The sequence below is a fragment of the Micrasema longulum genome, unplaced genomic scaffold (genome assembly GCF_059751315.1).
Source record: "Micrasema longulum isolate JH-2025_06_02 unplaced genomic scaffold, ASM5975131v1 h1tg000161l, whole genome shotgun sequence".
In the NCBI taxonomy this organism is placed as follows: Eukaryota; Metazoa; Arthropoda; class Insecta; order Trichoptera; family Brachycentridae; genus Micrasema; species Micrasema longulum.
The window spans coordinates 126,551-198,639 of record NW_028277366.1 but is presented as its reverse complement, the minus strand read 5'-3'; the positions used below and the strand labels follow the sequence as shown (position 1 = coordinate 198,639).

Sequence of the window (72,089 nt, the reverse complement as noted above, 5' to 3'; positions counted from 1 at the left end):
TTATTTTTTTACTCGATTTAATAGAGTTTCGAAATTTTGATTTTGCGAACTACATACGCATAAGGCATACTTAAAAAATGAAATAGAGAGTGTAGTGAGTGTCCTGACAAAGAGACATCTCGAAAACGGTAGACATGAAAAGTCGGTAAGTGGTTATATACTAATATTTACTAAAGCTAGGGTTTCCTAGGACAGCGGTGCCCGTATCTTAACGGCCGTAGTGAACGGTGATGCGCTGGACAGTCGTCGTAACTGTGATTAGAGAGTGGTTTCCTAGAAAAACGTTGTTGATAACACTGTTTTCTTAGGAAACCGCTCTCTAATCATCGTTACGACGGCTGTCTACCGCATTATCGTTCACTACGGCCGTTAAGATACGGGCACCGCTGTCCTAGGAAACCCTAGCTTAACATTCGTTAAAATAGAAACTGTTTATGTGTGTAATATTATTAATCCTGCTTACAGAATACAAGAGGACGAAATTTTTGAATTAAAATCTTTTTTGTTTATCAAAATAAATAAGAAAAACGTCACGACAAAGATCTTTTTATAATCGTTATTTTTTTTTGTTCCGATTTTGCGAATGTACACAATCTTTACCCATCGACCTATTATGTGCCTCGACCGTAATTTATTTATTTATTTACACCTTTTATCAAAAATACAATTTTAAGTTCACTTTGCCCAGCTAACAAGGGTACATACCCCGTTCCTAGCTAGGCAATCACATTCTAATATATGATAATAATTAACAAATTAATAGAGAGCACATACTAATAAAATATAAACTTACTCGTATACACATTTTGATACATATACATTCACACATACACATATATACACACACATATATATATATAAACACACACACACATATATACACATGTACATACACCCATACGTACATACACCCATGCGCATACACATACATACATTCATAAACAATTTATTTATAGTGCGAAACTACATGATTGCCATCTGAGAGTATATTATTTTAAATAATTCCATATTTTCATATTTTATTTTCGACATCCTGTAAGAATCTCCAATTCTCGGCATGCATCAACCTTATGACTCCCTACGACCAATGTCATGAAAGAGCGAGGTCAACACCTTCCGCAACTTAACAACAATCCCGTCTTTCCACGCTTCTGGCAAAAGGTTATGGACCTTTTTGCCTACGTAATAGTGTTGTCTCGGTGCCAGAACACTGCTAACCCCTTCACTTAGTATCAGATCCTTATTGGAGTATCTTTTATTATGGTTGTGGTTGACGCTTGGGTAAATGTCTCTTTTTATGTGCGTAACCACTATCGTTCTCAATATATACTGTTGAATATTATTCAGTACTCTGAATTCTTTGAAGAGCAAGTCACTTGGATAATGAAACGTTTTTTTCAAAATTACTCGGATTAAAGATTTCTGTGCGATTGCTACCGGTTCAAGGGCGGTTTTTGTGCAAGCTCCCCAACCAATTAGACCGTAAGTCAACACAAAATTTGCCAGAGCATGGTATAGGTGTTTCAAGTCCGGGACTTTTTCTAAGGGGGATGAAAAAATGTATCAAGCACTTAATTTTTGCAGTTATAGTTTCAATTTGTTCATCCCATCTCAAATACTTATATAAAGTCTATAGTTATTCCCAGATATATTATACTTTGAACACTACTAAGTTTTTTGCAATTGCAATTCACCATCACTGAACAATTATGTAGCTGAAGTTCGAGAATTTCATTAAGTTGTCCGGCGAAAGTTGCACTAAAACATATGAACTTTGTTTTACCCGAATTTAAAGTCAACAGGTTTTCATCTGGCCATTTATTAATATAACTTAAGTCATTACTTGCTTTTTTTATGAGTTTCTGGTCAGAACTTGGTCGAGTTGATGCGCTATAAATTATAGCTGTATCATCTGCAAATGGAATAACTTGTCCAAGTGACTGCTTGTTACAAAGTTCGTTAATATATATCAAGAACAACAGTATAGCAGCAGCAAGAACATCCCAAAATGCTCCCTTGTGGAACACCAAATGAGATGTAAGGAGGCGATATGGTTGGCTAGGCCATATACTGCGGATGCCTCCTGAGAGCCTTAACCACGCTTGCCTTCTTTACAAGGCATCTGGTTCTCGACGTTCTGGACGTCCACTGCTGACTGTTCGTCGGCAGTTTATATCAGAAATTCGGGACGAGAACCTTACTTGGGAGGACGCAAAGGCGTTGGCAGCCAATAGAGACGCATGGAGGCTCTTGGTGGATACCATATGCTTCAACTAGGGAGCGAACATGGAATGATGATGATGATGATGATATTAATTTAATCTCCGTTCCAAAACGTATGCGGAAAAAAGGGTTAGAAAAATAGAACAAGTGCTTATAAATAAATCAATATCGATACAAGTCTTCAATGGGAACAATAGAAACAGGAAGAGAAAAAGAGGAGAGGTAAAGGAGAAAAAATATGTTTCTTCTGGCGTGATTTAAACATAGCAACTGTAGAAACATCTTTGATTTACAGGACTTATGTCATGGGTGGTTTAAGTGGCCAATTTACACACTGTGTAACATTCATCATTCTGCCTATGTTTAAACAAATACTATTTAATCGAATTAAAACATACTTTAATAGTTGGTAAACTGTAACACCGTCTATATTAATTCAGCCTACAGGTAGATTAATATGTTTTGAGCACTCATCAAAATAGCATAGAAATAGCATTAATGTATTATTATTGCTATGTAATTATAACTAAATTGACTTAAAAAAAACAAAGATTTCGAAGAAGTGAAAAAACTACGAGTGATCTGTCAGCATAGGCCGAATTCAGTATGGCCGAATTCTCTAGCTCGTCACAATTATTGGCGATAACTAATAATATAATTTTTATTAATAAATTTTTGGCCACAAAAAAAACAAATAAAGGTATACACCATATTTAAAAAAACGCGATAAGAATTTGAGCCAAGCCACACCATTTTTTAATTCATCCCACATTGTGTTAGTGACGAAGAGATCTACGAAAAAAGTATTATTTTTAAAATAAACGACTTTTTTTATACATGTAAGTATAGAAACAAAAAAAAGCACGCAGCAATGCAAAATAAAAAGTAAAACTTTGAAGAATAAAAATGAAATAAAAAAAAATATGGATATTAGAAAAATCTTAGAATGAAAAAACAATTTTTTTTCAATCAAAATCAAAAAATAAATTTGTAAAGAATTTAAACAATAAAAAATAAAAAAATAAAAATATGGCATTTATTGTATACATTTATTGACATTCATTTTTTATTTATTTTTTCTTGTTTGCGAAAAGAAGGCTAATCTGGGGCCACTCCGTGTGGATCCGTTGGCGAAAAGGTTTTTTTAAGACCGAGTTAACGAAAAGCTTATTGTTTTTTATTATACTTTATTTTATTATTACGGTATTTAAAAAAACAAATAGAGTGATACGGATTGGCTTAACACGTGTATGCTTTTTTTGGCTTTGTAATATAAACATGGAAAACTATATTTGACCTCATATTTTTCTTTATTTGTAAATATTGTATTTTCTTGTTGTTGTGATAAATCTTCCTAAAAAGTTCTAAGACAAAGGCATAAAATCTAAAGTTGCTCTAAAGATGTGATAAATAGCAAATTTTGACTTCTGGCGACGTGGTTGGGAACATAAAAAAAAATTGTGACAGAGATGGGGCATCACTTATAATATTAATATTTTGAAAATACAAATAAGGTCCATCTCCGTTCTTTGTTTGTCTAATGAAAACAAATTAAGAGAATGCTCTATTTCAACATAGGAATAATTATTATTACACCTTGCAATTTGAGAGGACGACGAGGACGACCAAGGAAGACGTGGCATGATCAGATAAACCAAAATCTTAAGTCTGGTCATGTCAAAAGCAGACAGAACCGAAGGGCATGTATGACAAGATGTATGAATGTGGAAGAGGCTAGGAGTGTATGCCAGGATAGACGTATGTGGCGGTCCATTCTCTCTGCCTACCCCTACGGGGAAATGGCGTGATGGTAGTAGTAGTAGTAGTAGTAGCAATTTGAGCATCCATGCCATATTTATTTATTCAATTTATCAAATCCGTGAAGGGTAATATCCAGTTCTCGTCTACAAGTATTTGGACGTTGTGTAGATACTCAAAAAATGTTTGTAAATATTATTAGTAATCAATCTATAATATGGTGGTATTATGTGAGATATTTGTTAGATTTTAAGGTCAAGAGAGGCATTAAACAGTAAGACCGCGAAGGTGTACAGGCCTGTTGAAGTGTAGGTCAAAATGCATTTGAAGAGGTCACGGACATCTAATTATTATAAAGTAAACATATCGTGAATATTATTTTTGGACCTAGAACTTTTGGAAAGTGTGTCAAGACATTCCTCAAATCTGAAGCGATCGTTGAAAAAATTTCGCGGGCTTGGAGAGCCCGATTGACAGTCGGTAAACATGCCAGTGAAGCATGGTAAAGTTTTCGGCTGTGTTCATTGGTCATATTTTAGCATATTTCAGGGGCATGTGTACCAACATAATAAAAAAAAAATAATTGACAATCGGACTCTCCGAGCCCGTGAATCTTAAAAATTCCCCTTATTTTCTGAACACACCTCGTATACGTGTATATATGTGTGCATGGATGGCTCGGAGTGTGTATTTGAATTTTTTTTTTACTACCTCCGTGGAAAAAGCAAATGTTAACGATTATTATTTTCCCACTTTAGTTTTTTTTTTCACATTTAATGTTTACATCTTTAACTGATTTTTTGAAAACTTAATTGGTCTCTTTATTTAAAAAAAATAAATTAAATACTTATTATGTATGATTGGATGTTTTCTGATTAAAGTAAAGTAAAATAAAATAAAAAATAAAATACGTTTTCAGCACGGGTCATTTTAGTGAAGGAACATATTTTTTTATTAAACTACGCTAAAATAATGAGTAGTCGGTGAGAACCGAATCTAGAACCAAAGGTACCTAAGAGTGTACTTGTAATTTATAGGTATATTATATATAAGTTTAATTGTTTCTTGTCACTTAAAGTTTTAAAAAAAGTTAATTTTTTTCAACAATAAAAAAAATAAAAAAATTTAACTCGCGGGAATATGCTGCTAAATATTGTTTGAATAAAATAATTTGTATTTTCAATAAATAATCTTCAAAAACCAAAAACCTTTTCGCCTATATTTAAATGGAAAAAAAGATAATCTATACTTTTATTATAAATGCAAAACTGTGTTTGATTGTATATGTTTCTTCCAAGTCGCAACGGAGAAACAAATTAACGTGTTTTTTGCGAAGGGTTAGCCAGAGACTTGAAAAGTGTCATATGTAGGTTACTTTTCCCCTTGAAAAAATATTGTTCCCGAGGAAAATTCTTAGGGAAAAATGAATTCATATTCATTTCTAGTTTTACTGGTAATGACGTGGGATTTGGGGATTTAGGTATTATTTAGGTGTTCATAGTATATTTATTATTTACTTTCAAATGTGGAAGTAGGGTATACATAGTTATATTATTATGTGTGCTCTTATGATAATAATAATATATATATATATTTGTTTATATTATATTATAAAATACATTATATACTGCCTTAGAACGGTAAGCTATCCCTAATAAGGCAGTTTAGATGACTCACCATCAAAAAGAAAAAATATTTATGTATACTTTTACTACTCAATTAATCTATTGTATTAATAATTCATTGTAAATTGACGTAATAAATATGTAAAAAAAAAAAACAATTAAAACAGAATAACGATGCTACGTCACCATTCATCGACGGATAGTCTTCTGTTTTTGAATAAATTAGTTGGAGAACCGGCAATCGATAAAGGCTACTTTTTATTCCGAAATATATGTCGTACCACCGGAAAAATTCTAATCGTAAAACGAAAATACGAATTAACTTATTTTTCAAAATGAAGGTAATATAAATATTAAATAAGAGCTTGACAGCTGACTGGCATATTATGATTACCAGTACCCGCCCGCCTAGGCTTTAATAACACCGCTTATTTCTAGCATTAAAATAATAATAACAAAGCCAGGGCTGGACAGAGGAAATCATTACCTCGCAATTAGAGCAGAGGGGTAATTACAAGAGGAAGATACAGAAGTCATACTCTCACCATAGCGGGATAGTTGAAGATAAATTCACCCGAGCGATTACGAAGATACACCACCGACCCCGAATCTTCTTGAGGTAAGTACCACACGGTACGCATATCTACGCCTTCGAAGTGTTAAAAATGTTATTCCATCGAGCCTATTTAGCTCCAATTCCGATTTGGTAGTTTTGAGGTGACTTTGTTTTTTCTTTAAAGCCTATTTAAAATACGAAAGAGAAATAAATAAATATTTAAATGCCATTGAGAGTGGATACAATTTGGACAGTTAGTACAGCGACATCTAGCTGTAAAGTGAAAATTCGAGGTAATTAGAGCGCATGCGTAAGACCACGTGACCTTTGAGATTTGAAAAAAATATTGCCACTATGGAAAATCAATATATTTTTTTTCCTATCTTTTTGAGACCACTTATCGAGATATCGTTAGAGTCGGTTTTAAAATACGTCGGTCGGTTTAAAATAGTTTTAAAATATCAAATGTCATTGTAAAATCATGTTTAAGCTAGAACTTTTTGCTATTATTGAGATTTATTTAAATTTTCAATTTCAAGTCACTGCTTTTTATTACAGAAAATTTTTATTCAAAATACGAAAGAAAAATACTTTGGCATCAATCAAGATACTTTAACGCGTTCAAACGCGGAGTAAAGTTTCGGCGACACTTATTGGTTGATTTTTATCATCCTTTAAATAGAGAATGTTTAAAAGCAGTTTTTGCGATACTTGTATCTCAAAGAAAATAAAAATTATCCATAAATATTTTAGCAGGGATGCTGGATGACAACATCCTCGAATATCGTTGTCAATTTTTTCTTGGACTTTTATTAGCTGATTTCGGGAAGTCTATATATACGAGTACAATCCAAACATACTGAAATAGATCAGTTTGTATGTTCCCGATATTTATACTTGAGCGAGATCTCATGCACTTTTTTACCCACCCAGAAGAGGTATGAATGCAAGTCAGAATTCACCCATTACATAAATAGGGCAATTCTATATTAATATTGTAATGACACGTGCATTTTATCGAATAAAGACTCTATGATAATGATAAATAAAACGGAAGATTTTTTATCAATAAATTTATATGCACAAGTTCTATTTGCTTATTAAAAAACAGCTTTAAAAACATTTCGACCAATTTTCAACAGCCACTTTTATATAAATGAATGTGAATAAGAATGGGCGCAAAAATGAGTGGTATAACTGTTAGCTGTCTTCTGTATGCTGCTGATGCCGTACATCTTACTAGCAGCAAAAAAGACCTGCAATTCTTGATAAAAAGTCTAGGATGTCTGCAAGAAAAGCGATTTGCTTATGAATGTTGATAATTCGAAAGTAATGGTTTTTGAAAGGGATGAAAATATAACCTTATAATTAGAAATCAAACACTGATTTGAGTCTACTGAACACTTCATTTTATTTTTACATATATTTTTACAATATAAACATATAAAAATAAAAACTTCGTGACAAACTTCATTCAAATATAAATACCTAAATTCCCCATTACCTATTAAACACTTAGCCTCACCGTTAACCATCGGTTTTTCCCTCAATTACGATTAATGTACATGCTATAGTTCATAAGATCATTATTATTTTCTACTTAAGTACCTTGAATTATATAACTATATAAGGACATTCAATCCAAATAATCGTCACATTCCTTTGAAAGTGCCCTAATAAGGCGAAAAAATTGTCACGAAGTTTTTATTTTAATATGTTTATATTTGTAAAAATAAAATAAAGTGTTCAGTAGACTCAAATCAGTGTTTGATTTCTAATTATAAGGTTAAATATGGAGTTCTACAAAATAAACACCAAATCAATCAATACAATGAAAATATAACTAAATGTGAGATCAGTGTGAACGGAGATATTCTGAATCAGGTAGAAGAATTTGTGTATCTGGGAAGTATGTTTACTAGGGATGGAAAGGAGGGTGAGTGCCGGGAACAGGGTGAATGGTGCACTGAAATCTACTTTGGCAAACAAATGTTCGCAGGAGGCGGGATCGCAGGAGGCTACACAAGCAGTTCACAATGGAGTTCAAGTGCCAACTCTAATGTATGGGCGCGAAGTATGTAATCGGAAAAATGATGATGAAAGTAAGTTAAATGCTGTCAAAATGCAATCCCTCGGGTGAAAGTGTGGTAAAAAGATGTATGATAGGTGCACAAATGTCGAGATCCATGAACTGTGTAAGGCTGAGACATGCATTATCGATGTTGAAGGGGTACTTGCGTTGGTTTGGATATGTAGAGCGAATGGACAGAGAAAGAACGGCTAAAAGGATCTACTATGCGGAGGATGCAGAAAACGAAGAAGACTGGGAAAGACATGGGACGATCAAGTCCATCAAAGACTTAAAGATGGACATTGTTGCCGACGTAACGCGGTATACGTCAACTTGGCGGCCCTTCCTGGGGCCTTTTAATATATTTTAATGAGGAACTTCAGTATGTGTATGCGAGGTAGTACCTTCCCAATAAAGACTAACATTTGTCGCTTTCGGGGGTGGTCATCGCCATACTGAAGCACATATAGAATAGAATTAAATAAAATATTACTGACTGCCTATAAAATTATTTACTGTCTCATAGAGAAAAATTATTCATTATTCTGTTTGAATGTTGACCGCCGCGCGGACGGCGGTGAACTGTGGCCGGGTAGCGGGAGGGGGGGGGCGTCCTTATACGTGGCGCGAGAGAGACCGATAGAGCGGGCGAATGTGCTCGCCATCTCTCTCGCCTAGTACCGCCCGCTATTGTCCTAGCATCGCCGTCGCACGGCAAAATGTATTGTATATATAGCCCCGCCGGGCAAATAATAAATCAGTCAATCGTTAACACCACTCAGGGCTTTTACTCTCCACTAGATGAAGTGGCCCATGCCTCGCTTCAACCGGATCTCGCCGCCACCTGGAATATTCGACGCCGCTACCCCTAGACTTGGAACTCGGATACTCTTTGGATTGGATTTTGGACCCCGGATAAATTGGACCCTTAACTACTTCCCCGGAACACACCCCGGTGTTCCCGCCGACGGAGAGAACCCGGTTGCCTGCTTCAGGATTGCAGCTGGGATCTCTAGGCAGCGATACCTCCCCCAGAGCTTATCGTTCGTCGGCCGAGGCCTGCCTACGCCCGGCCACTCTGCGTTGACATTAGCGCCTACAGTATACAGTTCTTGTGACTGGCGCGATTGCTACGGAAGCCAGTGATCCGCCGCGTCTGTTACAGACATGTCAAGAGTAGGAATAATCGGCGTGCGCGCATGAGAAGATGTATGAATGTAGAAGAAGCGAAGTCTGTATGCAAAGATAGAGTGATATGGCGTTCTATTCTTTCTGCCTACCTCTACGGGGAAACGGCGTAATGGTTTGTTAGTTGTTTAAAAAACGATAAAAACATTTGTAATAAAAAAAGCACTTTAAACCAGAGACCGTATGAACATTTTCCAATTGTGCTAAACAATTAATAAACCACGCTGCGCACATATTTATTTTAAATAATAATATTGACGTACTTTATTACTTTTCGATTTGCATGTGCTAATTTCGTTGGTGATATTGAAGAGAGCAAAAGTTTATTTTGTTTGCATAGAGCTCACTACAAGGTTGAATACCTTTGTTCGTGTCAAGTCAATATTTTTGTACGTTTTTTTACTAAAGGTATCGAGTCAAAGTTCAGTACGAAGTATAACCTGAAAGAATCATGTCTATTATGTGTTGTTCCTGGGCAACGATTACAATGGGAAGTTAACATTTATCTTCAATTTTATCTACAAAAAATTAAGTTTTTTGTATGAAAAGCAGAATATGAATAGATTTTTTTCTTCTAAACATGTTTAATTATAGGTTGCCAATAAAGATATTTTAAATGTTCATGCAAATATACTCATTTTGGTACACAAATATCAGTTTTTCTATTTGGACAGTCGAAGATAACTCTGTTAACTTTTCAACGTAATCGGGGCCCTGGGCCTCTATTGAAATGGGAAGTCAACATTTATCTTAAAATAACACGTACATAACGATTTTTTCTAATCACGTTCAATTACAGGTTTCTGACGAAGATACTTAAAATTTTCATAGAAAAATTGTACATTGATTGATGACATACACAAGTGCAAGGATTTCACCTGAAATATAGATCGACGACCGATTAAGCAATTCGTTGCTTTATATTGAATCATCATCACCATTCCCTTTCCACAACTAATGGTGCATAGGGCACTGCACTGGTTCACCAATCGCAGCGTATCTTAATCATTTTGTATTTTGTTATATTAAATACAATACATCATATTCTGCAAGACAAGAAAGAGCAACGTCCTGCAATCTATTAACATCGTTTCTCCTAGGGAGACATGAGAAACAAAGGAACGTGGCCTAAAAAGAGACCACAAGGCGTGATAACGCCCAGTCAGCCCGAACAGTCAGCCCGACAAGTCAGTTCAATACAATCACTCAGTTCCAGCCCGTAGTTCAAGTACAGCCACTTTTCTCAAATAGATAATTGATAATGCTAACCTTGATAACATTACTCGACTTCAGCAGCGCTTTCAACTCTGTGGATTTCGATCTTTTGCTGGCTAGGCTTAAAACACTCAATATGACACAACCGGTTATAAAATGGTTCGGATCGTATTTACGAGCTAGACAACAGTGCATCAAAACACCAGATCATCAATCGGAATGGGTCGATATTGCCGCTGGAGTACCTCAAGGTGGAGTTTTATCACCATTACTATTTTCCCTGTTTATTAATCCGATTGCAGATTGTCTCAATTGTTCATATCATCTCTATGCAGATGGTTTACAATTATATCTTCATTGCAGACCTGAAAACACCAGCGAAGCAATAGAATCGATGTCTAATACACTAAATTGCGTGTCAACATGGACAAAAGAGTATGGTTTACTAATAAACCCATCTAAAACACAAATTATGTTTGCAGGTAGTCAAAGATTGCTTAGTAAGCTAGACATACCTTCACTTAATCCTCTTATTGTCAATGGTACTAAGAGTACAAATGGATGAACATCTCTGCTGGCGAGCTCATACTTATGAATTAAGCCGCAAAATATTTTTCAGTCTACACTCACTTAGAAGGTTGCAAAAATTCTTACCCATTAGTACTAAATGCACCCTTGTACAAGCATTACTACTACCCATTCTAGATTACGCTGATGTTTCCATGACTGATTTAAGCTGTGAGCAACTTGATAAACTTGAACGACTTCAGAATACATGCATAAGGTACATTTTTGGTCATAGGAAATATGACCACATTTCTGATTATCGTAGGCTACTGAAATGGCTCAAAATTAGACAGCGGAGAGACTACCACTCCCTCTCACTTTTGTTAAATGTACTTCATAGTCCTAACGCTCCTATATACCTGCGTGAAAAATTTCAACGCTTATCAGTTCATGGTTTACCTCTTCATTCTAATTCTCAAGGCACTCTCTTAATACCCATCCACAATTCCTCTTTCTTCTCCAACTCATATAGTGTCCATGCGGCTCGACTGTGGAATCATCTCCCACCCACCATCAAAGATGTTACTACATTATCTCTGTTTAAATCACGTCTGAATAAAACATCTCCTTTCTCTGTCTTAATCTCTCCTCCTTTCCTTTTTCCTCCTTCCTCTTTTTTCCTTTTTCCCATTGAGTAATAGTTTTGATTTAAGGTAATTTATAAACAAATACGTTTATTTCTATTTTTATACACTTTTAGCTTTTTAATCTTTTTTTTTTATTGAATATGTTCTGTAACTTGAATTATAAAAATAAAACTTTTATTTTATCGGTTAGTTGGAAGAAATTGCCATTTGGCAATAAGCCCGCCAATGTACAAATAACATTATGTACAAAAGTTAAATAAAAAAAAATATAAAAAATAATTCAATTCATTATTTATTCTCTATGTAATAAATACGAGCATTATACAGCAATCTCGTGTCTTCTGTTAATATCCAACTGGGGTAGGAGCTCCAATCCTCCTAGTGTAGGGACACATTTTTGTACATAAATATCAATACTATTTTACACCATCTCCAAATGTACCGATGACGATAGAGTTTGTAATCGCAGCCCTAGAATTTTTAATAAAAAGGGTTAATACCTTTATATTTGTCGGAAAAAATATAATCATTAGTAATGAGATGAAGGTCGAGTGAACTGTTATGAATAATAAAACGCTCAGGGCCAGTTGCATAAAAAAATCTCAGATAAATAAAGTTCAAGGTTAAATAATTGTTGCGTTATAGTCAAAAGGGTCAAAAGAGTTTGCACGAATAAGTTAAATAAATCAACTTATTTTGCACATTTTGACAAAAACGCAACAATGATTTAACTTCAAATTTTATTTAACTTTTAGTCAGATTTCTCAATATGGAAGGGGAAATCATTTTTATTTTATGAACTGATTGTGCATACATATTTGTGCATTGGTGGGCTTATCGCCAAATGGCAAATTTCTTCCAAACAACTAATAAAGATGTTATTTATAACATTTAAGTTCAAAACGTGTATGTGAGAAAAATGAAATAGTTATATTTGAGATTTTTATGGCTTTAAATCTGTGATTGGTTATTTATTTATCAAAATTCATGCACTTTGTGGGTTTATTTGGAAGGAAGTTAGGGTTCTAAGGACATATTTATATATTTATTTAATTTTTTTAAATGTTGGATTTCCTCATGCCATGTCTTTCTCGGTCTTCCTCTATTTCTACATCCATCTGCATTTGTATCGTGAATCTTTTTAGTCGTTCTTTTGCTGTCCATTCGCTTTACATGTCCAAACCAAAGAATATTTTTTTATTTGAAAAAAAGCGGACACAACCCTAGTTAACACCAAATTAAAAAATACATATTTAAGGTATTTAAAAAAAATTAAATGTGTTTTATTTTTTAATAACTATGAAACTCTTCGTTCTCATTCTCAAGGCACTCTCTTAATACCCATCCACAATTCCTCTTTCTTCTCTAACTCATATAGTGTCCATGCGGCTCGACTGTGGAATCATCTCCCACCCACCATCAAAGATGTTACTACATTATCTCTGTTTAAATTCACGTCTGAAGAAACATCCCCTTTCTCTTCCTTAATCTCTCCTCCTTTCCTTTTTCCTCTTTAATCTTTTTTCCTTTTTCCCATTGAGTAATAGTTTTGATTTAAGGTAATTTATAAACAAATACGTTTATTTCTATTTTTATATATTTTTAACTTTTTAATATTTTTTTTTCTATTGAATATGTTCTGTAACTTGAATTATAAAAATAAAACTTTTATTTTGTTGGTTGGTTGGAAGAAATTGCCATTTGGCAATAAGCCCGCTAATGTACAAATAACATTATGTACAAAAAGTTAAATAAATAAATAAATTAAAACATGTTCCAACTATATATTGTTTCAAATACTTGTGGGCAATGCAATTCTTGTTCTATCTTAGATGTAGATAATAAAGGAATAACGTGTCTATTTTTATTGTGCGTTAGCTGTTCCAATCTGTTTAATTATTATAAAAAATTGCAAATATTTCCGCATTGTTAATAAATAATATAAGTTATGGTTTTCCAATTGCATACTTGCATCTTTAACGGATGCATTTCAAAGTAAACGATTTCATGACTAAATGTAATTATCCGAGCATCTGAATTTAAATCATTTTAAAACACGTGATCTTAGTGGAAAAAAAATAATTTTTCTCATTCTTAAGAAAAAAACATGAATAACGGTATTTTTAAGTAGAAAAACGAGGTAGTCAAACTGCATCATCATTACAATTTCTTAATCTGTTAAACGGTGGATGGGAAAATGTATTGGAGTTCGATTGAATATCAATCGCTATGTATCAGAAATGCTCAGTGCTACAGGTTGGACATAAAAAAAGTTTTCTACGCGCGGTATCTTTGAAATGTGTGAAAAAAATAATTTTAATAATAACTATATATATAGTATACACATGTACACTTTTTTTTCAATAGCAAAAATATTTTTCTTTATATATTATATTTTTTATTTATAAATTTGTATAAACCACATGAACTTTTGAGTTATATTTCGACCTGTTTCGAGGATACATTCTCATAATAGGACTTGAACCAACTTAGAATTAATTACTCACGTTGCTATTTATGTTATAAAATATATTCAGAAAGAAACAGAAGAATGAAAGAAGAAGAAAGAAAGAGCATAATATGAATCATTATGGGAATATTTATTAAAGAGGTCTCGAAGTTAAATTTAATTATTTATTTACTATGGGGAGTTTTTGGTTAATGGAGTTCTAGATTGTCTAAACGAAAACCATTTTTATTAATATGGCAAATTTCTACACCCGTTTTTTTATAGTAGTCTTCGGATTTATGATGATTTGCGAATTCCGATTAATTATTATTGCTCAAACATTTTACTTGTTCTTCGAATCTAATTTTTAAAATTTAGACTTTTTAAAATAATGTAAATATTTATTTCAAAATATTACCAATGAAATCTGTTTCATAGCCATTATTGAAAGCAATTTTTTTTACAGTGATTAATAACTTAACTAAGTCAAAATGATTTTTATTTACGATTCAACATACTGGGAAAAGCAGAATGTTTACGTGATAATTGATCATTAGAAAATTTGTAGATGACGATGGTCTTCAAGTCAAGTCAAAAGTCAACAACTTAAACTTGCCAATGACAAGTCATAAGCCCTGTAAATGTCTAAACTTCCATATTTCCTTCTGGAAAATGTTTTCACACTCTTTTACAACAAATTTATTACATATTTAAAACAAGCGTGAAAGGTCGTCAGAGGCATTTTTTGTCAGATCGGAATTATTTAAAATTACATGTTTTGTTACAACGGTCGATATACTTGTAAATAAATTAACAATATAAAAAGACACAAATTTGCCATTTCTAGGTAAATTTGAGTCTTTGAGAATATCGATCGACTCGAAGTGACCTCGAAACCGGTCGACGTATAACTCAATAATGGTTTATACAAATTTATGAATAAATAAGTAAAAAACCTACTACTTTGAACGACTCACTAGTTCTTTCAAATCAACCAATGATAGAGTGTTACGATAGATTTCTGGTATTCGGAAAGCCAATTTACCTATCAGCAGAGCTCACTGAAAAGAACTTGTGACGTCACACGCGGAGTAATTTTAAAATGATTATTATTCTTATTCTTAGAGGTGGGGGTCAGTGTTCTTCAAGCTCCTGACGCCACTGCGACCTGTGAAGATCTTGTGTCACGGGTCCTCGTGAATAGTTCTTGCCCTCCAAACCCAGGTCTATAAAGAGCCGGGCTACTGTGCGGAAGGCGAGAGTTAAAATTATGCCAAATCTCCCCCTCCAAGACCTGGTCTATGAGTTTTGTAGTTCTTTTGAGTTCTTTTGAGTTCTGTGAGGAGTTTTGTAATTTTTAACTTTGAAAAATCATAGCGCTAATAATTATCATCTTCATTCCCTTTCCGCACCCAACGTTGCATAGGGAACTGCATTAGTACACCAATTGCTGCGTATTTTGTTACATGAAGGTAAGATGATCAGTCTTAGGCTTCAGCTACTATGAAATATTTTAGCGTGAAAACACCCTTGTAGATAAATATTTCATATCGACCATGTCGGGAATCGAACCCGAGACCTCTTGCGTAGTAGGCAAACGCCCTGACCATTAGACCACGAGGCCGACCCCAATGATACGATACATAAGAATATATTTGATGTTCTATTGACAGACATTTTTTTTAAACATTAAACTTCCACATAAATTCTGATTAATATGATGGCTTTTAATTTTGTCTGTGTCCAGGTAAATGAGGAATACAGTTATGTGTATTCTGGATGAGTGACACCCAGACCAATAGGGAAAAAATATTTATTTAGTTTTTTTTCTTGCAACTGGCGGGAATTGAACCCGTGGCGACAAAAAAACTGTGAAACGGTTTTACAACCAACAACGCTACAGCGCCTGCCGCAATAATATTATATCAATAAATGATAAAATAAATAAAAGTGACCTACTCAGTGTTGTAAGGGTTCAAATTAGTAAAGCACGTACTTATATAAAATACCCGTTGTACACGTATGAATCTTTAATATGATAGGGTTAAAAATATTTTTTAAATTAATTAATATATTACATAAGTTGCCTTTTATAAAATCATATAACTAACAAAAAAAACATAATTTACAAAAAACTACCCCTGGGGTGAAATATTACCTTGGTATTTTTTTCAATTCCTCTCGATTTTTATAATTCTCTAACCATTGCACTTATATTGATCACATATTCTATTACTTTGTTTTAAGAAAAAATCGCAATTGAAATTTGCGTTAATACGCAATTTGCAATGAAGTTCTGATCGAAAAATTAATCGCGTATATCCACCGTAACACGAGCTTCCGCCGCGACCGTTTGCGGGTAACTGAATGAAAACAATCGCATGTTTTAATAACTGAACATACAGCCTCCAGGTGCAAGAAGGTCTAGTTAATATTTATTACACATACGACTGTTAGTTACCTTCAAATGAATTTCATGGATTTTCACGGGGTTAGCGGTTAAACGTGCCTTATCTGCTTTAAGTAACAGCTTTAAGTGACGTTTTACCGGAGTTTTGACGGAAAATTCTCAGTGGAAAATGGCGGAAAAATACTGTGAAACTCTTTTAAATTTGATGTATTTTTAACGTTCTAAAATTTTCAACGTGAATTAATTAATACCCTTCTTTTAAATAAACAAGAAAACCTGGTTCTTAGCATTTTCCGATGTCTTGACATATTTTCAACTCATTTTTTTAAAAAAACAAGAATAAAACCACATCGGGAGTTATCAATATAAATGTAGAATATGCATTTACAGGGCTTATGACCTATCATTGGCTGGTTTAAGAAGCCACTTTACACACGGTGTAACATTTACAATTCTGCCTATGTCTTTGAGAAGTTTAAGAGTTGAAATCTTAATTTATGTGGATAAGATTCAGAGTGAATTATATAACCTACAAATTAGGCACCGCCCGAAAATGCTTCTCAATTTTTATATTTCTTCTTGGACCAGCTGGTTTATTTAACAATATTTTGAGTTTGTCCAAATTTTTGTAAACAAAAACTGGATTCAACCCCCTTGGGAACTATCACTATTAATATATATATATATATTTTCATATCGGAGTTGCTTTATTATTTACCTTGCTTATAATATACAAGGTTTATATTTCAAAAGTGGATTTTTCTGCAATTAAATTTCTTTAAATTTATCTAAACTGTTGGAATCAGGAGGGATATACTAATGTGGGCCAATCAGGAACTTCTCAGCATTTGCTTATGTGGAGAAGAAACCACTCAAAACTCTTCAGGAGAAGCCGGCCTGTTGGCAGTAGTCAACAGGCCTTCCGTTCCACTAGAGGAGTGTTCGGCATTTTCTTCCCTACTTTGGTTTATTTTACCAATAGCCTGCCTTATATTGATCATGTATAATACTACCTCTCGTGTGAGTTCTTTATTACTTATCACCGATGGGATGTCGCATAGATCTTCACCCAAGCTTCTGCATCGCGCCTCCAGCTGTTGTCTTTGAAAGCTGAAAAGGGGGCAATGCATCAACAGGTGAGGGACATCTTGAGGAGTTTCATCGTCGCATGGGCAGCTGTCGATCTCGGAGAGCTTGAAGCGATGCAGGTAGCTCATAAACCCACCATGACCCGTAAGCATCTGGGTGAGCTCGTAGCCAGCATTCTGCATTCTCCTGAAATCATAGGCATGGAAAATGGTAGGGAAAAACATTTTAGTTATACTTTCGGTAGATTCACTTAAATAACGATCGTTCCAGACTTGAAGGGTTCTGCTTCTTATTTCCCTTTTGGCAAAGCTGAGCGGGAAATCGGCAAAATCGGGGGCTGTCTTCTTGAGCGTAGCTTCCCGAGCCTTTTCGTCAGCCTTTTCGTTGCCAAGGATTCCGCAGTTTCCCCGTATCCAGCCGATGTACACGTCCTGGTGTCTGCATCGAAGCTTCTGAATATCTGTTCTAAAGTCCATTACAATAGGGTTGACCGAATTTCGGTCAGTTATTGCATGGACGCCAGATTTGCAATCTGTCAGGATCGTTATTTTCTTCCATCTGTTTGGTGATTTCTTCAAAACATAGACCAGGGCTTCTCTGATCGCAAAGAGTTCCACCTGAAACACGGAGCAGAAATCACTGAGTTTCAACTTTCTCGACGGCAGTTCTCTAACGCCATCGTAAGGTACAAACGCTGCACCCACTTTGCCGTCCAAACGACTGCCATCTGTGTAGATCCTCAACTCTTCCTGCGCCGTCCCAGGTAGAACCTGATCATCCTAGCCGTGATATATCGGATAGCGCTACGCCGGATGTGGAAGTGAGAAATAATCTCCCACTCCCTGGTAAAATCTGTACTATTAATATATTACAACGGAGATGAAGAACATTTTATAAAAAGGAATATAGAAGTCTAGATATTAACACTGATTATAACCTGTTATTGGCTGGTTTATGTGGCTACTTTAGACCCCGTGCAACAACTACCATTCTGCCTATGTTTGAACACTTAAACCAGCCACAGGCCACAAACCCAAATACTTAGTCTTCTATATTCTGGACTGTAAATATTATTCATATCTGTTGTAATATATTAAGCATGAAAATTTTTACTAGTATTTGTTTGTCAAAATTTAGTTTCATACATGTAAAGGAATCGAGGTCTAGCTTTATATTCTCAGCCTCTGATGGTCTTTTACTATTATTATATTAAGAATATATTTAATAGCGCATTTTTTTAATACAACATCTCAAGGGCGCTTTACAAACTGATTTTATTAATATTGGTTTTAAATTGACTTAATTTTTTACGCTACGCGCAACGCTTATATTTTAGGGGCTTGTTAGCAGGAGGGAAGAGAAGATATGGAAAGATGTTGTGAAAATTTTACCACAATAGAAAAATATCTTTCTTCGTTTTTTTCTTGCAACTGGCGGGAATCAAATCCTCGCTGCGATTCTTGATAGTAAAAATATAATAATATGTATTCGATGTAAAGGCATTAAGTTATGGATTAAAAACACTGGTTTATTAATATGTGTTTTCATTTAATCAAATCATTTCATTTTTTATAAAGTTTATATTTGAAGCACTAACTTTGTGGTTATTCGTTACGTAAACCTTGACAAAGAAGCTTGTTTGCTTTGAAACCGGTAGGTGAAAAATAAAAATTAGTGGTTAAAAACAAAGTTGTTTTATTTATTTCATTTAATTTTTAATTAAATCAAATTATCTAGTGCTGGCGCTGGCGCAAAACTTACACAAAAACATTTTTGATGTACAAAATGTTGATTAAAAAAAAAATTATATTATGTATTGTTATATTAAATGTTTTAAAATAAATCTTATAATAATAAACCTTTGGATTAGAGCGAAAAAAACAATTACTTAAGAAAAATTAATATATTTACGAGTATTTATTTTTAAACAAGCATGTTTTTTATTTAATATATTCTGTTCATTTTAATAATAATGAGTAGAAAGTTATTAAAATGCACAGTTCAAATTATATCGGAGAAATTATGTGTACACATTTATTGATAAACAATAAATCTTGATATTTATATGCTTAAAACAATCGACACAAATTCGCATTATAGTGCTAGAGTAATTGACTATAAAAAATATCATTTTTTCACATTTAAATAATTATTAAAATGCAACATTTAAAAGAATGTTTTGAAAAATATAAAATAATGAAACAAAGTATTTTAATAAATTGATATTACATTTTCTTAACCCATTGTATTTTTTTTCCATATACACAACCGTCTAATCTAACACAAAATTTTTAAAAAATATGGCACATTTGGTAAAAATTTAAAACAACCTTTTCACACTAACGCGTTTATAATCAACATCCTTTAGATTTTAAATTCGTTAGTGTGAGTTTTCTGAACGCGCCAGCTTAAGTTAAACCACCAGTACATATACATATGCGCATGAAATCTCCCTGGCTCGTCTTCACCCGCGCACTACACGTTTTTGTCCAGATAAATAGGTAGATTGTTTTTTAAACTCTTTAATTTGGTTTCATCAAAATAATGTTTATATAATTCAGTTATAATAAAAAATTCACATCACCAATACAAGTATAAGTGTTTTGAAGGAAGTTTACATAGATTTTGAAACCTTGGGGAACTATTCATTTTATGGTGTGAATATATTAATAAAATAAACATTATTGGTACAACGAAAATGTGAAGATCTATAAATGTCATTTCTGGAAATTGCCAAATCAAAGGTGAAACTAGGAATCAATATTATTATATTTTATAAATAAACCTTGACAGAGTACGTATACATAAAGCCTTGAAGCTCATTATCCATTTATTAATTTGTTTACACAAGACATATTTTCTTTCCTTAAGTGGTTAGTACTTGCAAAAACAATAAAAAAAAATATTTTTTTTTAATTTCCCTAAAAAACCGCGAACACAAATGTAAAATTATTGACATTTCTTAGTGGAATTTTTTTATTAAATTTTTTTGTTTGGTTGCGGAATTTTCATTTTTTTAAATTTTTTATTTAATTTTCTATTTTGTTTTTTCACAATAAACATGAGTGATAAAACAGAGTATTAAAAAAATAAAGCATAATTGTATAGCAATGAAATACATATTAATAGTAAAAAAAGTAAACAAAAAATCCCACAAAGGCATGGCCTGTTCGTGGGTATACAAGAAAATGTTAATGAACTTTTGCTCCTATAATACATAATGGACAGTTATATTTTCATTGTTATTTATAGAATAAACACTTTCTCTCATAAAAAAAAACACATTTAAAACATATTTAATTAAAGAAGGGATACGCACCAGACGGGAACTAGTGAAGGGGCTGGGTAGGGGAGAGGTAAGACTTTGTGAAAGGTATGATAGTCTAAGACATCAAAGATTGTCTCCTGTTTCGCGGCCTGGTCCTGAAAGAACATTACAAAATATTATATCTTAATTCATACACATAATAAAAAGGTTAACAAAATTAGTTGTATGTAAAAATAACACATACATTCATAGGAACACGTACGAGTACATATAGATTAAGAAGACGTTGAAAGAGTAAAAGAAGTTTGTATCGAAAAATAGATCGGGTTGTGGTCCTGTGGCTAGTGTCTCGGACTCACTGACCAAAGGTCTGTGGTTCGAATCCCACTCTACCCCAACTCGATTCCCATTTTCTAATAGTGAGTTATTTACAACTTGTTCAAAATGGCCCTCAAAATTAAATATTTGAGTAAGTCATAAGAACGCAAATATATATTTAAAAAAAATAAAAAAAACCCTCAAACGTGAAAAGTATCAATCTTTAAAGTGAAATTGTTTAACATAGAGGTAATAACCCTTCCAACAGGCGTAATCGTCTACGTTGGCGCTGTTTAAGGTATTCTAGAATATAAAACTAATGCTTTGCATTATTTCACGGCTATCGATAAAACCGCAAATCCCTTCTATATATAGTCTTCACACTGTTAAAAATGAAGAACGGGCGTAGCAAACTTTGGTGACAACAAGCGGAGGCGAGACGATTAGCTGGGCTATATACTGCAGATGCCTCCTGAGAGCCACGCTTGCCTACTACACAAGGCATCAGGTTTTCGACGTCCTGGACGTCTGCTGCTGATTGTTCGTCGGCAGTTTATGTCAGAACTTCGGGACAAGAACCTGACTGGGAGGAAACACACGAGCTGGCGGCCGATAGAGATGCATGGAGGCTCTTTGTAGACAACATTTGCTCCAACTAGGGAGCAGACATGGGATGATGATGATAATTGATTTATTTATGTATGTATACATAAGTGTAATGGTCAGCGCGTTAGCCTGCAATAGCCATGCAAGAGGTCTCGGGTTCGATTCCCGACATAATTGATATGATATATTTATTAAAAGAGGGTTTTTCCACAATAATATTTTATAGTCCCTGGACTGATACCTGAAGCGAAGACTGATCATCTTACCTTCATGTAACAAAAATGATCAAGTTACGCTGCGATTGGTGTATAATGCAGTGCCCTATACACCATTAGGTGCGGAAAGGGAATGATGATGATGATGTATACATTGAATATTATTTTTTACGTATTTAGTAGTCTACATTACTTTACGGGCTGTTAAACCCATCACGTAATGCAGAATGTACACATAAGTTCGAAATTAATTAATAAAAAGCAGATAGCTGCTAAACTGACGATATATAAACAAAAATAGATCTATATTATCCGCAGAAGCCGTATTCAGCAATCGAATTGCACTATTAATGGGTGAATTCTGACTTGCATTTGTGTGCGTGCTTCTGGGTGTGTAAAACAATGCAAGAGATCTCGCTCTAGTACAATTATTGGAAACATACAAACTGATCTTTTTCAGTATATTTGGATGATAATATGTGCTTCTAGAAATCTTTTCTCCCGAGAAAAATTTGACTACGAGATTCAAAGGTTTTGTAATCCAGCATCCCTGCTAGAAATAATGATGGATACATTCGTACCTACGGCTTTTAGGTGCGTAAAACAGTGCATGAAATCTCGCTCTAGTATAACTATTGGAAACATGCAAACTGATCTCTTTCAGACGACGAGATTAAAAGGTTTTGTAATCCAGCATTCCTGCTAGAAATAATGATGGATACATTCGTACCTACAGTTTTTAGGTGCGTGAAAAAGTGCATGAGATCTCGCTCTAGTATAACTATTGGAAACATGCAAACTGATCTCTTTCATATATTTGGATTATAATATGTACTTCTAGAAATCTTTTCTCCCAAGAAAAATTTGACGACAAGATTCGAGGGTGTTGTAATCCAGCATTCCCGCTAGAAATAATGATGGATACAAGAATGGATAATAATCATTTTCTTTAAGATAGCAAAATCGCAAAAACCGCTTTTTAACCTTTTTTATTTTAGGGATGTGGTTTGATTCAGAAGGATCCCAAATTATGGAACAGTATTCTAGTATGCTGCGGACTAGTGTATCATATAATGTGCGAATTGCAGTAGTGTTCTTGATATACCTAGACAAATCCAAGCATCTTACTAGATGTATGCATGTGTAAGTATATATTATTATAAATACCAACTATTGTAACTAGAACATAATATTAAAATCATGTAAACCAGCTTGACATGCAAGACGGTTTGAATATATTCTAGCATTTTGCAACTGGGTTTATCTTGTTGCTTGTGTCTCGCAATTTCATAAGATCGTGTAATACAATGGCGTAAATATTCGCTACTTTTTATTTAAATTACAGGAATACTAATGCAGTAAACAGCTTATTAGTATGCGTACAGCAAAATATCCGAGATAAAGATTTTAAGAGAAATGAAATGTAACTGCATACATAATATTTTTATAATGCTTTTATTTGGTTCTGCAAACGTCCAATTTCATAAAAATACGTGATTTAGGGTGGCAGGTTGTTTGGCATAGTAATGTCATTTTTACATAATGTTATGTTTTCAGCATCATCGTCATTCCATGTCCGCCTGCCTTAGTTTTTTTCCTTTATATTTTATTTGTATGGGAGTTGTATTATTTTTTACCTTGCTTTAATATTCAAGGTTTATATTTCAAGAAGTGGATTTTTTTGCATTTGTTTAATCTTTGAATTTAGCTCAAAATATTGGGAACATGAAGAATATTCTAAAGCTGGCAAATCAGGAACTTTTGCTCATGTGGAGAGAAAGCCACTTAAAACTCTTCAGGGGAAGCCGGTCTGTTGTCTCTAGAAGAGTGTTCGGCATTTTGTGCTCTTTGGTTTATTTTACCTATTGCCTGCACTATTTTGACCATGTATGATAATACTACCTCTCATGTGAGTTCTTTATGAACCATCACCGATGGGATGTCGCATAGATCTTCACCCAGGCTTCTGCATCGCGCCTTCGGCTGTTGTCTCTGAAAGCTGAGAAAGGGGCAATGCATGGGACATCTTGAGGAGTTTCATTGTCACACTGGCAGCTGAAGTGAAAGGTGCCCACCGCCGCCATGTGGACGCGCTGAATGAGAACTACTCCAGTGAGAATTGAGAAGGTGACTCAGTCCTCCAGGAGCCGGGTTAATGATCTCGTTTAGATTTGACAGGTATAAATTAGGAATATCGTAGGCAACTGAAATGGCTCAAAATTAGATAGCGGAGAGACTATCACTCCCTCTCACTCCTGTTAAATGTACTTCATAGTCCTAACGCTCCTATATACCTGCGTGAAAAATTTCAACGCTTATCAGTTCATTGTTTACCTCTTCGTTCTAATTCTCAAGGCACTCTTTTAATATCCATCCACAATTCCTCTTTCTTCTCTAACTCATATAGTGTCCAAGCGGCTCGACTCTGGAATCATCTCCCACCCAGCATCAAAGATGTTACTACATTATCTCTGTTTAAATCACGTCTGAAGAAACATCTCCTTATCTTTTTTTAATCTCCCCTTCTTTCTTTTTTCCTCTTTTTTCCTTTTTCCCATTAAGTAAAAGTTTTGATTTAAGGTAATTTATAAACAAATACGTGTATTTTATATATCTTTAGCTTTTTAATGTTTTTTTCTATAGAATATGTTCTTTAACTTAAATTATAAAAATAAAACTTTTATTTTATTGGTTGGTTGGAAGAAATTGCCATTTGGCAATAAGCCCGCCAATGTACAAATAAAATTATGTACAAAAAGTTAAATAAAATAAAAATATATAAATATAAATATATATGACAGGTTATACATCTTCTGGCTTGCGACTCGGCTGCGTGACCTGTGACCTGTGATCTGTGACCTTTAGTTTGTTTCGGCTTTCGGCCGGTGAATGTTGTCAGTTGTCACTTTAAATTTATGGCTTTAATTTTGTTGTGTATTTAATTAAACACTTATTTTAATGAACTCATTAGGTTTAACAACAAAAACGCCTAATTTTGGTCGTTTTGGAGTGACTTTTAACTTATGATAAGTTTCAGTTTCGGCCGAAACTAGAACAGAAGCCGAAATTGGGTATCGGTCATTTTCTAGAGTTTGGCCCGCGAGTCGGCGGGCCTGTGAGTGTATGAGGGTGGTTGTATGTGTGTGCACCATATGTGAATAATAATGTGAATGAAGGGAACTCTGTTAATATTAACACATTACAACACAGATGAAGAACATTTTAGAGAAGGTAATATAGAAGTCTAGGCATCTACAGGGCTTATGACCTGTCATTGGCTGGTTTAAGTGGCCCAAAGGGGCCACAATTACACACTGTGTAACATTCACCATTCTGCCCATGAACATCTATATTCCTTCAATTATTTCATATGTTGATGTTAGTGAAGTTAAATAACTGAAACCTTTATTTATGCGGGTGAGATTCATATAATTGAATTATGTCACCTACATACTAGGCAACGCCTGATTTTTTTTCTAATTTCTATACTTCTTCATGGACTAGGTGAATTTATCAACAATAATTTGAGTTTGTCCAAATATTTGTAGACAAGGACTGGATTCAACTCTCTGGGGAGCTGTTAATATTAACTTATCTACAAATATTTGGACAAACTCATAATATTGTTGAACTCTGTTGATTTCCCTTTGTAATATGAGCCATAAAGCGTAAGATTGATATTTTTACAAAAATAATCGGGATACGCTGCGATTGGTGGACCTAAGCAGTTTTTTTTTTACGCAAAGGAAAATCATGCAACATATCTGAATAAAATATATGAAATTAAATTAAATGAACATTTTTAATCTGTTAGCGACATCTCTCCAAGCGGAGAAAAAGTAAAACTAATGTTACCGAGCGTTTGGATAAGTATGAATACAATAAGCCAACATTTTAACCAGAAATAAGTTTTTCTTCTAAATTTGTTGCAACAGAGATGAAAACGATTTTTGAGAAGAGAATATAGAAATCTAGGTATTTACAGCGCTTATTGGCTGGTTTAAGTGGCCACTTTACACACAGAGTAACATTCACCATTTTCCCCACGTTTAAAGATCCTCTTTTGTTTATCTTTTGTTTAACAGTTTATTCGATTTAGGTTGTTCATTGACAATTCTTGATGGAATCCCATTGTAATCAATTCTATAAAAACTTACATATCATGAATAAAAGTACAATATTTTGAGTCTTTCCAAATGTTTGTAGACAAAATACTGTATTTCACCCCTCTAGGGAGATATTAAGATTGACAAAGTACGACAGGAAGGAAAATATTTTATTTTTTTTAAATTCAGGTGTTCGTTGCCTATTATGTAAAATAATTCTCAGTCAGATTAATCTTTTTACTAAAATCAACAGACGGAAGAATTTAATATATATGGATGTTTGAAAATTGTCAATGTTAGGCAGTGTGTAAAGCGGCCACTTAAACCAGCCAATGACAGGTTGCAGGTCCTGTAAATGCCTAGACTTCCATATGTTATTCTGTAAAATGTTATTTATCTCAGTTTTGATTAGTTTATTATGTAAGTTATAAATTAAAAATACTTGGCACACTTTCGCTTTTTTTTTTTTTTTTTTTATTTTTATTTCACACCACAACAGGCCAGGAGACCCAATTACAGTGGTGAATGAGGAACTTCAGCCCTACAGGAAATTAGATACAAAAAATGTTTTCTTACGCGGGGTAAAAATTAGAGCATTAAATTGTAGAACAAAGTTTTTTTTAAATGTACAGAAAAAATAATAAAAAATATTTTGATAAAAACGAACTACTTTAAATGACGTCACTGGTTCATGTGAATCAACCTATGATCTGAGAGCTATGGAAGATTTCCGGTCTGCTTGTCGCTTCTGGACCAATAGGAAGAACTGAATGAGAATAAGCGGAAATGAACCTCTGACGTTACAAGCGGAGTTATTTCAGAAATACAAAACTTTGAAAAATCGTAGCGCCGATAATACGATATATAAAAATAAAAAATAAAATTTTTGACTTAGTTTCACAGTCTATTAACAAATAAAAAAAATTAAAAAAAACTACTGAACTTCCTCATTACATTACAGAACAACCAGGCTTGAGAAAAATCACATTTTAATTTTTGTGTTCTCACCGGGAATCGAACCCGGAACCTTCCGTGCGTGAGTCAAGCGTCTTGACCACTACACCTTACTTAATTAGCACTTACACCCTTCAGTGGACATCTTCAGACTGACGAAAAATGTGATCACAATGGTGATCCATCACATGTAGCAGCTATGAGGACTATTCTTATTATAACAATCAAATTGAGTGAGGCTCGAGGAGGGGGAAAGATGGAAATATTTTTTTTTTTTTAAGATAATACATTTATTAAAGTAGTCATCAAAGTGAAATGCAATTTAATAGGAACTTTTAAACTTAAACATAAACCACCCCTTAAAGAAATAATCATTTTAATATCTAAAAGCATTTATAAGAAGAAACAATAAAAACTACAAAATATGTTTTTCATGAGATGTCGCTAAAACCCAGTAGCTCAATCACAAATAACTATCGACGTGCTAATAAGCGACGTGATAACAATTTCCAACCATGGTTATTTATCGTATTCTCGATCACAATGGAATATCCGTGAACACCTAATATTAAATGTCAAAATATTTATGTTTCGCTAAGTATAATCAGGAAACATGTGATTGAACTTTTCAAAAAAAGCTATTTTTATTTATTTTTTACCGTGCTTTTTATTGCACTTAGCCGGCGATTGGCAAGTCAAATGTCAAGAAAAGCAGTCGCCATGGTAATTGAAATTTCATTTTTGCTTTTTTGTATTAGATACTTCTCACTATTTTGCAAATGCAAAATATTGTATTATTTTTTTTACTAAACGCCGATTTTTCGCCAGCGAACTGTATTTATTTACGAGGAAAAAAAAACAAACCCAAACGAGCGTTGACTTAGAGATTACACACGCGTTGACACACTGCGATAACTTAAGCATGTTCATAATTGTTCATTGTGATCGCTCAAATGCTTAGCATGTTTTTAAGCACGTCGATAGTTATTTGTGATTGAGCTACAGGTATTATAATTATCGTATTCAATGGAGGCCTTCACTATAATGGTGACACGTATTCAAAAGGTCCGTTTATTGTATAAATTATTCTCGTGTTTGCTAAAACTGCGGTTTTCCTACTGCTTCGGGGTATGGCGCTAAATATTGAGGATAATAATACAAAATTATCAAGCCGAAAAGTTATGTTAAGGTCTCGAGATGTGTTGACCTTTTTTAACTGATTAGTCATTTTATTATACATGTAAATACGCTATTTATGAAATGACCTTTCTTTTTTGAGTTTAAGAGTTTGTTTGCTAAATAGCTTCCATAATCAATGTTTATTATGTTGTGAAAATGAAATAACAGCGCATTTGAAAAAAAATAACACGACGTTTTTCGGTCTGTATGTATTATTTATTAAGGAAATTTATAAGATGGGCCCATTTCAGACGATTGTAAAAATCCACACAACACGACAACACAGTCATGATGGATTGATTTTTATTTATTTAAAGGCAGGAAAATGCACTAATAGCACACAATGAGGCAGAATAATATCTACATGATTTTCTATTGCAGGATTTTACCATTGATATTTTAAAAAAATATTATTAATTAACCATAATTTTTCGGTGTCGAGTGGATTCAGACGATATGTATGAAATGGGCCTTTAGTGCAACAAAATACACATTGTGATGCCTGGGGTGCTATTCTGAACCACTCTCGTGGCACGAGAAAACAGTTTTTCTCGTGTATTTTGTATGTAAATACCGAGATATTACGGCCACAAGAGCGTTTGGATTTACATTTTTTATAAAGTTGCATATCGCATTTGTTAACTTAATATTACGAAATGCGCAATATCTTGTTTTTTTTTCTTAAATAAATAATGTCACATAAAGAAAACACTTAATAAACTGTTATAAAACTCATTGCTACATATTTTTAATTGCAATAATTTTATTTTTTAAAATAAGTATGTGTTTAAAAAAATCATTGTTAAAAAAAAACGCAATATTTCATTCGCTTTCCTAGAAAAACTCAATTTCTACAAATTTACCTGATGTATTATTACCAACAATTTTACAGACAAAATATGATTATTTTATTGCTGCAATTCCTATTAGGAATATAAAAATATACAAAATCACAAACAAATTAATAACATACTATATAAACGAAATGGAAATCCTTGAAATATTTTAAATCAATTTGAAAATGATAATTGCTGTACCTTAGGGGATAAAACGCAGGAGTCCACTTCTTGCTGTTTTGAAGTTAAAAATGCAGAAATTATTTCAAAAAGCTATTTTATACGTGAATAAGTCCACTATCGCCATAAAGATGCTTTTTTAAGTTGAAATAAAATAAAGTCCACGTTGTTTAATGCAAATAACATCAGTAGTTTCAGATACGCTATTTAAATATGTACTTTTATTATCAAAATAATCGTTATTTTGCATTGAAAGTTTTTATAGATTGAAACAATTTAATTTGGTTCAAAAGTTATAATGTTTTCGAAATCGCACAATCACAAAATCTTGTTTCCGGAACATTTCATTCAATGAAACGTCCGTAGTTTATCCTTTAAGGCAGTGGCGTCATTGATACCAAATTTCTAGTTAAGCTCAGATTTGAAGGATAAGTATAATATGCGTAAATGTTGAGTAGGTACCTATAGTAAATAACACAGTACGGACCAAGTTTGTAGGCATCTTGAGCATTTTTATATTGGTTGCTAGTTTTTTATCTTTATAATGTGTTGATATAATGCAAATTAAAATACATATTAGGTACTGGTGAATAGCAATGATTTTTTAGAGAGGCTCAGCCTCACTTGCTTCATATGCTCCTTCGTCTCTGGTTTAAGGTACAGATTGTTCTTTGTAAATTTTAACACTCGTAATAAATGTAAATATTGATAGTTCATGGTATGCACTAAATATAAATATGAAATAAATAAACAAAAACCGCATCATCGACTTATTAAACCTAATAAGACAATTTGTCTGAAAAAAGATTTCGAAGCAAGAAAACGTAGTCAATTATTATAATAGTATGTCAAATTAATTAATTACAACGTGTACCATATGAAATAAAAATTTTAATAAGACACGAAAATATTTTTACAACATTTAAAATTAATTTGACTTACATTTATTCCGTGCATGTTATAAATTATCACTCAATTATATTAATTTGACAGATCTTCTGTTAGTTGTGGCTAGATGTGTTCAAATTAATATTAAAATTATAAAAACATGTTGTGATGATAGTGTCCTCTGAAAAAAATGTTCTGAATCTACAATTAACTGTTTAGAACATCACAAAAAACGTTTTTCTTACATTAAACATTTGAAAACAAGTTTCTACAACACTGAATAAATTTTATATTTACTAGTTTTAGGTATCTAAGGGTCAGCTGCACCAAAAAATGCTAAGTTATCCTTTCCTTTACTGTGTCGAAAACATTCGCGCGTTTCTGTGCTGTGTAGTCATTACACATGCAAAAAATGAGAGATTTTAAATCGAGAAAATAGAATATTCTTATAATTATTAATAGTTAAAGACAATGGGATAACTTTAAAAATCTTATTGTAAAAAACATAAAAAGATCACCAGCTCGTGCTCGCAACGCGAACGAAAGAACTACCCCTGACGAAATTTGGAGAGCAACTGATTGGCGTCTGGCAAAAGTACTGGCAACTTTGCTGCTCGCGCGAGTGACGCGTAAAATTGTCTCTCTTGTTCCCCAATAGTATATCTGTAGTGTCAAAAGTGAGATGTAAAGAGTGTGTGATACAATTTTATATTCGGTTATCTTTTACGTCATACGCCGTGACATTTGACAAATAGGTATTTTTTTTATTGTTTTAGTGATTTAGTTGCGATTTCTGATAAATGCTTTTTCTGTCCTCCATTCGTATTTATTTTTTAATAAAAAAATATTTGAGTTCATACGTACATACCTTGACCTGGAATTTATTATATTTATAGATATATTAAAGTTATTAGATGCAATGTATTAAGCTCTCAAGGACAGAAACTATTTTCAAGGACTGGATTTTTCTTAGTGGGAGGGATTTGAGTGGGAAACTCCTCGATGATTTTCCGAATGTTTGAGTTCGCTGTTTACCATATTGTTATAAACTGCCCTTAAGTAAATAAATGTGTAGATACAAGCTACACATCACCGGGAAGGGAGAGTTAAAATAAAGTTTAAAGTATTTGCGTTTTCGTTTGGATGGGTTACATGAAAATAGTAGCCCCTTGGTAGGCTTGTCAGATATACAGATCTGGTGGCTTCCAAAACAAATTTCAAGGCTTTTGAAAAGTTTTGTAATCATTTCGGATAATTTATCATTTTCAATCATTTTAATTTTAGTCAGTGATAATTCACTTCCCTCTTTTCCTCGATCCAATAACGAACATATGTGCTTCTGGATCGCCTTTATTTTAGCACAAAGACGTTTTGGCTACCAGATTAAAGAAAGTTCCTTCGGCTGGCTTTTTTCGTTCGGCAACGAGCAATTTTTTATTGTATGTGGGCACCGTCAAAGAGATTTACGAGGGCGGATTGATAATGAAGCTACCTAGCGCTAGATGACAGCACAAACACAAAAAAGGTTTATTTTTTCCAAATTGCGATCTGTCAAACGGCAGCTGTTAAAATGACCACATTTAAAGAAGAAAAAGGTGCTCTTTCTTCAAGACAACGCACCGGTTCACACAGCATTATATACGATGCTAAAATTACGTGAAATACACTTCGAATTGGTTGATCATCCACCTTATAGTCCAGATTTAGCTCCTAGTGACTTTTTCCTGTTTCCAAACTTGAAAGAATGGCTCGCAGGAAAAAGATTCAGCTCAAACGAAAAAGTGATTACTAAAACTAACGCGTATTTTGAGAGGTTCCCGAAATCGTATTACTCAGATGGTATAAAGAAGTTGGAATATCGTCCTTCTAAGTGTGTCGAAGTAAAAGGAGACTATGTTGAGAAATAAATGTTTTTTTTTTTAAAAAAGTTTTTTTCCTAGTTAGGGTAGCTTCACTTTCATTCCGCCCTCGTAAGTCCTCAAATGTGGTGAGCGGAATGTTAAAATAATCCGTTTTGTACACTTTTACGAAAACGCTTTTTTTACTTTCAACCTTTACTTTACTCTTTGTGGAGCAACTGGCTCTTATTTATCTTAAATAACTTATCAAATACAGTACTCAACAAAAATAAAACATTGTTTATCAAAAAAAAAAAATACATAATCAAAATTTCTCAATTCATGAATAAGGCTTCGGTAAAAATTACAATAATATTATAAATAATATAGAATTAATTAAATTCTCGATCAGTATACAGACATATTTTATAATCTAACAATTATTTATTTAAATTCAAATTAATTGATTAAGCCAATGACTTGTTTAAACCATTTTTTTTATTACAATCATAATTCTTTGTTTATAACAAGAGTAAAATAAAACAATCTTAATGACATATTGATATAAATGCATCCCATAAATAATTATTACTGATGACTGTATTTTTAATAAATATTATTAATAATAAAATAATTATCTTTTTTTTATTTTTTAGTGCAATGCATTTAAAATGAATAAATTTACCTCGTAGGTCAAAACGAGATTATAACTTACTAGTAAACAAATAAATATCAACTTCATAGAATCGCAAACACCATTTTGTTGATGGGAATTAGTAAATTTTATTTTCTAAAAGGAGCAATTCGAGTTTACTTAATTAATAATTATCGTTAGTATTTTATTCTAGCATGAGTCGCATAATCATCTTTAAGATTAATAAAAACAAAATTAAATTAATATCACCATCTTCTTTTAACCCGAGATATGAACAATCACAAATATTGGTATCAATCCGTATTCCCCACACCTTTCTCGCATAAAAACAATTTAATTACATTACAGTCTAAAATTGACTTATACAATCTACTGAACATGTCGTCGCCGTTTAAACAAAAGTAACTAACCCTAAAAATGATAGTTGGGAGTTAAAAATGCAATTCGAAGCAAAAAATATGTGCTTTTCGAGGCAAACGTTACCAAGGCAAATTAATTATAAAAAAAGTTGTTTTTTACTATGTGACTATGTTATTATTATATTATCGTCATTACGTGCCTGCTCCCTAGTTAGAGCATATGGTGTGCACTATGATCCTCCTGGCATCCCTTTCAGCTGCCAGTGCATCCTCCTACGTCAAGTTTACGTCCCGTAGTTCTGACATGAACTGCCGACGAGCAGTCTGCAGCGGACGTTCAGGACGTCGAGAACCTGATGCCTTGTAAAGTAGCCAACTGTGGTTAAGGCTCTCAGGAGGCATCCGCAGTTCATGGCCTAGCCAATCGTATCGACTCAGCTTGATCACAGTTGTCACCGAAGTTTGCTACGTCCGTTCTTCTATTACTTCATCCCTTACAACGTCAAACCACCGCACACCAAGATTCTTCTGAGACATCCATTCTCGAAACTCAGAATACTGCTGTTTTGGGCCCTAGTGAGGTGCCACGATTCGCATCCGTAGAGAACAGGTGTTAGGCAGGCGTTATAAAGGCGGAATTTGGTTTTAACTGAGTACAAATTTGGTCTCCATACAGCCTTCATACTGTTGAATGCGGCGCCTGCTATTCCTAGCCGCACTCCCAATTCTTTTTAAAAGCTGCCATTTTCCATAACGTATACTCTTAAGTATTCATTTAAATAAGGTATATTATTAAATACCGCATGAAAAAAATTATGTTGAAAAGATTTATTTTAATGAAAATTAATTTTAAACAACGACATCAAAATAATTATTCCAAATGTTACCTTTCTTTCACAAGCTCTCTTCTGTTTTTTGGGTTACTGACTTTTGCCTGAACGGTGACGATATTTTGTAATTTCATAAATACAGGTAATTTTTTTTCATGCATTTCGTATACTTAATTATATTTATATTGCTTTTTAAAAGTAAAAGCTGTTACGATACTAGTTATGTTTTGGTTATTATAACATTAACACTGAAGCTGATGACAATTTCAAAGTTGGTATAATATATCTTCTACCATATTATTGATTGATTAAAACACATACAATTATTATTTTAATGTTTATCTGTTTAGATTAACTGCTCATAGATATTCGTCTATCAATTTTTACTTTTCTAAACATACTTATGTGTTTAGAAAAACATCCCATTGCGTACGATGTCATATTGTAACATATTTTTAGACATAAGCCATGTGAAGAAATCTCACAATACATACATTTTATGTTAACCCCTAGATAAATACAATGAAATAGCTTTGAGCTTGTGAAAAGATTTAAATAATCATCCCTGGCACAAACAGTTTATCGGTATTTTAAAACCGTATTCATTTTCTCTATGTATAATTTTTTAAAATTTAAATCATCTTTAAGATTAGTTATTCATTCTACTAGTCGTAAGCGTTTGTTCCCTGTGATAAATGTTGACTAAAAAAATAAGAATTAAAGCAAATGATTCACAATTTTTCGACTGCTAAAATTGTAGCTAAAACAACTTTTTCAAGCCATTTCTACAAGCATGGGTTTCTCTTGTGGAGCAAGAATGATAGTTGTTGTTGGGTTCAAACGCTGAGCCAACCTGTGCCTAAGTCTGTACAGGCAATAAGATACACAATGAATTACAGCTAAGACAGTTAGGCACAAAAGGAAGAAGCATACAGCTTTTCCGGGTTTATTCCAGTTCAGACTCGGGTAAATATATGGTCTTCCATGTCTGAAATACAAAGAAACACAACTCAATAAAATCACTATAAATTAGACCAACCATAAATCTAGCTACCGTTTTTAAATAAAACAAGTTTGATTTAGTATCACAGTTACAAAAAAAGTCCTCAGGGTTTAATTTTGGGTCTGTTGTTTTTACTCTGAAATAAAATAACTAAACACATGCACGTGATTTACAAATAGTGGCAATTTTCGTTAAAGTCTAATCGGCATTTCATGTTTGCAAATAGAAATCAAGTTGCATTAGAGTTTTGTTTCAGACTCGATAATTAGTTTAATATTATTAATCTTAATACCCATTCGAACTTATTCTTCTTTCTTCTCGAATTCATATAATGTCCATGCGGCTCGACTGTGGAATCATCTCCCATCCACCATCAAAGATGTTTCTACGGTTTTTCTATTAAAATTATTACATTTAGTCGCAAACTAACTATGTGCTTAAGAGTCAAAGCCTTTAACGCTCATTATGTGGCTAGGTGTATGCCATGATAGTAAATTACTTTTCGACGCCCATGTTGACAGTATCATAAACAAGTCATCACGAACGCTTGGCTTTGTTATGCGTAGCTCTACGTTGTTCATCGTGGCAAAGACACTCAAAATCATTTGCGAATATGCATCACAAATATGGAATCCTATGTGCAATGTGCAGATATCACGCATTGAAAATTGAAAATGTACTAAATAAATTTGTCAAGTACATGTGTTTCCGTTGAAACTTTAATTTAAATCCGAGCAATACATTCAAATACGCAAAAAAAACACCCATTTAGTCTGCAAAAACGTCGCAAAATAGCTGATATAATTTATCTGTCGAAAATTGCCCCTGGTTCAATTGACTGACCTGTCCCGAATGACTATCCAAACTCTTTATTGATATTCCTCCAAAAGTTCTTAGGAAAAAAACCATAAAACCTTCTTCTTCATATTCCCCTTGTTTCATCCAATTGTAGGCAAAATTCGTATTTATGGCGAACTTTCACCAATTAAAATGTAATGGCAAAATTATTAATCATAAATTGATTTATTTGCGAATAATCATAATGAGGTGCGGCGTTTGCTTTCGAAATAAGTCTAATGTTTTTATTTTTTTCTTTTGGATTAAGATGATTTGTTTTGTTTCATATATAAAATAAATACAGCCGTTGGTTACCTAAATAAAGAATACAAATAAAAAATCACTTTTGAAAAAACGTCTTCTTTCTATTCCGAAATCTATCCTCTTTTCATCTTTCCTCTTTATTCCCTTTACCCGTTGACTAATAGTATTGATTGAAGGTAATTTAAATACAAATACAGTTATTTATGTTTTTGTTTTACGTATCTTTAGATTTTTATTTTATTTTCTAGTAAATACGTTTTGAAACTTAAATTGTATGAACAAGAGTTTTATTTTATTGACCGGTTGGATGAAATCGCCATTGGGAAAATAAGCCCGCTAATGTACAATTTAGAATAAGCACGAAGAGTTAAATAAATAATTTAATTCAAAGACAGCAACATTACAACTGAATTAAAATTCTACTTAAAATGACGAAACGCCTGAGAAACGCAGAGGATAAAACCATTTTAATCGTTTAAAAAATTATAACTAAAGTCATTCTGATGCACTATGTTTACGAGTTCTTTTTTTTAAACAAAAATAATAATATTTCCATTCGTATAAATTTACTTAAATATTACAATACATATTGTAAACATTTTCAATGAGTTGTGAAAAACCCACCATTAGAAAATTGTTATCAAGTTGTAATATAATGATAATTGACAGGCGCCGTGGCGCAGTTGGTTAGACGGCCAACTGTGAAACTAGCGTCGCGGGTTCGATTTCTGCCAGTTGCTGGAAAATAATTCAAGAAATATTTTTTTCTCAATTGTCTGGGTGTTGTGGTGTATTTTTCATCACCTCCTTCTATATCCTCTCTTTCCCACCTGTTGACAAGCCTCGAAATGAAGTCTTAGCTTGTTATTCCTTTTAAAAAATAAAATAAAATAGAGCGGGCTTCGAAATTCAGACTTTCGATCCCCGAGTTGCAACACTGGCTACAGAACCACAACTTGGTTAAAGAATTTAAGATTTCGTTTTAAACACTTTCCTACACACACCGCTATACAATGTAAAAAAAGAATCTGAAGAAAAGTAAAGTAAATGTTATTGAATATTTTTATATAACCACTTTCCGACTTTTCTATGTCTAACGGTTTTGAGACGTACCCGTCTCTTCGTAAGGACGTCAATCAAACCAACATGCGAAACCCACCGTACAACTTTACCATAGTTGTTGAACAAAAATTTAAAACCCATGCATTTTAATAAGCAATCAAAATAAGGTAATTACAGAAGGGCCAATTTAATAGGTCACATTTGACACTTCATCAAAATTCAACAACATAACCTTGTAAGGACGGGTATAAAATATTATTAATTTTTTCAAATTTAGAACTGCACAATTGCTTAACTTTTTTCAATTACGATTGCATATTTATTGTAATAGTGACAAAAGAAGGTAATTTTACGATTTACTTTCACTAATACACCATTCTAAACATAATAAACTTTTTCTGTTCTAAACGTCGTTACAATGTTGCATCAGTGAACCCTTTTTCTTTTTAAACACTAGGGATGTTACCCAGAAAAATTAAAGGTTGATAATTTTGTTAAATTATGTACTTATCTTATTTTGTTCCTTAAATTTACGATAGAAAATAATAATAAGACAGGGATTTGACTAATGATTTTTAAAATAAAATTACAGGACCTATAAGTACTTTTTCATAGTAACTGAATTCAATTCACATATATTATGTTTGAAGTCCGAATCGATTCATTCACTTTAATCGATGTTTTTAACTCACTATGAAGCTAAAACCGACAAACGTCAAATGTGACCTATTAAATTGGCCCTACTATAGGTTGATAAAACATGTTTACCTGTCAGTGCCGCCACAGACGTAGTAGATGTATGACGCGATGAAGTATACTATAGCAAGAACGACGGGGTTCAGGATATGGATGAGGCGGCAAGGGTGCATCACCATAAACATATCTATCAGCATCATTATTGAGTTTCCAGCGTGAGTCAAACAGTTAATTGCGTCCAAGGGATGCGTTTCTGAAACCAAACGAATGGTAAATACTTGCTTTCGATACTTGTTCGTGATATTTTACTTAAACATAAACCATAATATTATCATATACATTGAATTAATTTCAAATTAGTGATATCAAATTAGGACTGTTGTAATATGTCAATATTAACAGCTCCCCAGGGAGTTGAATCCAGTCCTTGTCTACAAAATTTGGACAAACTCAAAATATTGTTAAAGAAATATTGATTTGAAAAGTTGCTTGAACTGTAATATTTCAATATTCCTAGACATTGATCACCTTACCTTCATGTAACAGATAATTAATAAAAAAATTGATGTACAGCTTCGTCTGTCACTTCGGTTCAATCTCCCAATAATACCTGATAAATTATTTTGTTAATACAATGAAAAAGTCACGCATGAATTGTAAAATAAAAAATAAATATATAAATACGTCATCCTGTTGAATTAAAACAGCGTTTAAAATCGATAAACTTACTTGGTTCGTAAACTAGAGACCAGTAAACTAAGCTGACAACTAGTGCCATGTCTACGGCCAGGTTGTGAAGAGCCCAATAGATGTGGTGCACCTTGGAAAGTTGTCTTGTTTCATCTAAGAAATAAAAATAAACAATTTAAATCTACTGTTCTGTAAAGTAATATCAAATAAGAAAAAAAAACGTAATACACTAGGCTTAGGGCCAGTTGCAACGAAAAAGGGTTAGTAAAATCGTTGCGTTTCGTCAGAATGGTCAAAATTGTTGCATGAAACACATTTTTCCCGTTTTGATATAAACGCAGCAATTATTAACTCAGTGCAGTGCCAAAATACGGCGTTTATTGGCAAAAAGTACATGCATATTTGCAATCTATATGAATAAAAGTTTTTCGTATGTGTGTCCTCGATAAACTGAATAACTGTTCGAGTGATTTACTTGCGGTTTTTAGAGAAATGTAGATCTTTGCCACGAGCGTGTTTATAGCTATTAAAAATTGAATTTATTAAGTAGACAAAAGTTAGGAGCGTAAACGTTTTTTTTATCCATAACCAGGGTTGTATTCGACGAGAATGCATATAATAAAAAAATGTAACGATGTTATTTTTTAGTGCAAAAAAAGTTTGTTTTTGAATGTTTACAAACAACATTCGTTTTTAATACATCCCAATCAGATTATTTCCTTAAATTCCCTTTGATTTTACCCGTTTATTTCTTTTCACTGGAATTTTAGTGATATTAAAAAAAAGTAAATCAAAACAAAAAAAATATTATGTTTACGTGCATATTTTATTTGGATTAAACACAATAATTGATATCGAACTTTCTTTGTGTTCATTTAATCTAAATACGAGCATGTACTCAAATCTAGATAGCAAAGCATTGCCGGGTTCAGCTCGTACAAAATAAAACATAATAGGTGTTTGACGTGTAAAAATTGCGAGAAAATATTTCTACTGAGCAGCTTCACTAGATACAATAATCTTTGTTCTGAAGCTACATATATTATATATACCTATGTTATATAGGTATATACATATGTCCATATGTATATATATAAAGGCTAGGTATATATTGGCGGTCGGTTTTTTTTAAAAATAAAACAAAGCAATTTTACTTTATATTTCAGACCAATGTGTATGAGCAAGGTTCCGCAATTGATTTCTGACCAAAAAAATAAACATATAAAACGATAGGTAACGATCAACTGGTTCATCTTGAACTTACCCTTGACTTTCGATTTCTTGATCCAGGTGGACTGAACTATCATCAGCGCTAAGACGGATTGTAAGGTGCAGGCTAAGAAGCCCCAATTTGTGAGGAAAATGAACCATTTCCAGGAATTGTTCAGATCGTCACCTTCCCAGCGGCGATAGTTGATGATGCTGTAGAGACAGATGGTAAGGAATGTCATCGCCAGGAACCAGCGGTACAGGAGGTACCAGACATTTGGTCCATCATTACTTTGCCACTGAAAACAGAATATAATATTATATCCATTGATTACAATCTAGAGAAATTACGTCTGTTTGAACCCCTTAACTGTTTTGAATATTACAAAATCTTATACATTTATTTTACCCTATTTCTGAAATGACAAGGAGAGTCTCGAAATGCTGCTAGTGTCAGGTACAACACTAAAACTGTTTAAATAGACTCTGAAAGATTCCTTTAGTTTCACACATTTACCATTATTTTGTATAAACTAATTCAATTCAACCCTTAAGAGATTACATCAAGATAGTTAATGTTATGTTTTTGTTATTTTATTGTACGTTTTATAATATAAATAGTATTAAAGTACATAAATTAAATACAAACCAACAATTTTTTGAGTTGGTCCAAATTTTTGTGGACATGGACTAGATTCAACTCCCTAGGGATCTGTATATATTAAAATATTACAACAGAGACGAAGAACATTTGTGAAAGGTAATATTGAAGTCTAGGCATCTACAGGGCTTATGATCAGTCATTGGATGGTTTATGTGGCCACTTTACACACTGTGTAACATTCACTATTCTGCCCATATTTGAACATCTTCATTCCTCCAGTTCTTTCTTCTGTTGACGTTTGTGAAGTTAAAGAGCTGAAACCTTTATTTCTGCGGGTGAGATTCATGTGATTGAATTATTTCACCTACATACTAGGCAACGCCTGAAAATTTGTTTTCAATTTCTATACGTCTTCATGGACCAGGTGGATTTATCAACAATTTTTTGAGTTTGTCCAAATTTTTGTAGACATGTATGTAGGTATAATAATTCAATCACTTTAATCTCACCCGCATAAATAAATGTTTCAGCTCTCTAACTTCACAAACATCAACAGATGAAAGAACTGAAGGAATATAGAAGTTAAAATATGGGCAGAATGGTGAATGTTGCACAGTGTGTTAAGTGGCCACTTAAACCATCCAATGACAGGCCATAAGCCCTGTAGATGCCTAGACTTCAATATTACCGTCTTACAAATGTTCTTCGTCTCTGTTGTAATATGTTTATTAAATATAAACAAAAATCGTAGTGTTTAAAACTTTCTGTACATTTTGTTAAGTATATCTGTATATTAAGTCTTCCTTGTTTATTCTCACATGTAAAAATATTTTTTAAAAAAATGTTAATTGTTAAGTGTCCTCGGCACAGGTAACCCCGTCATTATTTTATTGTTAATCTTTGATTAAAATGCAAAAAATGAATAAAAAGATAAATATCATTTTGGAAAATTCTGGCCATTTTACATTTTTAGGATGAGGTCAATTACTATGCATGTCTATAATTTTAAACATATACAGGATGTTCTTTAAACCCTGTCACATCCAAAACCACGATGATCAGTATGAGCAAGAAGACATATTGGCACATTAAAATATTTTTTTAGAACGAATAAATTAATAAAATATCAAAAAAAGCAAATGGTTGCTTACTTCTGCAGGGGTAAAACGAGTTGGGGGAAGGGGGGAGTCTGGCACTGCACCGCGCTCCCCTCACTTCTCCCCTCACTGGAGAATTAAGAAAAATTTTGTTTTTTTCATTATTTTATTTTTAAAAATTTTCTTTATTCTAAATATATTTTTTAATATGCTTATATGTTTTCTTGCCCATACTGATCATCGTGGTTTCGGATGTGACAGGGTTTAAAGAACACCCTGTATAAAACTTATCTGTCCATATCTGTTAGTATTTTCATAGGTGTTCGAAAATTTAGTATCTTCTATCGAAAATTCCTTATGATGAAATTTATTCTGTCGCTTTTAATTATTATGAACTTATAAAATTATACTATTATTTGATTAAATTATTACCTGGCACCTTTCAAAATGATGTGGCCTTATTTGTTTTTCGGCTTGTGGACAAGAGGAACATTGTCCTTTCCACGGACTGTTAACCATTATTTCCTCCTGAGAAGGATGCAGTCAGAGAGCCTAGAAGCAAAAAAGAAAAAAATATGTAAATTGGGATTACCTTATTTATGTTCAAAGCATTGTTCGGATACTGTAGTATTTGCATCTCCTTTAACTATTATTTTTGTATTTTTTTCGTATATATTATGTTTACTACGGTGATAATAAAGGTAAAGGTGCATTGGTGTAAAGATTGTCCTGACGAAGAGCCGGGTACGTCTCGAAACCGGTAGACATAAACAGTCGGTAAGTGGTTATATTTAACTCATATTTACTAACATCAATTGAGATTATCTATTACGCGAAGAGGAATAATAATCACCTTTCTACCTATGTGTGAATAATACATAATTTCATCATCATTCCTTTTCCGCACCAAATTATGCATAGGGCACTGCATTGGTACACCAATCGCAGCGTATCTTCATCATTTTGTTACGTGAAGGTAAGATTATAAGTCTTACGCTTCAGGTACCAGTCCAGGGCCTATAAAATATTCTGGTGTGAAAACACCCTTTTAAATAAATATTTCATATCAACCATTTTGGGAATCGAACCCGAGACCTCTCGTATGGTAGGCGAACGCGCTGACCATTACACCACGGGGCCGACAAATAAACATAATAGAGTAAATGATTATTAAAAAATATTGCTGCGTTTTTAGTCTTTAGTTTTGAGAATGTAAATGAATTTTAGTTTTAATTACTTCTAATTTTCTCTTCTCTTTTCTTTAAAAAAACAATTGGTTTAACTCAATATTTAGTATTACGCAAATTAATTTAATTAATCTACACGTTTATTTTATATAATTCTTGTAAGATGGTGGAGTTGTATAAATTAGGATATATAATTTGAAGAATGATACTAATGCTTACTTACAAATTGGATGCATACTTGCTGAACTTCCCAATAAAATAAAATAAAAACAATAACTCCATATCTCTTGATATAGTTGGATAAAACTTAATACTCAATTATTTCGATATAAAATATCAATCAAGCTTCAGTTTAGTTTTACTATTTTATTTATTCACCAACGAGCGCTTTTGTCTAAGTAGGCATCTTTAAGACTGGTGAACAATTTTTATATAATTTTTTTTATAACCATTTTTAGAGGATATAAATATATACCAATTTTTTTTAATTTCACAGTCATAAAAAGACTAGTTCGCAAAAAGGGTAAGTTTTTATATTAAGTTTAAAAGTTTTGACTTCGACTCAATTTGAGAAAAAGAATTATTTACTAGTTGAAAAAAAAATCTCTTCTCAATAAACAAAATAGTTAAAATAAACAAAAGTTTGTTTGATATTAAATATAACAATTATTAACTTTCTAGTTAGTTAAATCCAATTAAGATAGATTTTTACATACTCAAAATACGAATATGGCATTTTAAAATGTTTTGAGAATGTCAAATCTTTTGAAGAATCGGAAAGGGATTTTTTTCCAAGGTTCATAAATGTTTTACTTAAGGATGGAAAACTTCTTTGAGACGGGAAAGTAATCAGTTGGAAGAATAAAAGAAATATGTACGTTCAAAGAAGATTTTTTATAATTTATTTATTAAAAGAAAACAACAGCCATATTAACAAAATAAAATATTCACATTATTTATTGTGTATGCCGACAATTGGTAGAATTCCATATTTAATTTGGTAGTGTATCCAGAATAAAACAAGTTTATTGGAGTGTAATTCTACTTTTTCTTATTTTTTATAAAATATACAAAGGATATATTGTGACGCGTTTCGTCTTGTTAAGACATTTTCAAACAAACTTTATTTTATAAAAAAAACAATATTTTAATAAAACAATATTTTATAAAAAATAAAGTAGAATTACACTCCAATAAACTTGTTTTATTTTGGATACATTACCAAAATAAAATATTTACAATTAAATTGAAATTATAGGCTAATTATAGTTCTTTATATATTGCTAAACACTATGCCAGAAAAGAAAAAAAAAACCGAACCTTTAAAAAGCCACTCCGCAACATTCCACTCGTAAAAAAATAATTTAATATAACATACAGCTAATAATGCAAATATTAAATATTATAAAATTGCAAAATTGGTGCCAAGCAAGTAAAGCTTTCAAATATCGGAACAAAACCGGGTGAAATATTAATATTAGGAACAAAATGAACCACACAAAAAAGTCAGATTTTTCGAAAAAATCACAAAAAATTAGGATAGTGAGCGATTGAAATGTAAACTCAAAATAATCTGTCATTCAAAAAATGCTACTAAAACCATACAAAATATTCATATAGCTAAATTGCGAAAACAAATAAATGACATTCCGTAGTATGTAAGAATAAAATGACTAATCATAAAAAAGGATCTATATTATATCTCGATCGAAGACCTAAATCACTTTAAAGTTTTTCGACCCAGTAGTTTAATTTTATTATTCTCAATTAGCGTCAAATCTAGAGCAAGTAAGCCGTGGTGTAAGAAAATGAAACCAAAACCAGTGGAAAACATAGAAAAAAAAATGTTATTTTGAATGCAATAATGCCGTCATAATCAAAAAGGCAGCTCTTCGACAAAAATCACAAAAATAGGTTAAATATGAGGTAATGTTGTACAAGAAATTTCGAACCATCGATCAAACAGCAATACAAAAATGGTTTTCAGGATGAAAAACGACATGTTTTAAAGTTCTTAAATCTTAAAGCCCGGTGGCTCAAAAACATACGCGGGTGGCGGTGTTGGTTCAAATTAGACCCAGTTTTAAATGTCACCTTTTAGGCATTTTTGTGGGTTTTACATTATTTTTCTTTCATCGCAATATGCTCTCAATCATTAAAAGACTTGTGGTAAAGTTTGGTGTACAATATTTGACGATTTAGCAAAGGAAATTGATGTATAAAAAATACTTTTGCCATAGTCGATCATTTAGAATGGGTCTAATCGGACGCATCTCCGGTGGGGATAAGTTAGAGGAATACCTCTGTATCTAGAGATTCAAACAAAAACAGAGTGCGATATGACACTCTGGTTTTATAAAAAACTATTAACGAACTGTATTTTTACTTAAGATTACTTACAGTTTTTAATAATTGGCATAAAGTTGATTTATACTAAAATGCGTCATATCTCAAAATGGGATTTTTTCAAATAGCTGCTTTTTTACAAAATGGTGGCAAAATACGTGTCAGCGTTTATTTTGTAAACAGGACTTCAGTTTAATTTTTGTTAAAGCTATTTTCTGTTCCATAATGCAACAGCAACTCGCGTTACTCCCACAGGGTCACCCGTAACTAGTAACAACGAACACCAACTTTTAATTACGGTTTTATATTTCAATATCCTGTATCAGGGTTGCTCTTTACACACAACCAATTGGCTCTTCTTCAATTATATTTCCTGTATCAAATACTACAAAGGTCGTTTGTATTCATTATCATAAAGGACGTCAAAAAAATCAAGCTAACAATGCTCCATTTTTATTTCTTCGCTCCTTCGTATCATTTTCGATTTGCTTGATTTTTATATTTAGCTGTAATTTTTTACTTGCGTCCAGATAGCAATTAGCATGAATATTATAATTTATTTACTGTTTTTTAAATCATATCTAAAGTCTTAAAAAGCTGTGCTACATATTTTTTTTACACGCGGTGATGTAACATCGTGTTACCTCAAGTAAAACACAGAATATTCTGGAGACATTTGAAAGAAAAAAAAACAATGCACACATACTGTTAAATAATTACTTCCCCATAATTTATACAAATATAGTATAATTTAGTCCTATTATAGAAAAAAAATTAAATCATAAAAACGCCGGTGATAAACTAGCGTGCACTGCCGTTTACTGCCAAAAACCGACTGATTGAACGAATTTCTTCTTTTGTTTTTGTGTCTTTAACATAAACACTGATCACAGCTGGGCGTCTTTGTCTTCCTTGTTATAAACGGCTTTTCAGGACCAGACCGCGAAACTTCTGAGGAAGATTCCTCACAGTAAGCTTTTAAAAAAATCAAAATATTTTTTTTCCGAAGTCTTTTTTTTGGGAGTAAATTTTTAATTTCTTGAACTAGCATCCCTTTCGCAAACTTCTACCCCTCTCCTACAAAAATATTGATATAGAAACGTATTTGTCCAACGAAGCAACACGCACCAGACGCGAACAAGGGAAGCGACTGGGTAGGAGAGGTAGGTCCTAGGTTCGATTCCTGGCAGGGTGGACGTGCAATCGATTAAAAGGGTGGTTCTACACTTTAATATTTCAACGTTCCTGGACTGGCACCAAGCAAGGTTGATCACCTTACCTTACATGTAACAAAAATGATTTAGATACGCTGCGATTGGAGTGCCAAAGCAGTGCCCATTACACCACTAGGTGTGGATTAGGAAATGATGATGATGAAGATGATAATACCCTATTGTTTAACTTTTTCACCAACGCATCCATAGATTACATAAAATGTACCCTCTCGGATTTTTTCATTTCATCTTTTATAAATCGTATCGCAAAAATACCTTATTTGAATAGAAACAGTACTTTTTTTGATGTTTTAAATATTAAAATTATAAGCACTTAATTTTTGAAAAGGTCTATGCACTAATTAAATTATTGCACAGATTTATTTTTTAAATACGTATGTATACCTAAAAAAATTAGGTAGGTATACGTACAGGTTAGGCGGGCGTAAATGGCAATTGGAAGAAATGATTCACAATTGACCCCAATGTATTTTGGCCAAACTTACAATCTAAAATTGGAGACATTAATTTTGTCAATTTTATCTCGGCACGTTGTCAGAATTGACAAAATTATATCAACTCTTGTATGAAACATTTTTTGTTGCTAAAAAAGTTCTAAATTGAAATACATACATTGATAGCTCAATTTTTAAAGTTTTTGAGTAAATCGAAAAAATGCATTTCAAACTAAATTGCAAGCAAAATTTTTGATTGGAATGCTTTCAAATAAGGTATTTGGCCTTTATGCGTCAGTTTGAAAATTGCCATCATAAAAACATTGATATTGACCATATTATAACGTAATAAATTGCAACTTTTAAATTTCAATTGCCACCTTTTGGAAAAGAACCGACGTAAAATTTGGTAAGGCATCCAAAATAAAATAGTTTTATTTTATTTTATTCTACTTTAAAAAAATATGTATCTACAAGTGTGACGCGTTTCGTCTTGTTAGGACATTATCAAACTAACTTAAATATTTCCAAAGTTTCCTTATACACTTAAACCAATTGCTGTTTAATTATGATATAGCTAGTGTGCTAATAGTTTAAGGGAGTATTTTTGGATAAACCAACATAAGAAAAGTAATTAAAAATCAATTCGGGTATACTGAGTACATTTTATTATGTACATTATGGGTATATTGGGAAAACCTTCCATTATTTACAAATATTTGTAGGGGTACAGCCTTAGAGTATATACTCTAAGGATACAGCTTTTAAATTAATATAATAATTAGATGTTAATATTGATTTAATTTACAGAGGTTTATTTTAAATAATAGTCGAAACGGAGTTTTAGTCCCAACACTTATGTATGGAAGTGAAACATGGAACTGGCAGAGGAAGGATGAAAGCCGAGTGAACGCGGTTGAAATGCGATCTCTTAGACGAATGTGTGGGAAATCAATGTATGACAGGGTTACGAATGATGAAATCAGGCGAGAGTGTAAATCTGAGTCAAGTATAATTGATAAGATTAAGAAAGGGTCTCTGAGATGGTTTGGTCACGTAGAACGAATGGACGACGAGAGAATGGTAAAACAAGTATATATGGCAAAAATGAACGGCAACGTTAGACTAGGACGACCAAGGAAGACGTGGCATGATCAGATAAACCAAAATCTTAAGTCTGGTCATGTCAAAAGCAGATAGAACCGAAGGGCATGTATGACAAGATGTATGAATGTGGAAGAGGCTAGGATTGTATGCCAGGATAGACGTGTGTGGCGGTCCATTCTCTCTGCCTACCCCTACGGGGAAATGGCGTGATGGTAGTATGAGTAGTAGTAGTAGTCTAAACTCCACATTGGTGTTTTATTGAATGATTAATAGTTCCAACTGTTTTTTTAATATTTTTCACCATTATTCACCTAATTTCACCTCCTAGAGTGTCATTAAGATTAACAAATAACAACAGAGATAAATAACACTTTATAGAAGGGAATATGGAAGTCAAGGCATTTACAGGGCTAATGACATGTCAATTGCTAGTTGAAGTGGCCACTTTACACACTGTGTAACATTCACCATTTTGCCTATGCTTTAACATCCATAATTCAATTCTTCCATCTGTTGATTTTAGAGAAGTTAAATAGCTGAAACCTTTGTTGTTGTGAAAATATTAATCTGATCGAATTATTTTACATACTAGGCAACGCCTAAAAACAATTCTCCAATAAATTGTTGAACTGCTTCGTGAACCATTTGTTTTCAGGCGTTGCCTATTATGTGAAATAATTAAATCAGATGAATATCTCCACAACAATAAAGGTTTTAGCTTTTTAACTTAACTAAATTTAACAGATGCAATAATGGAAGAAATATGGATGTTCAAACATGGGCAAAATGGTGAATGTTACACAGTGTTGTAAAGTGGTCACTTTAAGCAGCCAATGACACTTCATAAGCCCTGTAAATGCCTAGAACTCCATTTCCTTTCTCTAAAACGTGCTCCATCTCTGTTGTAATTTGTTAATTGAATTAACCTCCTCTTGAAAACGCTTAGCGAGTATCTAAAACATCAATGTTCTTTGCAATATACAAATTAGAATTTGGTGAAGAGTATGCAAGATGTTTAATGTACTACGAAATTTACATAATAGTTTCAATCGAGTAATTTTCGCAACATTGTTTGCTTTTTTTTAACCGTTGGCTCCAATCAACTTTCTCTTTATGCTTGGAGATTAACTTTTAATAAAAATCTCAACTAGTATTTACCGGTTTAAATGTAAATCGATTTCCAAAATCGCTAGTTACTCGCTAGTAAACCCCCTACGTGGTAAAATGGTCACCTGATCGGAGCTGATCTGGATGGTATCGATCTGTCTATTAACCAATTTCGTAATAAAAACATAATTTTACGTTTATTATGACATGTTTTCAAGTCGAGTGGCAACATAGTCAATACCTTTGGAACAATATACTTTAACGTACGCTGAAACAAAATAAAAAGGAACCATAAATATTATAACTGCCATACGTTACAGAAGTACATGTAATACATTACATTACTCGTACATGTGTATAATACATTACATTACATGTTTATAATATGTAGGTATTTTTAATGGTACAAGCGGTCGTTTCGCATGGCGAATTTTGGCCATACGATTGTATACAGGTGTTCTTTTAACCCGGTCACATCCGAAACCACGATGATCAGTATAGGCAAAACAAATATTAGCATAAGAAAAAAAATATTTAGCATAAAGAAAGTTTAAAAAAATAAAATATAAAAAAAAGCAAATGGTTGCTTACTTCTGCAGATGAGAAGTGAGGGGAGCGCGGCACAGTATCAGATTCCCTCCTCCCTCTCCTCGCTTCTCCCCTGCAGAAGTAAGCAACCATTTGCTTTTTTTTACATTAAAAAAAAAATATTCGTTCTAAAATAATATTTTATGTGCCAATATGTCTTCTTGCTCATAATAATCATCGTGGTTTCGGATGTGATAGGGTTTAAAGAACACCTGTATACAAAATATGGCAAAAACAATTCGTATGTTAGTCTACATATTCAATTGAAACAGAACGGGCAGAGACGAATGAATTTGTAATATTTTATCGATGGCCAGCAAACGCAATGTAAATCTGTAAATGCATAGAATTGAAAATATGTGTTTGAATGGCATGTGAATAGTGTAAATTTAATTTTGAATACTGTACCTACAGTCCTACCCAATTTTTCAAAAATGTACATTTTTTTAATACACCACCGGACCTGGCAGACGTTGTTCTGCTCGAACGTTGACTTGCCTACTATTCATCATCATCATCCTTTTCCGCAATGGTGCATAGGGAACTGGATTGGCACACCAATCGCAGCGAATCTTGATCATTTTTGTTACATAAATGTAAGATGGTCTGTCTCACGCTTTAGGTACCCCAGTCCAGGGACTATGAAATATTGTTAGTTTAAAATCATCCTCTATAATAAATATTTTATATCAATCATGTCAGGAATCGAACCCTAGACCTCTTGCATGTTAGACAAACGCGCAGACCATTACACCACGAGACCGGCATTGCCTGCTTTTACCTTGGAAAAAGACTTTTCATTTAAAAGCAGGTACCTAAGTACTTGTTTATGATTGAATTCCAAAAGTGAAAATTATTAATGGGTCGTGATGTTGCTTGATGGGGAAAAAAAATCATAACACAAATGTAAGGTAAAAAAAAGTAATCTGTTAATTTCTCTAAAATTTTATTGTGCACGCGGAAACATTGATTGACACCACAGAGTAGATAAGCAAAGGGTCATTTAATAAGAGTAATTGAATTAATGAAATTTGAACTTAAAATATAAAACAAATTTTATTTGACATAAAACGGATATTTTTATATTGTGTTAAATAATACTTGATGTTTTAAAGATAATGTCATTCAAATGTCCCCCACGGCGTTGTTTAATCTGAGGTCTAATTTTCATTAATTATTTCATTAGATGAGCAAAGTAGGGTAAAAAAATTTACTACTTTGGCAACACTAATGAAATTTCCATTTTGTTTCTTCGACAATCTGACAGATGGAAACATAATTTAATTTTTAAGTAATGCATTTGTTATATTCACATTCATTTGCAAATTACAGATGAAATATGATTGCATCCTGTTTCTTTAAGATCCTAGCAGTATTTCTAAACTTTAAAAGGACACAACACGGCATAGTTGAATTCAAATAGAGTTGCGTACTAGCGACGTCTACAAAGAAACTAATGGGTCAAAACGTAAACCTACTCATTTATGAGTAGTTGAGTCGCCTTCTGTTTGATGTGCATATGCGGTTTCTGGGCTATTCTTAATTCTATGTCTGAGTATAAATATTTTTAAAAATAAAAAAAGTCTCAGTATGCCTTAAAAGACAATTCTATGAGTCGTGTATCGTGTATATTGCCGGTGACGACATACGGACTGGAAACCATATCTGTGACACAGAAAAGGAACCAGAAACAAAAATGCACGCGACGAATCACGGCAAGACAGATGCTTGGTGTATGTCAAGAGACAGAATAAGAAATGAAGAAATAAGGCGCTGAACCGGAGTCGTAGATATCACGGATCGTGTAGCAAAATTGAAAATGGCAGTGAGCAGGAAACTTGACGAGACAAAGAGATGGCAAAATAAAATGGAGACCGCGGGCAAACAAAAGAAGTGTTGGAAGGCCACAAAAAATATGGGTCGATGACATTGCCTCGATAGCCGGTAAAACATGGATGGTGGAAGCGGGAGATAGGAAAGAATGGAGACATTTGGAAGAGACCTTTGTTTAGCAACGGAGAGAACAAGGCTGAAGAAGAAAATTAAGAAGATGTTGGTTGGTATGGATGTCTTTGCATACCACCTCGTTTTCTTTACATTCATAAATGTTTTCATGGACGCAAACCGATTATTCCGACTTTCGGCGTGTTCATTTAAAGTGGCCACTCAAACTAGCCAATGTGCTCAAATACTTTATTGACCCTTTAAATGCCTGTCTCATTGCCTTTCAATAAATGTTCTCCATCTCTGTTGTAAAAATATTTTAATCAGACACCGTGGCGCAGTTGGTTAGACGGATAACTGTGAAATTGGCGTCGCGGGTTCGATTCCCGCCAGTTGCAAGAAAAAAATCAAGAAAGATTGGGCTAAGTGTTGTGATCTATTTTTCATAACCTTCTTCCATATTCCCTCTTCCTCTCCTGCTGACATGCCTCTAAATAGAGGCTTAGCGGGTTAATCCTTAAAAAAATAATCTTAATAACTTCCTAGAGGGTAAAAATCCGTCTTTGTCTACACAAATTTGGACAAACTAAAATTATTGTTGATAAAATCAACAAGCCCAAGAAGAAAAAAAAATAACATCTGAAAGAATTGAAGAAATGTGTGAATGTTACATAGTGTGTAAAGTGGCCTCTTCATCTCTTCGTCAGGACACTCGCTACGCCAACATGCAAATACTAAAATACACTTTTCCCTTTAACATCACCGTAGTATACTACATAGTATTTATGTAAAGACGAAGGGACAGGTACGTCTCGAAACCGGTACACACAAAAAGTCGGCAAGCGGTGATATATTAATATTTACTTACATTATTTAAAATGTTTGACCACAATAATTATAGCTGTTGGTTATCCAAATAAATAAAATAAAACAAAGTGAATGCTTTCAACATAAATGATAGTTCTTTATCTCCGCGTAATATGTCGATGATTTACTGTTGAAGAATTGATGAAATGATTAATGCGTTTTTTTATATGCTATTATTGTTTATCTCAATGAATTAACACACACAAAAAAAACTGAAATTCATAGCATGTTCACCATACAAAGAGGTGTCGAAAATGCTCGCTTTCGTCTACTAGACATTCCGTTTTGAAGACTTGTGATCAAATTAAATAATGCATGTAACGTAAAAGCAAATACAATATCTTGTATGGCAGAACATTTTCTTTCGAATGACGTATAACCATTGTTTTCCTTTTATTGACCGTTTTTTTATTTGGAGAATAACTTAAGTGTAAAAATAATAGTATAAGAGAAAAAATCTAAAAACTGATAGTGATTTAAGGTTTTTTTAAACGGTAGATGCTTATTTTTATTCCATTTCAATTTTGCTTTTGAAAGATAAAATTAAAATTGAAAAGATTAATAACAAGCTCAAAGTAATTACAAAAAAACCAATATTTAAATTAAACCAAAAATAACAGGTAAGCAAGTTATATTAAAAGCATCCGTAAGCAGATGTATAACCGGTAAGCAAGTTATATTAAATCTAATCAGTATTTAAATTATTTATAATCGAAAGTATACAATAAAAATACACAATAAAAGTAATTTTAAAATGAGGTTAAAAAACGTGCTCAAATGCTCAAAAAAAATTTAAGAAAAAAAATATACTTTATTTATTTATATATACGCCCAATGGGCATTTTTATGGACATATTTATGCATTTAAACTTATCATAAAGGAAAGTAGAAAGACACAATGGTATATAGAAGACTTGGTGGGAGTGGAAGCGGGAGAGAAGTGTTTTTTGAATTTGATTCAGCGATCGTTTGAAAGAAGAGAACTTGTTATCAAAGAAATTAAGACTGGTATGTGTGTTGGCAGACCTAAGAATTCTGGGCATAGGGGAATGAAAACCATAGTTAGTTCTATGGTTATCGGTATGAAAGTTTTGTCTGAGGTTTCTAGTTGGGATATTTAATTTGAATTTACACTTAAAGGAATTTCAAAAAAGAACCGATGATAAGCAATAATAAAAGAAACTTAAAGATAAGTCATCTTCATCATTACCTTTTGCACCTAATGGTGCATAGGGTACTGCATTGGTACACCATTTGCAGAGTACCTTGATACTTTTTTGTTACGAGAAGGTAAGATGATCAGCTTTAGGTGCCAGTCCAGGGATATGAAATATTCCAGTGTGAAAACACCATTTTTAATATATATTTTTATGACGACTATGTCGGGAATCGAACCCGAAACCTCTTGCATGGTAGACAAACGCGCTGAGCACACCACCTAAGTTAATTGAAAAAACAATATAAAAAATAATAACAAATTACTCTAAGAAAAGTTAAAAACAAAAAAAAGAAGTAATTCTAAACTATTTTGAAATTACTCCGCCTGTGACGTCAAAAGTTCTCTACTGTGAGTTCTGCTGATAGGTGAATTGGCTTTCCGTAAACTGTAAATCTATCACAGCACTCTATCATTGGTTGATTCACAAGAACTCGTGACGTCATTCAAATCAGTTCATTTTTATTATTTTTTTCATACATTTATGAGTAACTTCGCCGAACATTTTATTTTATTTATTTAAAATACACTTTTAGAAAAAAATATACTTCTACAATCTTATACTTACAATCTAAGTTGAATTTTAGGTTAAACATTTATCAAAAAGACAATTTTAAAAAGTACAATGTTAAGATATTTATAAAGCCAAACAATAATATTTATGTACTATATATTTAGTACATCGGCACTGCTAAACAAGTCATATAGATTTATTCTCAGCAGCGCTGTATATATTAGATGTGTTTAATTTAAAGATAAAATATAGCAATAGATAAAAATAATTTCCTTCTCGTTCCAGCCGACATAGGTAAATCAACTTAATTTAAAAATAAGATACAGACATACATATTGTTTTTAAATTCATTCTGATATTCCACTGTACACATTTATGGCAAATACAATTTGACGACAATGCTGCCTACCAACATATAGTAACTATTTTTAAAAAAAATAATTAAAAGCTGTTATACCTAAGCTTTTCGATTCCGGATTGATGCTGTCATACCGTTTAGGGCCCAAGAATATTTAACACCTCTGAAAGAATGCTGTCCTAGTTTTTGGTGTTACTACATAATTGTTTAATTGTAGGCGTGTACTATATTAATGAACGGGAAAAATGTGTAATTTTGAGTGAAGATTAATATATTTGATCTACTAATTAAAATATTCATAAAACGCGGATCGAATTGGTGCAACGTAAATTTTTAAAATCGTTAATATTTAGAATCGGATCTAATACTTTTATAATCAACTATTATGATCGTCTAGAGTACTTTCACATCTTTAGCTTAAAATTCAGAAGGATTTTGGCTGGTTTGATATTCTTGTACAAATTAAAATCTACATAGATGCCCAATGATATCCTTGCTCAGATAAACATTAATGTACCTCGCCGTAACATGCGTACCAATCCTGTCTTTACTGTGGGAAATTATAAAACTTACATCGGATTCTATTCCCCTCTGTCAAGGATCCTCAGAACAGTGAACAAAATCTCACAAAACGGTACTGTCGATGTGTTCCTACAGCAAGGGCAGGCATTTAAGAAGCAAGCGGTGTTGTCTCTCCTGACTCGCGATGTCATACTTGCCATTTCCGCCTAGATTATGCTATATACGTACCTATTGTTAATTATACACTTTGTTAATTTAAGTAGATTTTAAGAATGTTTAGATTAAGTATTACTCATTAATGCCAATCTATTAGGGCTTACTTAAGCCTGATGATTGGCTTAAAAATAAACTTTTACATATAGATTTGTCTACGTCAATAGTATATTCAATAATTGTAGATACGTCAAGTAGCCCACATACTAGGAAACCTGTATGGTTATTAATTAAATGCTCTGATTTTTACCGCGCTCAAGAAAGCATTTTTTTATTCAATTTCCTGTAGCATTTAATTTCTTCGTAAACTTGCAAACTGTACCAACTAGTTTCGACTACGATTGATACTAATTTCTATTTGCGAAATATTTGCCGCGTTTGCGAATAGGTACCTACCTGTATTCTGCCAAAAAAAGATAGCAGTTCTAACCAAGGTTATTGACATTAACAGTGTTACGTGAACCGGTAGATAAAAAAGCGCACCTCCCCAGTCTAGCCGAGCCTCTCACCTAAATTATTATAAGATAGAAAAGTGGATGTATTAAATCCGGTTTTTGTAAAATTATTGATTTGTTTCCAGTTCCTTAAAAAATGTGTTTACTGCGATAATTTACAAAAAAAAAACAAAACAATTTTGGGGGCCACTTTCATCAAATGGTAAATAGCTCATTATTAGGAAATAGTAATCAAAAAGGGAAAATTCAATATTTTTTAAAAACGTTTTTAAAGTAATAAGGGCATATGAAATAATCATCATCTTTTTTCGACACCGAATGGTGCGTAGGACACTGCATTGGTACACCAATCACAGCGTATCTTGATCATTTTTGTTATATGAAGGTAAGATAATCAGTCTCACGTTCAGATACCAGTCCAGGGACTGAAATATTTTGAGTTTAAAAAATCCCTTTTAAATAAATATTTCATACCAACCATGTCGATAATCGAACCCGAGACCTCTCGCTTGGTAGGCAAACGCGCTGACCATTATACCACGAAGCCGGAAAAATAAATTCTGCTTATTAGTAGCATAATTATTTTTTTTTAATTTGTAATTTTTAATTACCGCAAAAAACGGTAATTGCATTAGCCACACCCCTAATACGTCACGATTCATGTTCATTTTCAACTTTGTTTCAAACCGTTAATTTTTTTATAGAACATCGTCACGAATCTTGACGTCACAACTGTCAACGTCAAACATGTTGCGTTTTTGTACTTATACATATGTTTATTTTATATTTTATGTTTTAAAGTTATATAGGGTGTTCTTTAAACCCTGTCACATTCGAAACCAAGATGATCAGTATGGGCAAGAAGACATATCAGCGTATTAAAAAAAAAAACAAAGAAATATTTTTTAAATAGAATATTTAAAAAACGAATGGTTATTTACTTCTGCATGGGAGAAGCGAGGGGGGCGTGGCCAGGCGGACGGCCGTGTGTGGTTTAAATATGCTGTTATTTACTAATAATCTTTCAAGCTAAGTCAAGTTTTTATTTTTTTTATCGTATCGTATCGTATTATTATCATCATCATTCCATTTCCGCACCTAATGGTGCATAGGGCACTGCATTGGTATACCAATCGTATTATTAGTGCTTTGTTATCTTAAGTATAGCATTTTTTAAATTACTTCGTGTGCCATAATAGGGTAATATAACTTTTTTTACAATTTTAAAGTAATATGGTTCTTTGAAATACTGTTGAGTAAAAAAAAAATTTTTTTACTACTTATCAACATCATAAAAAATATTTTTTAATTGATAATTTTGGATTTCCGCGAAAACGATCATTGTATTAGCCACGCCCCTAATACGTCACGATTCGTATTCATTTTGAACTTTGTTTGTAACCGTTCATTTTTTTTTAGTATATCGTCACGAATCTTGACGACACAATTATTGATGCCAAACATGTCGCGTTTTTCTGGTGACATATTTATATATACAGGATGTTCGAAACGAAATACGGACAAGAAGACATATAAGCATATTTAAAAAAAATATTTAGAACAAATATTTTTTTTTTAAATAAAATATTTGATAAAACAAATGGTTGCTTACTTCTGCAGGGAAGAAATAAGGGGAGCTCAGTTCTCGGTGTATCAGACTCCCCCCTACCCCCCTCGTATCTCCCCTGCAGAAGTAAGCAACCATTAGATTTTTTTGATATTAAAAAAAAAAAAAAAATTTGTTCCAAAAAAATAATTAAATGTGCCAATATGTCTTCTTGCTCATACTGATGATCGTGGTTTCGGATGTGACGGAGTGAACATCTGTATATTTTAATGTTGACAACACTTTTAAGAAAAAAAAAATTCACTGGCTAATATGTGACAAGGCTTTATATTGCTTATTATTTGATGCTAACAGTCAACTATTTAAATTTTTGTAAATATATTTTTTGTGGAAAATACGTATGCTTTTAGTTCTTAGTAATCTTTATATTACTTTTTAAATTTTTATTATTTCTTAATACTTTTTTCTTTGTAAAGGATAATTAAAAAACTTGCTGACAAGCCGATTTTTCGGTTTAGTGGGTTTCATTATTTTTCCTTTTATATTTTTTGTTCATGTTTACCTTCTTAAAAAATACATTTAAAAAAATGTTATATATAAAAACATATCTCCATAACATCCATATTGATTTAGAAAATACATTCAATTTTTCTTAATACATTTAATATTCTTAATTATTATTTTTCTACATTCTTCTAATTTTAAGATTCTTTTAATATAACCGATGGGAAAAAATGAACTTCTGTTCTCTCTACTGGAATATATGGATGTATGTAGGTACTAAATGTAAGATTATTTTTTTAAATATTTATATTTTCTTTTTCTTATTACTTCGTGTTCAGTTTTTTGCTACTTTTGTGTAAAATAAATGTCTGTTCTTTATATATAAATATATGTTAAACATGTAAAAGCCTGCAAAGCGTTTAAATAAATAATTATAACATTTTGACCGGATTTCGTACTCGCAGTGTGTGATATTTCCCTATTCATAAAGAAAATACTGGACTACGTTTGTGTGAAAAAAACAGCGCTTCCTCTTAATTTATTATTCAATTAAAGATACATTGATAATTACAAAACACCACACCTAATAATTATTCGCCATCTATTAATATAACTGTAAATAAATGACAATCGCAAACGTTCAGTTCATTCATGATCGGACCCCTAAAGCCGCAGCTGGTGCCATTTTATTTATTTATTGATTAGTTTGAACCTGAACTTGGACTTGGCAGAATAGAGATAAAATGAGGTATTAATTGAATCCTGTAGATAATACCTCGTACAATGATAATTACTCGGTATCTGTATATGTACGCTTTGAGTAACTAAGTTACAAACGTAATGAACATTGTGTACTCGTATGTTTGATTGAATATCCGAGAGTAAATGTCCTGACCTATGCCATTTAATCACTTGACTTAAGTTGGGTCAAACAATTTTATGCGGCGAATTTGACATATTTATGATTTCAATAAAAATGTATTGTGTTGTTTGGTCTTTCCAATGTATGCACTTTTCACAATTATTAGATATGTAAAATCTTTTAATTATTACTAAGTTTCTCTTATAAATTCAAAAAAACACTCACCCATAAAAAACTACACAATTCTTTTATATATATATGTATATCTGGGAAGCATGTTTTCAAGATATGGAAGAGTAGAAAAAGATGTTGAAAGAAGAGTGAATGCGGGCAACAAAATGAACGGAGCACTGAGCACAGTAATTCCTAATAAAAATATGTCAATCGAAGCTAAACTGGCAGTGCACAACGGAGTTTTAGTCCCAACACTTATGTATGGAAGTGAAACATGGTGAAAAGCCGAGTGAACGCGGTTGAAATGCGATCTCTTAGACGAATGTGTGGGAAATCAATGTATGACAGGGTTACGAATGATGAAATCGGGCGAGAGTGTAAATCTGAGACAAGTATAATTGATAAGATTAAGAAAGGGTCTCTGAGATGGTTTGGTCACGTAGAACGAATGGACGACGAGAGAATGGTAAAACAAGTTTACATGGCAAAAATGAACGGCAACGTTAGACAAGGACGACCAAGGAAGACGTGGCATGATCAGATAAACCAAAATCTTAAGTCTGGTCATGTCAAAAGCAGACAGAACCGAAGGGCATGTATGAATGTGGAAGAGGCTAGGATTGTATGCCAGTGTGGCGGTTCATTCTCTCTGCCTACCCCAACGGGGAAATGGCGTGATGGTAGTAGTAGTAGTAGAAGACAATGTTGTTATGTGTGTCCTCGACAGACTAAAGACCTCATCTATACTTCTTTTCCACATCCGCTTCTAAGTGGAGCATGTGGACATCACCAGCCTCCAGGAGACCCTATCGCCAGCCAGCACTCTCGCCTCCCCCACGTCAATCCAGCGCCCCTTAGTTTTGCCGAACAAAGTCGAAAGATCGTCATCGACGGTCTTCCAGGACGGCGTGAGCCTGCAAAGTTAAAGAAGGGGCAACGTGGGTTTAGGTTCTCCTGAGGCATGCGCAGCACGTGTCTAAGCCAGGTCCACCGCCGCATCCTCAAGACGCTCGTTATAGGAGGCTGCGTCCGTTCTCGGACTTCAATGTAAGTTATGTTAGTTATAACATTGAACAGCCTTATACCAATATTTTCGTCAAGCACTTACTCTCAAAACTTGGAATTTTCGCGTTCTGAGCTTTGGGAAGGTGCCAACATTCGCAACCATATCGCATGTTATAAAATATGGAATTAAGTCATGAGGCGCGAGAGTAACGACGATAACTGATCTACTACTGATGGAAACTAAGAGTTGTAAAGAATAAATAAATAATCGAGTAGGTACGTCGTCACATATTTTAGCACAGGTCACTCTGGCCGTTTCGCCCAATGAATCGCGGCGTACAGTTTTTGTTTTTGTTCTATGGTTTTCTCCGAGCAAGAAGCGGTCGGACGGAATGAAAGTCCGTGAATCTTAAAATCAAGGAACCCATCTGATTGGTGAGTAACTCTTAAACATTAATCTTAGCCATTGAACATCACTCCTGGGACAAAAAACAAATATATTTGAATTCAACAGGTTCCTTGGCTATAGAATATAAAAATAAAGATGAAATTGAAATGATTATCAACTAAGATAACATTGCAGTCGAGCATTTACTCAATTTTGGGGTTTGGAATTTTTTCATGCAAATAAAAACATTCATTTAACTTTATATTGTATTTTAATAAGTGGATTCACTGTGTATGATTATAGATTAATAATGATATCAGAGATTGTATGTATACCCAATCAGATTCTTGCCTTAAATTCCTTATAATTTCTACCCATTGATTTATTTTTACTGGATTTTTAGTAATCATATTCTTATCAAATGGTAATTTTAATTTTAAAGTGCCCTTCTGTTGGTAGAAAGAAGTTTAAAATTTGCAAAAAGAATTCTATATTTGAAAATCAATTATTTCAAGTTTAAGAATTCAATCATAAACAAGTACCTAGGTATCTATATACCATAGAAAAGTTACACACCTTTTTTACTTTTATCCGAACGGTTTTTACACACTTTCACGACACGAAAAGTTCAGTTAAACATAGAACACAACAGAATATTAAAACAAGATATGCAGTGAGCATAAACTTTAGGGTACCTCAAAGTAGAACTGCCTTTTTTAGAGGCATTTTGCAGTATTGGGGCCCAGGGGTTTTAACATGTTAGACCCTGGCATAAAAGCGTCCGTCAGTTGTAATGTTTATAAGAAAATGGTGAGCAAGTGGATAACGAGTAGACCTTTTCATATCCCGTAAATGATTTTTATAACTAAAATATATCTTGCTTTTAACTGTCAAATATCTCCTTATTATTTTTATTTACATATTATTTTTACTTTTTATGTTTTGTTATTTATATTTGTTTTAATTTTCTGGTATAAATGATATATTTTCTAATTTATATTTGTGCTTATATTGTTATTATTATCTGTATACTTTCTAATTCATATTTATGTTTAATTTTTTAAATTTTAATGGAATATTTTCTAATTTATATTTATGCTTTAATTTTTAGTATTATCGGTATTTTTTCTAATTAGCATAAATGTTTCATTTTCTGATTAATCATGGTATATTTTCTAATTTGTATTTATGATTCAATTTCATTATTACCTGTAAGTTTTCTCATTTATATTTATGTTTCATTAGTCATTTTTTAATTATTAATGGTAATTTTCTAATTTATGTTTATGCTGCAATTTTTATTATTGATATTTATTTTAAATGTTTTGATATTATTATTATTATTTGGATTTTTTAAGCATCATTTAATAAAGTTTAAAAAAAATACATCTAAAAAGAAGGTCTTTCCTAAACACAGGACTTTCCTAGCTAGTCGGTACATTTTAAAATTAAAATTAAATCAGGCATTTTTGGTTTAGGATTAAATGTCATGCTCACGTCAAAACTTAGCTTTATGCCTCGTGCAGGATTTGGTGTGAAAAGGGGAATGATGCTAAATGATATTTTAAAATATTTTTTATAGAAGTACCCAATATTAAATACGAAATAAAAAATGGATGTTGTTTATTAATATTCTCTATATATAAGAAAATAACCTTTTTTAATCAATACGTCATCAAAGTACTATAAAAGATTAATTTTATTGAAATATGTTTTACATATGGGTACACAAGTACTTACTAATTATTTACAAAGTTTTCATAGCACAATAAAATGATAAATTTTTTAAATCTTTTCTAAAAGAAACATTGATTCGTAGTAAATAATTCTCGCAGTATTGAGTATTACCTACTAGTTCATAAATTATATATCTCTGTATTTATTTAAATAGAATAAAAACTATGTAAATTATATGCCTACTTGTTTTGATACAATGACTTATGGCGTGTTATTAATAGAAATTGAAAATCAGCAAAAGAAAACTAAAAAATCTATTTAAATATTACAGCAATGAAATACAATGTACATTAATTTATTATATTGGCTTTTTTACAACACACAACTGTGTTGTGAAAATTTTTGGAAAAAATGGATATTTATCCAAGGCCCGATAAAAAACATTTTCAATTTCTCGAAAAGATGACACAATAATTGTGTTTTATTAATTTTTATTACTAATTTTACCTATTATTGGTCGTCCATTTTTCAAAAAGTCGTATCTCGTTTTTTGTCAAAATTGAGTTATAAATATTTGAAAAACAACTAAATTATATTTATGGGATAAATAAGCATCATACTGTCTTGAAATAATAAAAATAAAACCCCTGCAAAATACAGTAAGCGTATTTTTTTATTTTTTTTAAAGGCGAAAATTTTCTAAGTAAATTTTTAAAAAGTCGATGCCGAATGTTTGCGTACAATACTTAAATATTGAAAAAAAGGTGCATTTTTCCTTTTTGTTACCAATAAAAAAACGGTCATCAAAAGGTGCATTGTTTTATTAATTTATTTAAATAAAACAATGTTCCTTAACAGGTATTTAACGACGATATATTTTTTATATGTTAGTTGCATTATTCTTTTACCTTGCTTGTAATGTACAAGGTTTATATTTACTTCAAAGCGATAGTTATTTATTTGTTTACTTATTATTATTATTTTTTTAATGTACTTCAATGAAAAACTTTATTTAGTTATTTTATGTAAGGATCGGTGAGATGTTTCGGCTGTGACCTGTTTCAAGAGCTTCTCCGCATTTGCTCTAGTGACGAGGAAACCACAGAAAACTCGTCAGGAGAAGGCGGACCGTTGTAATTCGTCAACAGATCTTCTGATCCACTTAAATAGTGTTCGGCATTTGGTGTCCTGCTATCATTGATACCTTTTATTGCCTTCACTATATCTGTCATGTATAATGTTACCTCTCTTGACAAGTCCCTATGACTAATCACTACATGCACATCGTGTAAATCCTCATTTAGACTTCTGCATAACGACGATATTATTATTGCAAGTCTTCAGGGGGGCAATTACAATCGGAAGTTAACATATTTATCTTCGGCTGTCTGTTTGCTGTGGCTTGGGTCTAAAAAGGCTAATCGTAAATCACAACTTTACGGTAGAGTAATTTTTATAGATTTCTTGCGACGTTATGATACACTGTTTGGGGTGTTTGAAACTATTTTCAATAAAAACACTACCACATATGAATGTGTATACAATTTTTCTAAATACATGTATTTGTTAATTGACATCAACCCTTCATAAAATGTTGGCATAAAAAAATGAAACCCAACATCGACCCTTTTAGACCCACGTCATAGATTAATATATGAAAATGTGTATGAAAAATTACAGTTTATTCGTCGGTAATCTGAAATTGAACACATTTATGAATCAATCTATTTCTTTTTTGGGTTATCATTGCCATCTTCAGGGTAAACGTTTTGTAGAAAAAAAATATGTGTGTAAGTACTATCAATTTGTACCGCGTCGCAGTCGGCAGTAGGCATATTTCGATAGGTTTTTGTAGTATGTAGTGCTGCGAACTATGTTGAATTTAATGTAATCCCGTCGTCTTTGTTTATATTATTTGGGTGTCTGTGTATTTCAATGGCCTCTTTTATTATTCGTGCACTGTAATCACTGGGTTTATATAAAATTTTCAGTTCGAAGTCGAAAAAATGTCCGGTGTCTATAAAGTGTTCCGCTATTGCAGATTTGTCAGGGTGCCCAAGTTTATACGCTCTTTTGTGTTCGTCAATCCTTTTCTTTGCTGTAAGCCCAGTCCTATGTACACGTTATCACATACTTGGCAACTTAGTTTATAAGCAGTTTCCGTTTCCAGGGGACTCTTTTCTTTTGGGTTCAATGTTCAATTTGGGTTCTTGTCCGTCACCCAATGCTGCATTGCCTCTTTTTTAGCTTTCAGAGACAACAGCTGGAGACGTGATGCAGAAGCCTGAGTGAAGACCTACGCGACATCCCATCGGTGATAGGTAATAAAGAACTCACAAGAGAGGTAGTATTATACATGGTCAAAATTATGCAGGCAATTGGTAAAATAACCCAAAGTAGGGAACAAAATGCCGAACACTCATCTAGTAGAATAGCTTCTCCTGAAAAGTTTTAAGTAGTTTCCTCTCCACAAGAGCAAATGCTGAGAAATTCCCGATTGGCCTACTCTAGAATATCCTTCCTGATCCCAAAATCTTAGCTTTAATTGAAAGTAATTTAACTGCAGAAAAAACATTTGTTTGGAATAAAAACTTGTATATTATAAGCAAGGTAAAAAAAATACAACTCCCGTATAAATAAAAATTTATAAAAAAATAAATGGTTCTTTTTTTTTCCCACAGTTTCAAACGTTGTTCCAATATTATGTTTCTTCAGCACTTTGGATATTTTGTCAGTAACATTCTGTACCTATGGAAGGTATGCAGTTCCTCTATAATACCTTCTTCCTTGTTTTTGAAATTGAAGATAAATGTTAACTTCCCATTGTCATACGGGCCCAGCAGCTCAATCACAATGGCCGCACTTGTAGGCAATTACCGACGCGATAAAAAATATTATGGATTAAGTGATGGTTAACTTTTAATCGACTAGACAAACATTTGGGATTGAGCACCAGGAGCTCAATCAATATCGTTTTAGCGTTTCCAATGGAACATCAACTTAAATTTATCGATCGGGGATAAGTATTTATTTAAACATTGCCACAACTTTACCGCATGCATGGCAACACTAATATTAAATGTCATCACTCAAAATATTAACATTTTACAAATTACAATATTTGGCATCGTTTAATTATTATGTTCATTAAGTAACTGAAAATACTGCAAACAAATTCGTTTTATAATGTTGTAATTATTTGTGCGCAATTTATCATATGCTATATATGTTTTTAATCGGAATTAAGAGACATAAATAAAAAAAAACATTATTTTAACTCAGTAAATAATATTATGACGACGGTGTCGTGCACAACATGATAGTAAATGAAAGAGGAAGTTCAGCATATTTTTTATATATTTTTATTTGTTAATAGATTATTATTTACAGATCTGGTGGCTTCCAAAAAGAATTTCAAGGCTTTTAAAAAGTTTTCTAATCATTTCGGCCAATTGATCATGTCCGATCAATTTAAACCCAGTCAGTGAAGAATTCACTTCCCTCTTTTCTCAATCCAATGAAGAATATATTATGGACTTCTGGATTACTTTCTTTCAGCACAAATATGCTAAGGCCACCAGATTACAGAGATCTCTTTCGGGCAGCTTTTCTCGTTTGACAACGAGCAAATTTTCCGTGTATGTGGGCACCGCCAAGGAGACTTATGTCTTCAGATGCGGTGTGTGGAATGTGGTTGTCAAATTGTAAATAGGCTATTAAACTAAGCTATTTAAAAAAAATACGTATTTATTTATAATTTTTGTATTTCTAAAATAACTCCGCGTGTGACGTCATAGGTTCTTCTCTGTCAGTCCTTCCGATTGGTTCGTTTGCGATAAGCAAACCAGATATCCTTCACAGGTCTCATATGATTAATTGGGTTATATGAACCAGTGACGTCATTCAAATAAGTGCGTTATTGTTATTTTATTCGTACATTTTCAAGAAACTTTGCCGTACAATTTAATTCTCTATTTTTTACCGCGCGCAAGAAAACATTTTTGTATGCTATTTCCCGTAGGGCTGAAGTTCCTCATTATCAAGACAAAACAAACAAGCTAAACTATAATACTTATAAATGTCCACCACCATTCCCTTACCGCACCTTATGGTGCATAGGGCACTGTATTGGTACACCAATCGCAGCGTATCTTAATCATTCTTGTAACATGAAGGTATATGATCAGTCTTACACCTCAGGTGCCAGTTTAGGGACAATGAAATATTCTAGTGTAAAAAACCTTTTAAAATAAATAATTCATGTCAATCATGTCGGGAATCGAACCCGAGACCTCTTGCAATGACATGTCATAAGCCCCGTGGATGCCTAGATTCCTACATACCCTTCTCTAAAATGTTCTTCGTCTCTCTTTTATTATGCTAATTTTGTTTTTTTGATAAAATTGAAGATAAATAACGGTTCCAACAGTTGCTTGTACCCGATATTTTTTCCACGCTGCTTTAAACTGTTATTTTTTTTTTTATTTTTTTTATATATATTTGGACCCCTGTATTTAGTAGCCTTACGTGTCATGTACAAGGCTAAGGTACTCGGAAAAAAAAAGTTTTTGTTTGTCTTGGAAATGGGATGTTCGATCACTGATTTTGGTTTATTACCTTTATGAGTCCAATCACCATTGTTGCAAAGTTCAAGAACAATGGCGCATGATAACTACTTTTTACTACAGTGTGGATATCTGTTAAGGATATTCCATCTTTCCTGCATTCTGCTTCAAGATTATGGCGTTGCAAACTGAAAAATGGGCACTGAAATAACAGATGTTCTATACTCTGTGAAGAAATATCATCGCATGGACAATAGTCATCATTCCTTAATTTAAACCTATATAGATAACTTCTCATAGCTCCGTGTCCGGTAAAAATTTGGGTCGTTTCGAAAGTACTTTGGTGATGATGACGGAAGTTTGCTGCATCAGCCAGCGTTGGGAAAAACATTTTAGTGATTTTACCATTTTAGTTATTAAGAAACAGTTTCATAGAACAGTTTAATTTTCTAAACGTTAACTGCTACAGCTACTGCTTTTTAATAACCAAAACGCCCATCGCTTATCTTAAGTATCTTTATTATAATTATTTATTATATAATAATTATTTAAAATTCAATGTGCATAAACAGTAAAGACAGAATTAAAAATCATATAATAAAAACGAAATTTAATTGTACTTACTACTTTCACAGCAGTAGCTGCTCTATTGTGGAATAATCTGCCCACTAATACGCCCCCTTCTTTATTTACATTTATGTCAAGATCTAAATATTTAAGTTGTTCCTTTATCCATTTTCTTTCCTTCCCATCCTCTCTCCTCTCTTCATAGTTTGGTGTTATTTTTTTATTTAGTATTTATAATATTTTTTTATATATATATTTTTTTTTTATGAAATCATACAATTTTTTAAACATTTTTTTTGTACTCCCAGGAGTTACAACAAACTCATTTTGGGACAGAAAAAATATTTACATAAAGGTATGGTAATAATTTAGTAATACAGTAACAAGTAATAATATGTACATAAAACTGAAATAAGATAGCAAGTTAAGTACGCGTATATAATACAAAGAAATTAAAACAAATCATAACAAAAATTAATATTAAACATTTGCATATAGTAAGAAAGAAATATCCAGGGAAAAAGAAAAACTTAAAACTAAAATTCACCTTCTACGTACCTTCTCAAGTAGTATTTTTTTAATAAATATATCAATTTTTGACGTTATATAGGACGCCGGTAGCCTGTTGTATTCACTACAGCAGAGACAATCAAATTTAGAGCAATTTTGTATAAAATTGTAAGATTCAATATGTTCATGTACCTACTTGTAATTTTCTATTTACTAATTAACTAAACGGTTTGGGTATGTAGGAAGAAATTGCCTTAAGGCAATATACCCGCCCGTATATGTATATGAATTGTTTATGTTTATAAAGTGTAAATAAAAAATAAATGTTTTGTCTGAAGTACCTTTTTACCAAGTGTTATGGGTAAAGTACATGCAATATTAAACATAATGTTATTATGAGTTTAAACGCACATATATTCAACCAATGAAACCAGTCACTGGTTATTCCAAGTCTGTGGATTTAAGTTTGAATTTTATTAAATAACAATGTACTTCCACTTTGATTTTCACTAACAAACTCGGACACAGATAAATTATTGGTCAAAAATGCATTTGCAAAAATACAGGTTACAAGGTCATCAATGTATTTGTTTAGTTTCATCTTGTGCTAATAAAATAAATTACACTTACTGTTTAAAAATGTGGTCAAAGCTAAGCAAACACAGGTGAATCGTAGATTTAATTGATTTCACTTTTGAATAAATATGCAATGATCATTTATTAATGACTTAAAAATCTCAATTTATTGAACACTGTTTATCGCTGAATTTTAATTCAGTTTTTTGTTGTGTGGGAATGTTGCTAAAATGCGATTAACTTATTCGCCAGAGGAGCAAATGTATCGATTTCGATGTTTGACTTCGCGATGTAATTTGCACAGGTGGTGACTGCGGCCGTCGCCGACTAACTCGTCTTCGGGCTCACGAGCAGCGACCGCACGCCTCGGTTTCCGGCGAGTAACTGAATTCTGAATAGTTGAAACTGAGTTACCTACCGCGAATAACTCGCTAATTTATTATTGCCGACCATCAAACGGTCCCGAGCCTCACTATATTGTAGCCCAAGTAGAAAACATCGTACGATATTTTATGCTGTAGATGTGTAGATGTAGATACATAATACATTCCACCCCAATTATTACCCGACTACCTAATGTGCACTTTCTGTTATTCCGTCTTTGAATGACTCGGCGTACGAATCACACGACACGGCAGAATTAGGGTGTATTGATTTTTAGTATGTGACTTGTAATTACTGGCTGCCATCAGGTAAAATATAGCGAAAAGTAAATCGAGTGGAGATTAGTCGTTCTTTTGATGTACTGGTTGGTGTGTTTGCCCGACACAAAAAAATAAAATAATACCCGTGTAATTTTGTTACAACAGGCCTGGGCCAAGATTAAAATGGAAAGCTAACGGAGATTTCTTCGACTACCTATTAAATCAAATCGAAATTTACGTACGAAAATGTGTCTCAGGGCATGTTCGAGTATATGTGTATTAATATGTCAATGCTATCAAATAAAATAAAAAAAACACGTAAAGAAAATCCCTCATTAAAAGGTACATTGGTTTATTAAACTTCTTAAAAAAAACAATGTTTCTTAACAGATGTTGTCGGCGAAACGACGATATTATAAATATTTAGGGGGAAAAGGGAATATCCCGGTTTTAAAAAATATTTTTAAAGTAGTTAAGGTCTATGAAACACTGTCCAGTTAAAAAAAAGCATTTTTCAATTTTGTAATTTTAAAATATTTTCAAATTTGTAATTTTGAATTCCCGCGAAAACGGTCATTCCATTGGCCACGCCCCTAATACGTCACGATTCATGTTTATTTGTTCCAGGACATTTTTTTATTTTTTTTTAATTATCACGAATCTCGGCGTCACAATTGCCAATGCCAAAACACGTTGCGTTTTTCTAGCAGCGTATTTTTATTAAATGTCTTTTTCACGTATGAAAACATTTCTCCACATTATCCAAGTTGATTTCGTAATAACATTAATTATTCTAAATTTACTTCATATATTTTTATCATTATTCGTAGCATGTGATATTTCCTTACTACAATCGGAAGTTAACATAATGGACTTAAACACTACAACGACCTACCTTACTACTTGAAAACTTTTACTGGAGACAAATAAAATCAATCTGAAAAAGCACATGATTACTGAACTAATTAGACTAGACGAGACATAAAATGATTAGAGAATATTAAATTTCTAATGTAACCCTAACGGGTTTTTTAAAATTGTAAATAGATAATAAAAAATAAAAACCGAGTTATCGTCAACGGTCTATAAAGTAAGATCGATATTAATGTACGAAAATGCAAGTATCTTCGCCGATAACCTGTAATTAATCATGTTTAGGAAAAAAAATTAATGCATATTCTATGTTTCATAGAGAAAACATAAGATTTTCACTATTAATTAATTAATTTATTTTATTTTATTTGGGAAATCAACAGTTCTACATACTTACATATTTATAGTAAACAAACAGATATAGTTTTTTCAAATATTTTTTATTTATAAATCATATAACACAAAGTATTTTACAAGTAAAATACGTTGAATTACATTCCCAGGAGTTACAACAACTCAATTACGCAAACAGCGCACTAAATTTAGTGAACGCGCATTTGCGGTCGCAGGCCCTATGGCATGGAATGCTCTCCCAGCAGAGGTGCGAGGCTGTGAAAGTGAAGTGATGTTTCGGAAAAAACTTAAAACCCACTTGTTCTCTAAAACATTTGAATAAATCCGTAGCATGTGACAACAAAATAAATTATTTTAATTAAATTACAAATTTAAAAGAATTACTATGTAAAGCGCCCTTGAGGTATTTTATTACGAAAATGGCGCTATATAAGTTATCCATAATAATAATAATAATTCGGGACATAAATAGTATTAGCATTTAGAAAATAACACATATTGAGAACAACAAAGAAACAAAGCAAGTTTGGCACCTTTATAACTAAATATACAATAACAATATTTACGCCTAAAATTTTTTCTCACACAGGCAGAATAAATAAATATATTTAAAAAAAACGAAAAAATCAAAACTAATAACAGATTTCCACAAAGTTTACAAAGTTAATAAATAAAATATATTACATATTAAATAAATATTATGTTATTTTCATGTACTCGTTAATATTTTTCAATAATCAAAGTTTTTTTTTTAAAAACAGTAAGTTATTGTGAAATAAGCGGGATTAGGACAAGGATGCTTGAAGAGAGGATAAGGAGGGGAAGGGAGATGTACATATTTATAATGTCTACTAAGTTATATAATGCAATTTTAGTGTAAATTTTAAATCTGACTGAGTGATGTTTGTGTAATATATATTTTTAAATTTTGTATTGTACACCGAAAAAGTCTTACGAAAAAAAACATTTTTAACATTAAGTTTGCAAATGAAAATTCTTGATGGAAGTTCTTTGTAATTTATTATATAAATAAAACACGAGTGATACTATAAATACATTTAACTCTTTAATAAAGATACCAGTCCCGAAGATGTCGCGAAAGCGATGAAACCGGTCACTGGATATTCCAAATTTGTAAATTGAAGTATCACTCGTGTTTTATTTATATAATAAATTACGATGTTTTACTTATGGTACATGAAACAGGTGGTACCGTCTACAAATCCTGGCTGGCACATGTATTGTTATTAAACTAAGTAGTTCTGTACAGTCAATTATTCCTGTCATAATTTTGTAAAGCAGTAGTTGGTCTGCACACACTCTGCGGTATTGAAGAGAAGTGATTCCATAGTAGGTGGAGGCAGTGAGAGTTGATACATAAGAAATACCGGTTTTGTATTTTAGGTACTCTATAAATTTGTTTTGAATATTTTCTATTCTTGTTATATATATGGCATACTGGGGATTCCATATCTGAGATGCGTATTCCAAATGGCTTCTGACAAACGTATAATATAATGAAATTAGGGCCTTTGGATTATCAAAGTGCATTATACAGATAAAATTTAAGATAACTGTCAACTTCCCACTGTAATACTGGCCCAGGGGGCTGTATAGCTTAGTTCAACTGTGTACAAATAACTACCCATTGTAAAAATGTGTACCTTTTAAAATTGCACATTTTGGTCTATGTCGTGACCAACATAATAATATTATATACGTATTTTTATTATTATAATTAAAATGCAGTTCCATCAAGAAATGTGAGTTGTCCTGATTGGTGGGTTGGCTTCCTGGAAACCTGAAATCTATCACAGCACTCTTATTATTGGTTAATTTAGAAGAACTTGTGACGTCGTATTTTTTCTATTCGTTTTTTACGTTGAATTTACTCATTGATACATTTTATGGGTAAACTATGTGAAACATTTCTCATGTCAAAATTGAATTGAATCAACTCTTATCGAATATCAAAACTAACATGTTATGTAAGCGCTTATTGTGACAAACATTCATAAACGTATTGATACTCAGGAAACCATTATAACACGCTGTACGCACGTTTGACGCGAGCCAAAAAATAGCCATCTCGTGATCTGCGCAGACTGCAGAGATATAGTATTTTGCGTGTCAGTTGATGACAAATTCTTCTTTAAAAAAAACAATTTAATTTTGTATTATCAGAAAGAATGCGAAGTAAAAACATTTCTGAATCGTAAGAACAAAACGTCGGCCTCGTAGTGTAGTGGTTAGCGCATACACCTACCATGCAAGAGGCCTCGGGTTCGATTCCCGACA

General features: G+C 32.6%; 2 protein-coding genes and 1 non-coding gene across 3 annotated transcripts in view; all 3 read right to left on the bottom strand.

Annotated features, from left to right (window-relative positions):
• LOC148284075 (protein rolling stone-like) overlaps window positions 1-16,605 on the bottom strand; it is a 48,669-nt gene extending 32,064 nt beyond the window's left edge. Inside the window, exon 1 of the mRNA XM_088242725.1 lies at window positions 16,398-16,605. The gene's annotated coding sequence lies outside the window, so the exon portion shown is untranslated. The remainder of the gene's footprint in view (window positions 1-16,397) is intronic.
• On the bottom strand, window positions 15,791-15,863 carry TRNAS-ACU (transfer RNA serine (anticodon ACU)). The gene has a single exon. It is a non-coding gene; the product is annotated as a tRNA-Ser (tRNA).
• A 17,897-nt stretch (window positions 16,606-34,502) lies between the features above and the next one.
• Window positions 34,503-68,614, bottom strand: LOC148284074 (protein rolling stone-like). Its single transcript, XM_088242724.1, has 6 exons — window positions 67,975-68,614; window positions 41,865-41,984; window positions 39,787-40,030; window positions 38,562-38,675; window positions 37,905-38,085; window positions 34,503-34,958 (listed from the first exon to the last, which is right to left on the bottom strand). Exons 2-6 carry the CDS (start codon window positions 41,949-41,951, stop codon window positions 34,745-34,747), a joined length of 840 nt encoding a protein of 279 aa, XP_088098850.1. The 5' UTR covers window positions 41,952-41,984; window positions 67,975-68,614; the 3' UTR covers window positions 34,503-34,744.
• Window positions 68,615-72,089: the final 3,475 nt, after the last annotated feature.

Bases quoted from the DNA above. Each gene is read 5' to 3' on its own strand.
- LOC148284074 (XM_088242724.1), bottom strand. From the start codon at position 41,951: ATGGTTAACAGTCCGTGGAAAGGACAATGTTCCTCTTGTCCACAAGCC. The intron at 40,031-41,864 runs GTAATAATTTAA...TTCTGTTTTCAG, and splicing joins ATCATTTTGAAAGGTGCCAG to TGGCAAAGTAATGATGGACC. The intron at 38,676-39,786 runs GTAAGTTCAAGA...TTTATTTCTTAG, and splicing joins CAAGAAATCGAAAGTCAAGG to ATGAAACAAGACAACTTTCC.